Source organism: Hylobates moloch, unplaced genomic scaffold, assembly GCF_009828535.3.
Source record: "Hylobates moloch isolate HMO894 unplaced genomic scaffold, HMol_V3 SCAFFOLD_9, whole genome shotgun sequence".
In the NCBI taxonomy this organism is placed as follows: domain Eukaryota; kingdom Metazoa; phylum Chordata; class Mammalia; order Primates; family Hylobatidae; genus Hylobates; species Hylobates moloch.
This window is the reverse complement of record NW_026652284.1, coordinates 10,541,201-10,610,915: the sequence shown is the minus strand read 5'-3', so window position 1 is coordinate 10,610,915 and position 69,715 is coordinate 10,541,201. Positions and strand designations below refer to the sequence as shown.

Sequence of the window (69,715 nt, the reverse complement as noted above, 5' to 3'; positions counted from 1 at the left end):
AGTGATATGGACCCCACTTATCAAGATGCTGGTTCAACTGGATATGGCGGGCTTGTACAGTAGTCCCAGATCTGTGATTCTGTCTCTGCCCTTCCTCAGTTCAGCTGTCTGTTCCTGACTCACATGCCCTCTGCTCACTTTGTATACAAGCCGGTAGTGTAAATAGATCTAGCTGCTTTAGGGTGCTCTGGAGATTTTTGCCCCTAAGTCACCCTGTTCAACCAGATGTGTGCTGAGCTGATATCTTCTGCCTATTCCCTGTGAATGCATGAGGGTCTTCACCCCAAATCTGTGTTCTTATTTGGGTGCTATATGATTTTTAAATCTATAGTTTTTGCTCCGCTGGACTGTCCAAGATACCCTGGTGTTGTAAACAAATACCAAAGTTTTATTAGCCTGAAACAATTCCCAAAAGCCTAATATCCCCCAGGGTAACATATTGATAGTGAAGTAAGCAGTTGTTTCAAATTACTTTATAGGAATTTTTATTTGGGGTAGCCAGGCATGAAACTTTGCCAGGGCTTATAAAACTGGTAATTATAGTTGGCAAAGGAGAGCCAAGACTTGAGTTGAATAAGTCATGAATCTTTTTGAAAAGCCCAGCCTCTCCCAGCATCACTCCCTGGTCCTCTGTCCTATGGGGTCGTCATTCTGTGCTCTAGGGTATTCTTTTTGGAGAGGGGTTGACTCATGCCTATCAGATGAACGGTAGCTCCCTTCCTCCGAAGCTGGGCCACAAGCCTAGTGGCTCTCTATGCCTTTGTCCTGTTACAGATTGATGCCTTCCAGCACATGCAGCATTTTGTCCAGACCATGCAGCAACAGGCCCAGCATGCCATCGCTACTGAGGACCAGCAGCATAAGCAGGAACTGCACAAGCTCATGGCCCGGTGAGGTCCCCACTGACCTGGGGCAAGTCACATTCCAGCCCTGTCATCCCAGCAGCTTCTGCAGCAAGGAGGAGTTCAAGGCTTCTTGGGTGGCTGATTGCTGACATCTCTTTTTCCTTTTCCAGTTGAGATCCCAGGCAACCACCAAAGCGTGCTGCTCTCAAAGTCTCTGCCACTTGCTTTGCTAGGTTCAGCAGCCCAAGAGCACCCATGTGCTGTTCTCCTGGCGTCTGGCTTTAGAGTCCTTGTTTTCAAATGTCAGATATGCTGCCCCTGCCCCCCTTTTTTTTTTTGAGATGGTCTTGCTGTGTCACCCAGGCTAGAGTATAGCCTTGATCTCCTGGGCTTAAGCAATCCTCCCACCTCAATTTCCCAAGTAGCTACAGGCACGTGCCACCCCACTGGCTAGTTTTTTTTATAGAAACGAGGTCTCTACAAAAAACAGGCATAGCGCCTGCATTTCCCCCTACAAGTTTAATGTTGCCCAGGCTGGTCTCAAACTCCTGTGCTCCAGCCAGCCTCCCTCCACAGCCTCCCAAAATGCTGGGATTATAGGTGTGAGCCACTGTGCCACTCTATGCTGCAGATTTGATATTTGACTTCAGAGAAGTGACTTAACCTCTCTGTGCCTCAGTTATCAATATAAAAGGGATAGTAACAGTTTCTATTTCCTAGGGTGGTGTAAAGTAGTGTGAGGATTAATGCAAAGAGTACAATGTCAAGCATTTCGAGCAGCACTTGGAATACAGTAGCAGTTAGTAAATGTGGGCTAATCTCATTACAAAGAATGGAGGGGAAGGGAAAAGTAAGGGAGAAGCCATATAGCAATCAATAAAGAAGTAACTCTCAACAACTATCACCCCCAAAAATTGGGTTTGGGGTAGATAGGTCCATACAGACCTATCTGTACCAGGTACCTGGTTTATGCTGTCATTGAGAGACAAAGGTCAAGATGGAAAGATGGTATCTTAAAAATGTATTCCAAAAGCCCATCTCCTTTCTTGCATATGGCTGAAAATATTGCTAGCTCCTTTACATTGCCTCCTGAGAACAAGAGGAAATACTAGAAGGGCTTCAGTGTCCCCCTAACAATTTGTGGTCCTCTTAGGAGGTCTGTTTTGAGGAGGGAGCGTCATGGGAGCTTGTTTCTCTGCTTCCAGATGCTTCCTGAAACTTGGAGAATGGCAGCTGAATCTACAGGGCATCAACGAGAGCACAATCCCCAAAGTGCTGCAGTACTACAGCGCTGCCACAGAGCATGACCGCAGCTGGTACAAGGTGATCAGAAGCAGGCCACCTGTGAGACCCAGCACCCTGGCTGGCTCGTGTCCTCCTGTGTGCTCGTGGTTACAGCTGAGCTTCTGCGGAGCTAGGCTGATGCTGTGAACTTGCTTCTTGAGTCCCCGGAGCCTATCTATCAGAGGCCCAGGGAGCCTGCGTTTCCCCCTACAAGTTTAATTAATACGGAAAGATTATTGGAGAAATACACGTTACACCATTATTATGTGTATGTGGTGCTGGGGATTGCTGCTGTCTTATAGACTCTGAGCTGCTTGTTTTCCTGGGAGCATCTGGACACATGGTTAATCTCTGGAGCAATATCTTCCCTTGGGTCATCTGTTCTTGCTCAGTGTTTTTCTGATTTCCATCCTTGCCTGCTCCTCTGCTAAGAACCTAACTTTCTTTGTTTTTATTGGAAAGATCCAAGTAACATCCTGTTATGTTACAGGAAACTTTTGAAAGAGATAAACAGAATTAGAAAATATACAAAAGATGTGATTGATGGAGGGGTGATTTTTGGAAGTATATATCTTTGGTGAGAACACACATTCTCATTTCTTTTTGAGAGGCTTCCTGGTAACTACTTGGTGTGGCAGATGTCATTGATGTCTTTCCAGTATTTCCTTGGCTTGCCAATACTTTGTGAATTAATCTCTCTGAAATCTAAACTTGCATCTGAGGACTGCAGAAGCACTTATAATACAGATCTTACCTTTGTTTAGGCATGCTTCATTCTGGTTTGAAAAATGTCCATTTTGTCATAAGAATAATACTCTCTCTAGGACAGCTTGCATGTCCAAAGCTGGAAAATACATCCGGTAAACACTATTAACTGGAAGCTTATTAATCAGAGTTGTATTCTAACCAGAGTTAGAATACACTCTCCAAGTTTCATTCATTTAGGTTTTAGGAAGTAAGCAAATCACAAGAAAAAAGCTGGTTTCAGGAACTTTAGTTTTAGTTTTTAAAAGCTTTTCCTAATATGGGTCCCTTTGGTTTTATGATGTGTTCTACCATCAACGTCATGGCCCTGTGTGCATGCCAGGACTGTTTGTCTTGTTCACCTTGACCCCAGGTCATTGCCAGGCACATAGCAGATATACAAGAGATATTCGGTGAATAAATGAAGGTATGGGAAAACTGAAACCTGGGTCATTGTAGAATTCTTACTCATCAAGTAAAGGTTAGTTGTGATCAATCTGTTCTGCTTAGATAAGAAAACAGACACACCTGTGTTCAAGGTTTTTGGCAAGGCATACAAACGAATTTCCTTATTATTCAGAAAGTTCAGCTATTAATGGGTCACGTAGTGTCTTACTATCACTGCAAAGTTACCATGTCTGGAAGCAAACTCTGCCTCACACTCGCTAAACCAAGCAGTGGTACGCTGTAGAGTCATTGCCGCTCAGAACCCCAGAGAGAGAGTAGTATTCCTTTATCCAAATAAGCACCAGCGGTTCTTCCTTCAAGCATTGAGCACTGGTTCTCTGTCAGGCCATGGGCTAGGTGTTGGGACCAGGCAGATGGGTGAAATTCTTTCTCTGTCATGCTCCTATGCTCTTCATGTCTTCCTTTGTCCACTATCTGGTGACCTGTCAAGACTTTGCTCCCTTGAAATATTGTGATGACTGCTGCTTGCCCCCACTTCTGCTTGCCACTTCTGCTCTCCCCTAAATGTACACTTTATACCCAGTGCAGCTCTGCTTTCTGGGTGAAAGTGCCAGCCCCATGCCTGCTCCAGGCGTGCTTTGCTGGCCTCGCTCTCGCTCCTCGCCTGCGTGTATCCCCTGCGCAGTCACATCCATGGGCTTGTTTCCCGTTAACCAATCTGCGCATCTCTGGCCTTATTCTTCCCCCTTGCCAAGTAGTCCCCACTGCTGCCCTCTTGTTTCCCTCCTTGCCCTTCTGCAGCTCTCTTCCAGACCTACCCCAAATCCCTCTTCTTGACAAAGCTTTCCAAATTCCTGTCCTTGCTACTCCCATTGTGCCTTGCAGAGTACCTAGGTCTTCAGGTTTGTGCGTGAGCTCCCCTAGGAGGCCGGGAGATCCCTTGAGGCAAGAGCTCTCTCCTGCTCCTCTTGCTGTGCCCTTCTCGCAGTGCACTCATAGTACGTTATATAGTTAGTGCTCCACAAAGTGAGTGGATCATGTTGAATTTAGTAAAACAGCCATTTCTGAGTGTCTCCTTGAAGTGTTTGCTTTATGGACACAGAGAAGAGGCAGGAGCAGCTGTTCCTCAGCATTGACCTTGCGTTCCTCTGAGCCCTGCTGTTGGTCACAGCTCCGGTGTCTGTCCTTGTCTTTCTCCCCAACCAGGCCTGGCATGCGTGGGCAGTGATGAACTTCGAAGCTGTGCTACACTACAAACATCAGAACCAAGCCCGCGACGAGAAGAAGAAACTGCGTCATGCCAGTGGGGCCAACATCACCAACGCCACCACTGCTGCCACCACGGCCGCCACTGCCACCACCACTGCCAGCACTGAGGGAAGCAACAGTGAGAGCGAGGCCGAGAGCACCGAGAACAGCCCCACCCCATCACCGCTGCAGAAGAAGGTCACTGAGGTACCCTTCCCTTCTTCCTTATTAACAACCAACCAAGGTGCCAGGCTCTCTGAGAAATGGAATCGTTGTTAAGCTTAAAAGGAACCTGAGGCTGTATCTGAAGTGCCAGGTGGAGCTGGAAAATACTGCCTATCTACCATCCAGCACTGCCTGAGACAGGGCTTTGTGTGTGAATATTTGTGTTTGGGGAGCTGATGCAGCCTCTATGCTGAAGAACAAGCTCCTTGTCAAGCTTCCCTATGGATGAGCTCATTCTCTACGTGCTGCAGCTGTGTGTGGGCAGCTGTATACAGCTGCGGGTCCACTCTGAGGATGGGGCTTGGGAGGTCCATCCTCTGCCTTTTTCTCTCCACTTCCACTTCTTCCCCTTCCCCTTGGGCTATCAGTTCAGAATGCACCAGGGCAGCTGGCAGGCCCAGAGATCAGGGTGTTCAGAGCCTCAGCCCCATCTCCTCCCTCCATCCTGTTCAGGAAGCCACCATCAGCCCAAGATAATAACAGTTATGATACAGTTGCCATTTATTGAGTCTTTACTATGTGCCAGGTAATGATTAAAGATTTTTCATGAATTAACCGATTTAATTGTTATAACCACCCTTTGAAGTAGGTACAATTAGTATGCTCTTATGCCCATTTTACAGATGAGAAAGCTGAGGCAAGAGTGTCGCTAACAGGTGTGTGTTCCAACAGGATCTGTCCAAAACCCTCCTGATGTACACAGTGCCTGCCGTCCAGGGCTTCTTCCGTTCCATCTCCTTGTCACGAGGCAACAACCTCCAGGATACACTCAGGTATCAGAGAAGGGAAGGATGCAACTCTGGTAGGCCATGTTAATGGCAGGACCTGGAAGTCACACGTAAAAGTCCTCTTTCCCTTCCTGACCCTGATCAGGACACCCAAGATCGATGTATGTGCCTTTTTTCTGCACTGCAGTTTAAGGAGTAACAGCTGACTGGGCCCCACCTGTGTGGGTGAAACCTACAGAGAGTGAGGAGGAGAAGTGGAGCGAGAACTACCCATGTGTGGTTTATTATGTAGGGATTATTAACCCATCTGTTAATCACAATATTTCTTTTTTTCTGACCACCTGTTGCCTGTTGAAGTTACAGCATTTCTAAAATCCCTCAGCAACTTGGAGAGGTCTAAACAAATGACTCAAATCAGTTAACCCAGAGGGTAAAGGTGACAAGGTCCACATCCTCCTTCATTTGAGGATCTCCAGCCAGCTAAGAGCCAGGTGTCCCTGTTGCCTCTGCCCTACAGCGACTCTTACATGTGCAGACTTGTGGCTCTCTAAAGGTTATCCTGGCTCGTCTGTTTGATGTCTGCATACATGCCATGGTGACCCCTCGGTGACCTGGGATGAAATGCTCATTTGCTCAGGGGGATTCTTGTGGTGTTCAGTCAAGAGCACTGCCACCCATCACAGACACCTGCTCCCATGGGAGGCCAAACACATTTGAGAGTCACTGGTTGGAGTCCCTGCCAGCTCTCTTCTCAGGAGCCTTAAAGATGAAAAACAGGCAGGCAAAAACTGGGAAACTAAATTTTCTGTGACTTTCTCATTTCTTTTTCAGAGTTCTCACCTTATGGTTTGATTATGGTCACTGGCCAGATGTCAACGAGGCCTTAGTGGAGGGGGTGAAAGCCATCCAGATTGACACCTGGCTACAGGTGAGGACACTTGGTTACAGGTGAAGGTGGCTCCAAGTCTCTCTTCTGTGTGTCTCCTCTTACCGGCATGCTCTGTTCAGCGTCCCAAGGCAGCGTGTGTTAATACAGTGCTAAGGAAGTAGGGCTCGGTCCCAGTGTCAAGTGTCCATATTTTCTTTATTTTCTTTTAGAAACTAAAGGGAAGGGAATGAACCATTTCAGAGCATCAGCTGAAACAAGTTAAAAGAATTGATCTTTGCCTAGAAGAATAACTAGTTGTTTCAAGTCTCATATGCTACATACTGTGTCTTTTTGAATACCAGGTTATACCTCAGCTCATTGCACGAATTGATACACCCAGACCCTTGGTGGGACGTCTCATTCACCAGCTTCTCACAGACATTGGTCGGTACCACCCCCAGGTACGTGGAGATCCTGGGCAGTTTCTCATCTAACCACTGGTTTGGTGGTCAGCCTTTCCAAAAGCTGCCCTGGAGACACAAGCGCAGGAACTGGGAGCCATGTGTTCCATCCTGGCCCAGGAGGGTCTGTCCAGCCAGCCGTCCCAGAGGGCCCGGGAGCCTTGCTATAAAGAAAGTGTTCCCTCCAAGACTGAGTTAGCCTCTTCCTGGTAGTCTCAAGCAGATGTTAATGTCACACTCACCACTTGTTTTGTCATTCTCCTTAAAATTCACACCAGCTCTTCCCCAACCCACATTCCTTTATAGATGTTCCTTCTGTCTTTCCCTCAGGCCCTCATCTACCCCCTGACAGTGGCTTCTAAGTCTACCACGACAGCCCGGCACAATGCAGCCAACAAGATTCTGAAGAACATGTGTGAGCACAGCAACACCCTGGTCCAGCAGGCCATGATGGTGAGTCAGAGCCACTGTGGGGTTCCATAGACCCTGGTCACTTAGCTGGTGGGTGCGAGTGGGATTGTTTTTCTTCCTCGCATTGGTGCTGTGCACTTCCTCTGACTGCTGGAAATACTACCTCCTGTGTCTCCAAAACAGACCTTTCTGAGGTTAGCTGATTCTTCATGCTTCTCTCCTTCTTCTCTTGGCTTCAGGTGAGCGAGGAGCTGATCCGAGTGGCCATCCTCTGGCATGAGATGTGGCACGAAGGCCTGGAAGAGGCGTCTCGTTTGTACTTTGGGGAAAGGAACGTGAAAGGCATGTTTGAGGTGCTGGAGCCCTTGCATGCTATGATGGAACGGGGCCCCCAGACTCTGAAGGAAACATCCTTTAATCAGGTACGGGGTAAAAAACACGAAAGGACATAACCCTGTAGAAATATTCTGCCACTAAAAAAAAATGAAATGAGAAAAGTTTTTACAGAATGAAAGGACATGACCCAAGGCCTTTGTCAGATTTCTTTTCCTCTAGGCTTTCCACTGACTTTAATAAAACGAGCTCTGATGGAGGTCACAGACCATAAAACATCAGAAATTAGTTACAGGGACCCTTCTGAATTTTAACTGGAAAAGCCCAAGATTTCTCAAGAGGTCATCTCGTCTCTCCTCTCACCCTTCCTTCCCTATAAGCCATGCTGCTGATTTGGGAGCTCCAGGGTTGGAGGCCTGCACCTCTGCTCTCACTTTCTCCAGCCCACAGCAGGCTCCTGAGGAAATGTCTGCAGTCAGCCTGGGGATTTTGCCTCCTGGCTTGGTTGAGACTTTGATCACTTGAAAACGTACCTGCTTTCTCTCTCAGGCCTATGGTCGAGATTTAATGGAGGCCCAGGAGTGGTGCAGGAAGTACATGAAATCAGGGAATGTCAAAGACCTCACCCAAGCCTGGGACCTCTATTATCATGTGTTCCGACGAATCTCAAAGCAGCTGCCTCAGGTAGGATCTTCAAGCTCCTGGCAGGGTTAACTGTCATTATAGTCCTTTCTGTTTTACTGTCTATGAATGTTCTAACACTCATTCCAAAGCATCTGGTTTTACTTCTGCTTTGGGGACAAGTAATTGTTATTAGCAATCCACTGAAAAATACTTAAATTGCGCTTAAATTCCTCCCTGGAGGCAGAACACTAAATCCTTTGGTAATTATTCACAGCTCACATCCTTAGAGCTGCAATATGTTTCCCCAAAACTTCTGATGTGCCGGGACCTTGAATTGGCTGTGCCAGGAACATATGACCCCAACCAGCCAATCATTCGCATTCAGTCCATAGCACCGTCTTTGCAAGTCATCACATCCAAGCAGAGGCCCCGGAAATTGACACTTATGGGTAAGGACCATTGTGCACTTCTGTCACCCACTTCTCCTTCCTACCCTGGCTGAGACCCCTTCCCTCTTCTGAAATTACTGCTTGCCATTCCCACTACTCACCTATCATAGCTACATCTCTCCCATGCTCATTGAGAGGGAAATAGAGGACAAGCAAATTTCTCATTATGTCCTCAGGACTTAGTTATTCATGTAGTTGGGCTTATGTGAAGCATGATCACACACAAAGGGAATGACAAAGGCATGCAAGACAGAGAAGTAGCAGTGGAAGGCAGGTGTTGGGGACTGATGAGGCCAGGAAGGAGGCAGCTAGGTGCAAGTGGGGAAGGTGCTAGCTCCTCTGAAACGAGGGCTTCTGGCTCTTGAATTTTTTTTTTTTTTTTTTTTTTTTTTACCATCATAGTCTCTGTGGTAAATGATTGTGTAAGATGAACAAGTGGATTCTCACAGTGAGATTTGTTAAGCAAGTGGCCTCTGGAATTTCCCTTGGGGTAGAATGTTACTTATGGGGGATGTTTTAGGGAGGCCTTAGTGCTATGGTGGCACTTTGAGGCCTCTCGCTGTTTTTTTTTTTTTTTTTTGAAACAGAGTTTTGCTCTTGTTGCCCAGGCTGGAGTATAATGGCGCAATCTTGGCTCACTGCAACCTCCATCTCCCAGGTTCAAGCGATTCTCCTGTCTCAGCCACCCGAGTAGCTGGAATTACAGGCACACACCACCATGCCTGGCTAATTTTTGTATTTTTAGTAGAGTTGGGGTTTCACCATGTTGGCCAGGCTGGTCTCAAACTCTGACCTCAAGTGATCCGCCTGTCTCGGCCTTCCAAAGTGCTGGGATTACAGGTGTGAGCCACCGCGCCCAGCCGCCTCTTGCTTTTTTTTTTTTTTCCCCAAGACAGAGTCTCACTCTGTTGCCCAGGCTGGAGTGAGGTGGTGTGCTCTCGGCTCACTGCAACCTCCACCTCCTGAGTTCAAGCGATTCTCGTGCCTCAGCCTCCCTAATAGCTGAGATTACAGGCGCATGCCACACACTCAGCTAATTTTTATATTTTTAGTAGCGAGAGGATTTCACCACATTGGCCAGGCTGGTCTCAAACTCCCGACCTGAGGTGATCTGCCCAGCTTGGCCTCCCAAAGTGTTAGGATTACAGGTGTGAGCCACCACACCCAGCCTCGCTTCTCGCTCTTAATAATGCTCATGTTTCTTAAATGCAGTGATTATTCACCAACACCAATTAATCATGGTCCACAGGTGATTGTCTCTGCATGAGCTGTTGTCTTCTGGTACCAAAATGTGGGTCAGGCTGGTTCTTGGGGTGTTTAATTAAAGAGAGTTTAAGAAAAGAATTGTTCCCAGAGGTGTAAGCAAAGCTAAGAGAATCAACAAGGAGCGCTCATGAACAAGCACAAGTGTGAAATTGTTACTCAACCCTCACCCACCCCCACACTCCAGAACTGGAAGAGCAAGGAGCCCAGCTAAAACCGTCACCATGCCAGAGAGGCCATCTAGCAGAGTCTACAGCCCAGAGAGAGTGGCGGCTTCTAGAACTGGGGCCAGGCTGGTGGTGGGGTGCACATACCCTGACCTCTCCCTCTACCCAGCCTCTGACCTCCTGCCAGTACCCTTCCACCATTGGCCACGCCCAAGTGGGATCCCAAATGATGCGGCCTGTAGGAGTCAACCTTCTCAGAACAGAGGAGGACAGAGTGGGTCGGAAAACAGGAATGATCATTTCCGTGCCTAACCATTCCTGGTCCTCAAAAACAGGTTTTGTTTTGTTTTAATTTGAACAACATTGGTCATTGAGAACCATAAAATGCAAAGCCACTCTTCATTAATTCTAAGGATTGTTTTTTCTTTTTGTGAGGAACGTATGATTAGGTAAGGCATATGTAGTCTGTGGGATCTCTTGAATGCAGTGGCGCTCTCAGCTGAAGAGCTGAGGACCTCTGATATACACTCACCGCTCCCACTGTCCCTTACAGGCAGCAACGGGCATGAGTTTGTTTTCCTTCTAAAAGGCCATGAAGATCTGCGCCAGGATGAGCGTGTGATGCAGCTCTTCGGCTTGGTTAACACCCTTCTGGCCAATGACCCAACATCTCTTCGGAAAAACCTCAGGTATTCAGAAACCTGAAATGGCAACAATTTGAGAAGTCTTCTGGTTTTTTCCTACATTTGTCTCATGTAGTCATGTATTATATCATAACAAAAAACTATAAAATTAGGGAGCCAGGCACGGTAACTCATGCCTGTAGTCCCAGAAACTCCAGAGATTGAGGCAGGGAGATGGCTTGAGCCCAGGAGTTCAAGGCTGCAGTGAGCTGTGATTGCGCCACTGCCCTCCAGCCTGGGTAATAGAGCAAGACTGTCTCTTTAGAAGAGAAAAGCTGGGCGTGGTGGCTCACACCTATAATCCTAATATTTTGTGATGCCAAGGTAGGAGGATCACTTGAGCCCAGGAATTCAAGACCAGCCTAAACAACATAGAGAGACCCCATCACTATTTATTTAAAAAAATTAAAAAGGTGACCGGGCACAGTGGCCCATGCCTGTAATCCCAGCACTTTGGAAGGCCCAGGCGGGTGGATCACTTGAGGTCAGGAGTTTGAGACCAGCCTGGCCAACATGGTGAAACCCTGTCTCTACTAAAAATACAAAAATTAGCAGGGCGTGGTGGCTACTCAGGAGGCTGAGGCACGAGAATTGCTTGAACCTGGGAGGCGGAGGTTGCAGTGAGCCAAGATTGCACCATTGTACTCCAGCCTGGGCGACAAGAGTGAAATTCCATCTCAAAAATAAATAACTAAAGTAAGAAAAAAAAAAATTAAGTGGCCAGGCATGGTGGCTCACATGTAATCCCAACACTTTGGAGGGCTACAGCAGGAGGATTGCTTGAGACCAGGAGTTTAAGACCATCCTGGACAACAAAGTGAGACCCTGTCTCTACAAAAAAAAAAATCAGCTGGGCATGGTGGCTCATGCCTGTCGTCCCAGCTCCTTGGGAGATGGAGGCGGAAGAATCATCTGAGCCCAGCTGGTCGAGGCTGCAGTGAGACAAGGTTGTGCCTCTACACTCCAGCCTGGGCAGCAGAGCAAGACCCTTTCTCTCAAAAAATAAAAATAGGCTGGGCACAGTGACTCACGCCTGTAATCCCTGTCTCTACAAAAAAAAAAAAAATGCGGGGCACAGTGTAGTCCCAGCTACTCAGGGAGCTGAGGCAGGAGAATCACTTGAGCCCAGGAGGTCGAGGCTACAGTGAGCTGTGATGGTGCAACTGTGCTCGAGCCTAGGTAACAGAGCGAGACCCTGTCTCAAAAAGTAAATAATTTTTTTAAATGTTTTAAAAATGAAAAATTAAGTTATAAAATTTTATAACTTAATTTATAACCAAGTTCTTCCAGAGTTTTTAGGGTATTCTCATTGGGAAATGCCTTTAACAACCTCCAAAGAATCTAGCAGGGAGCAATTTGTGGCAGGTAGACTGGAGAGTCTACAGATGAGATGGGTCTGACCCCTTGTGGGATGAAAGCCAAACCTTTCCCATCATCTGTATTTTGGCACTCCTCTTCCTGTAAAAAACCATGAGAATTAACTTGAGAGGTATTTTAGTCACTTGCTTGTTCCCCCAAAGCCATGAGTTTCTTGGGCAGGTTGAGGAGACTCGTGTTGCTTTCACTGCACCATCAGTGCACTGTCTTTCTGTGATGCCTTATTCTTCACAAAGCGTCCCTCAACACACTCTTCACACCAGCCTGGTGCTGCGGGGGCTCATTAAAAATAGTCAGGGCCGCCAGGCGCGGTGGCTCCCAGCAGTTTGGGAGGCCAAGGAGGGTGGATCATGAGGTCAGGAGTTCGAGACCAGTCTGGCCAACATAGTGAAACCCCGTCTGTACTAAAAATACAAAAAATTAGCCAGGTGTGGTGGTGTGCTCCTGTAATCCCAGCTACTCGGGAAGCTGAGGTAGGAGAATCGCATGAACCCAGGAGGCGGAGGTTGCAGTGAGCTGAGATAGTGCCACTGCACTCTAGCCTGGGCAACAGAATGAGACTCCGTCTCAAAAAAAAAAAAAAAAAAAAAAAAAAATAGGGCCGGGCACAGTGGCTCAGGCCTGCAATCCGGCACTTTGGGAGGCCAAGGCAGGCGGATCACGAGGTCAAGAGATTGAGACCATCCTGGCCAACATGGTGAAATCTGTCTCTACCAAAAATAAAAAAATTAGCTGGGCATGGTGGCACGCACCTGGAGTCCCAGCTACTCGGGAGGCTGAGGCAGGAAGATCACTTGAACCCAGGAGGCGAAGGTTGCAGTGAGCCAAGATTGTGCCACTGCACTCCAGCCTGGGCAACAGAGCAAGACTCTGTCTCAAAAAAGAAAAAAAAAATAGTCTGCCTGTGTTCTCAGCTGCTCAACGGTATACTCTCTTTATGGTACGCTAACCCTGCTTTTCTGTGGGCGCCAGCATCCAGAGATATGCTGTCATCCCTTTATCGACCAACTCGGGCCTCATTGGCTGGGTCCCCCACTGTGACACACTGCACGCCCTCATCCGGGACTACAGGGAGAAGAAGAAGATCCTTCTCAACATCGAGCATCGCATCATGTTGCGGGTATGTGATGCGGCCACGAGAGCCAGTACCTCTTCCGTGGCAGGGAATCTCTGTAGCACTGCTCTTCTCATTCCTCTCTGTATGTCTGTCACTGAAAAATCTCTTTGAGAGAATCAGCTTTGAAGAAGGTTTAATAAAGTGAGTCCTAAAGCAGATAACCTTGTAAGAAACTGAAGGACCCTTAAGCTGAGAAATTGTTTTCACCATCCTAGGGAAGACTAGACAGATAAATATTCGGCACCATATATTTACTAATGTATACAAAGCACTGGCCATATGGAGAAATAATGTTTAGTAGATGTGTAAGTAATAAGAAAGAGAATTGCTTGTTTTCCAAAACTTTCAAACTTCTGGTACTCTCATCTGCACAGAAGGCCTATAACTGAGGTGAGGTCTTGTGTTTTTCCCTTATGCCTTGGGGTTCCAGTGGTCATCAGGTCAGAATGGTCACTTCATTTCTCCTTTTGCCATGTTCTTATTTCCCTTCTCTTTTGGCTATGATGGGGAAATTAGAACTCAGCTCTGCCTGGACCCCAAGCCTTGTTTCTTCCTGGACTCAAACTACGTGTCTTAGGCTGCTCTCTTACTGAACAGTTGTGTCCTGATGCAGATGGCTCCGGACTATGACCACTTGACTCTGATGCAGAAGGTGGAGGTGTTTGAGCATGCCGTCAATAATACAGCTGGGGACGACCTGGCCAAGCTGCTGTGGCTGAAAAGCCCCAGCTCTGAGGTAGGCCACCGGGCTCTGCAGACCTGCGCTCTCCTGGAACCCCCACTCGCAATAGGATGGCCCTCCCGTCTGTTCATGCGCACACAGCGGCTCTTCTTTGCTGTGATTGGCTGTAGAGCATGTCCAGACTTTTCTAACAAAAATGAAATGGGTGAGCAAGACAAGTTCACAGAGTTAGAATGAGTAGTTTAATATTTCTCCAGAACTCTTTATATATAAAGAATTAAAGATAGTTGTCTTTTTTATATATGTTACACATTTCCTATTAGTTTTTAAATTTTGCTAATGGTGTGTTATTTGGTTTGGAGTTTTTGTTTGGTTTGGTTTGGTTTTTGATACACAGTCAGCCCTCCATATCTGTTGCTTCTGCATCCGTAGATTCAGCCAACCATGGATAGAATATTTTTAAAATATATATATAACAATAAGAAATGTAAATTTTTAAAAATATAGTAGAATGACTATTTACATTGTATAGCATTCACATTGTATTAGGTATTATATGTTCTCAAGATGATTTGAAATATAAGGGAGGTTGGCCGGGTGCGGTGGCTCACACTTGTAATCCCAGCACTTTGGGAGGCCAAGGTGGGTGGATCACGAGGTCAGGAGATCGAGACCACGGTGAAACCCCGTCTCTACTAAAAATACAAAAAAAATTAGCCGGGCGTGGTGGCGGGCACCTGTAGTCCCAGCTACTCGGAGAGGCTGAGGCAGGAGAATGGCGTGAACCCAGGAGGCGGAGCTTGCAATGAGCCGAGATCGCGCCACTGCACTCCATTCTAGGCGACAGAGCAAGACTCCGTCTCAAAAAAAAAAAAAAAAAAAAAAAAAAAAATAAGGGAGGTTGTGCATAGGTTACATACAATACTATGCCATTTTATTAAAAAGTTGTTTTTGGCTGGGTACAGTGGCTCACACTTGTAATCCCAGCACTTTGGGAGGCCAAGGCAGGAGGATCACTTGAGCCCAGGAGTTCAATACCAGCCTGGGCAACATAGTGAGACTCCATCTCTTTTGTTTTTTCTTTTTTTCTACCCAGGCTGGAGTGCAGTGGGAAGATCTCAGCTCACTGCAATGTCTGCCCCCTGGGTTCAAGCGATTCTCCTGCCTCAGCCTCCCAAGTAGCTGGGATTACAGGCACGTACCACCATGTGGGTTAATTTTTGTATTCTTAGTAGAGACAGGGTTTCACCATGTTGTCCAGGCTAGTCTCAAACTCCTGACCTCAAGTGATCCACCCACCTTGGCCTCCCAAAGTGCTAGGATTACAGGTATGAGCCACCACACCTGGCCTGTGAGACCCCATTTCTAGAAAAAAATTAGCCAGACATGTTGGTACACACCTGTAAGCCCAGCTACTCGGAAGGATCATTTGAGCCCAGGACAGTGAGGCTGCAGTGAGCCATATCATGCCACTGCACTCCATCCTGGGTGACAGAGCGAGACCCTATCTCAAAAAAAAAATAAAATAAAATAAAATATATATATGTATATATATATATATATATATATTTTTTTTTTTTTGAGACAAAGTCTCACTGTGTCACTCAGCCTGGTCTTGAACTCCTGGGCTTAAGCGATCCTCCTGCCTTGGCCTCCTAAAGTTCTGGGATTAGAGGCATGAGCCACCATGCCTAGCCTACACCATTTTATATAAGGCACTTGAATATTGTAGATTTTGGTATCCAATGGGGGCCCTAGACCCAATCCTTTATGGATACTTAGAGACGACTGTACAGGCATTTTTAAAAGTTAGAAGTTACCAAATTTTTCATCCTTTTCTTTAAAGTTTCTTCCTTTGGTTTGTTTTTGTGTTTCGTTTGTTTGTTTGTTTGTGTGTTTTTTTTGTTCTTTGTTTTTTTTTGAGACAAGGTCTTGCTCTGTTACCCAGGCTGGAGTACAGTGGCATGATCTCGGCTCACTACATACTCCGTCTGCCAGGTTGAAGTGATTCTGCTGCCTCAGCCTCCAAAGTAGCTGGAATTACAGGCGCATGCCACCATGCCCGGCTTTTTTTTTTTTTTTTTTTTGAGAGGGAATCTCGCTCTGTCACCCAGGCTGGAGTGCAGTGGCGCGATCTCGGCTCACTGCAAGCTCCGCCTCCCGGGTTCACGCCATTCTCCTGCCTCAGCCTCCCGAGTAGTTGGGACTACAGGCGCCCGCCACCATGCCTGGCTAATTTTTTTTTTTTTGTATTTTTAATAGAGATGGGGTTTCACCGTGTTAGCCAGGATGGTCTCGATCTCCTGACCTCGTGATCTGCCCGCCTCAGCCTCCTAAAGTGCTGGAATTACAGGCGTGAGCCACCACGCCCGGCCACTCTTTTGTATTTTTAGTAGAGACAGGGTTTCACTGTGTTGGCCAGGCTGGTCTCGAACTCCTAGCTTCAAGTGATCCACCCTTCTCAGCCTCCCAAAGTGCTGGGATTACAGGCATGAGCCATGGCGCCTGGCCTCTTCCTTTGGTTTTATATTTAGAAAGGCCCTCTCCACCTTGAGGTTATTTTTTTACCTATATTTTCTTATACTAGTTACAGGGTTTTTTTTACATTTAAGTCTTAACCCAAGCCAGACACTGTGGTACACACCTGTAGTCTCAGCTACTTGGGAGGCTGAGGCAGGAGGATTGCTTGAGCCCAGGAGTTCAAGGCTGTAGCACATTAAGACGACACCTATGGGCGGGGTGCAGTGGCTCACGTCTATAATCCCAACACTTTGGGAGGCCAAGGCAGGTGGAATGCTTGAAGCTCAGGCGTTTGAGACCAGCCTGGGCAGCATTGCAAAACCCCATCTCTACAAAAAATAAAAAATTAGCCAGGTATGATGGCGCTTGCTCATTGTTCCAGCTACTTAGGAGGCTGTGGCGGGAGGATCACTTGAGCCCGGGAGGCAGGGGTTGCAGTTAGCTGAGATTGTGCCACTGCACAATCTGTAACTCAGCCTGAGTGACAGAGCCAGACCCTGTCTCAACAAAAAAAAAAAAAAAAAAAGAAAAAAAGAAAAAGACCACACTTATGAAAAGCCATTACACTCCAGCCTGGGTAATATAGTGAGACCCTGTCTCTTAAAAAAGAAACAAGGCCAGGCACGGTGGTTCACACCTGTAATCCCAGCACTTTAGGAGGCCGAGCCAGGCGGATCACGAGGTCAGGAGTTCGAGACCAGCCTGATCAACGTGATGAAAACCTGTCTCTACTAAAAATACAAAAATTAGCTGGGCATGGTGGCACATGCCTGTTATCCTAGCTACTCAGGAGGCTGAGGCAGGAGAATCACTTGAACCAGGGAGGTGGTGGTTACAGTGAGCCAAGATTGTACCATTGCACTCCAGCCTGGGCAATAGAGCAAGACTCTGTCCAAAAAAAAAAAAATATCTTAACTAAGTTTGGAATTTAAGGTGTAACTTTATTTTTTTAAAGATGACTAGCCATGACCACACTGTTGGCCAAATAATTCATCCTTTCCCTGCTATTTAGAAGATTTTGTTTTTATTGAACACTGAATTTTTTTTTATTTTATTTTTTGAGACAGAGTTTCGCTCTTGTTACCCAGGCTGGAGTGCAGTGGCACGATTTTGGCTCACTGCAACCTCCACCTCCTGGGTTCAGTGATTCTCCTGCCTCAGCCTCCTGAGTAGCTGGGATTACGGGCATGCACCACTACACCCGGCTAATTTTTGTATTTGTAGTAGAAACGGGATTTCACCATGTTGGTCAGGCTGGTCTCAAACTCCTGATCTCAGGTGATCCACCCACCTCGGCCTCCCAAAGTGCTGGGATTACAGGCATGAGCCACTGTACCCAGCCTGAACACTAAATTCTACGTGTCCTTGGATTTCTTTCTAGGGCTCCTCTTCTGTTTCATTGCTCTTTCGGCCTGTTTCTCAAGTTCCATGGTGTTACTACAAGTCCCTTCTCAGGGGCTATCATCATCTATTTTTTTTCTTGAGGCTGTTAACATCTTTATACTCATAAAGGGATATCCTTAAACTGATATTTTTCATTTACTCAGATCTTTAAGTCTAACATTTCTAATTAAGTTTAATTCAAGGCATAGTTCATTGTTAGAATTGTGAATGAGGTCTTTATAATGTTATACATTCTAACCAGTTATTGATGGACTGTAAGAAAACAACTGATTAGGCCAGGCACAGTGGCTCAGGCCTGTAATCCCAGCATTTTGGGAGGCCGAGGCAAGCGGATCACTTGAGGTTAGGAGCTCAAGACCAGTCTGTCCAACAAAGTGAAACCCCGTCTCTACTAAAACTACAAAAATAAGCTGGGAGTGGTGGCGAATGCCTGTAATCTCAGCTACTCAGGAGGCTGAGGCATGAGAACCGCTTGAACCCGGGAGGTGGAGGTTGCATAAGCCAAGATAGCACCACTGCCTTCCAGCCTGGGTGACAGAGCGAGACTGGGTCTCAAAAAAACAAACCAAAGACAGCTTATTAGAGTATAATTATGTTGAAATTAAAGTTTCCAGAACCTTAGTTCACATGCACTCCTGTGTTCTAGGTGTGGTTTGACCGAAGAACCAATTATACCCGTTCTTTAGCGGTCATGTCAATGGTTGGGTATATTTTAGGCCTGGGAGATAGGTGAGTAATTTAATTTGGTTTTTTTAGTCTTCTTTCTCCATTGTAGTTTTCCTGAATGGTTTCATTTGGTTTTCCAATTAAATATATGGCTCTTTGGTAAATAAATATTGGTGTTGTATATGTAAGGTCTCTTTTACAACATTAGCCTTAGTTCCCTATTGATTGTGATGCCATCAGAAGACTACATCAAACTAAAGAAAAAGAAAAATAGTTCAAGCTGGGTGCAGTGGCTCATGCCTGTCATCCTGGGAGGCCAGGGTGAGAGGATCACTTGAGCCCAGGGGTTTGAGACCAACTTGGGCAATAGCAAGACCCCATCTCAATAAAGCCCCACATAGTTCAAGGATACTACTTTATCCTTAGTTTGGCTTAATGTATTAAAAGCTGTATTACAGGGCAGACTCAGTGGCTCATGCCTATAATTCCAGCACTTTGGGAGGCTGAGATGGGAGGATCACTTGAGCCTAGGAATTTGAGACCAGCCTGGGCAGCATAGCAACATCCCATCTCTACAACAAATAATTAGCCAAGCATGGTGGCATGCACCTGTAGTCCCAGCTCTTTGGGAGGCTGAGGTAGAAGGATCACTTAAGCCCAGAAGGTCAAGGCTGTAGTGAGCCGTGATTGCACTACTGCATTCCAGCCTGGTCAACAGAGTAAGATTCTGTCTCAAAGAAAAAAAAAATACTAAATCATATTGGTTTTATTGATTCAATAAACATTTGTCAGTCAGTCACCACTGTGCTAAGATAAATCATTTTATTTCTGTAATTGAAACCAACCAAAGTAGATCCTTCTGATATTTTTGCATAAGTTTTGTCGAAATGTACTGACTGAAAATGTAATTTAGGAATGTTCAGAAATGGACTCACAAGAATGTAAAAAAGACTGGTTCTCTGATGTCTACTGTTTTTCTCCTGGAATCATGTCTCATGCAACTATTTGAGAGTAAAAATAATTTTACCCCTCAAAAATAGTAGATTTTTGTTTTTAAAAGTCTAGCAGAGTATCTGTTGATAAAAGCCAGGTGGTTGCCAGGATTGGTTCAGGGACTTAAGGAGACGAGACCCTGTTACGGCTGCTCAGTAAAAATGACAGAGCCTTGTCACCAGAAGGTGCCAGTGCTGCCAGAAACGACTTATTAGGTCACCAAAGACCTCAGAAAAGCACAGTATCTCAGTACAGTGGGACAACCTGTGATTCACACATAAGCCTGCATTTCAGCAGGAGTTGGCAAACTGTTTCTGTAAAGGACCAGTTAGTAGGTCGTTTTAGGCTTTGTGGGCCCTTTGGTCTCTGTCACAACTACTCAGCTCTGCTGTCGTAGCACGGAAGCAGCCTGGAACAGTACTTAAACAAGGGAGCGTGCTGTGTGTTCCAGTAAAACTGGACTTGCAGAAGTGGAGGTGGAGGGGCTGGATTGGCTGAGGGCTATCGTTTACCAACTCCTAGCTTACAGTATCACGTACTTACTGATTTTTTCATCCGTGATCTCTGTTGATCCCTCCCTGATCTGTCTTCTGTTTCTCAAAGACACCCATCCAACCTGATGCTGGACCGTCTGAGTGGGAAGATCCTGCACATTGACTTTGGGGACTGCTTTGAGGTGAACACATGTTCTAGAACCCCAACCTCATCTTCCCGGTGATCACTTTTCCCCCTCCTCTGACACTTTAGGCAGACTTAAGCCCAAACTGCCTTACTCTTAACCCCTGCTGGCCCTACCAAGGCTGTAGTTAAGTCAGTCTAAGAAACGAAATCTAGGCTCTTAGTTGGACTGTAACCTCCTTGGAGCAAGGGCTGCTGTTCACATGCCCTCTGAGTGGAGGAGGCCCCTACCCTCCATACCACCTGTTGCCCAAGGGCCTGGACACGATGCACATTTGTCTTTTTTCCTTTTTGTTTTCTCTCCTTTTCTGTTGTTTGTTTCTTGTTTTTTAAGTTGTCTTTCAAATCCCTGTGACAAGTCCTCTCACTAAACCCAAGCTGCTTCGTTTCTCTGCTGTAATTAAAATCAGTGCAGGTGATGCAGAGGAAAGCCACCTGCTCCACCTGGCTCCAGGTAAAGAAAATAAACCTTGATTTGGCTTTTCCCATTTATTATTCTGTAGGTTGCTATGACCCGAGAGAAGTTTCCAGAGAAGATTCCATTTAGACTAACAAGAATGTTGACCAATGCTATGGAGGTGAGTGGATATTGGGAACGAGCTGCTTCGAAATGAGATAGGACAGTTACAGCCTTCTCTGAGAACACACTTGTTAGAGCCCATCAGTTCCCCAAAGTGCCTTTGTGATTTTTGTAGCAGTTTTCTGTTATTTCCTATTGTGTTAGAAATGACCTCTCTATGAAAGGCTTACCACTTCACTTCTGACCTGGTTTCCTGTGGATCACAGTCCTGCCCTGATTACTTCTCCTAAGACATTCTCACCCTGATACGTCAACATGGCCTGTGTCTACTAAGTGAGGGTAACAGACCCCCTCAGCTTGCTTTGGGTGTAGAGTTAGTAACACCTGTGGTGAGTGGCTCTGTCCCATTTCTAGGTTACAGGCCTGGATGGCAACTACAGAATCACATGCCACACAGTGATGGAGGTGCTGCGAGAGCACAAGGACAGTGTCATGGCCGTGCTGGAAGCCTTTGTCTATGACCCCTTGCTGAACTGGAGGCTGATGGACAGTGAGTATCATCAAGTGCCTGGGAGCTGAGCTCGGTGGCTCATGCCTGTAATCCTAACATTTTGGGAGGCCAAGGCAGAGGAGTTGCTTGAGGCCAGGAGTTCGAGACCAGCCTGGGCAACATAGTAAGACCCCTCTGCAAAAACTGAAAAAATTAGGCATGTATTAGTCTGTTCTCACGCTGTTATAAAGAACTGCCTGAGACTGGGTAATTTATAAAGAAAAGAGGTTTAATTGACTCACAGTTCTGCTTGGCTGGGGAGAACTCAGGAAACTTACAATCATGGTGGGAGGGGAAGCAAACACATCCTTCTTCACTTGGGGGCAGAAGAGAGAAGTACAGAGTGAAGGAGAGAAAAGCCCCTTATAAAACCACCAGATCTCATGAGAACTCAGTCACTATCACGAGAACAGCATGGAGGAACCATCCCCATGATCTAATCACCTCCCATGAGGTCCCTCCCACAACACATGGGGATTACAATTCAGATTGCAGTTCAAGATGAGATTTTGGGTGGGGACACAGCCAAACCATATTAAGGTGGGTATAGTGGCACATGCCGGTGGTCCTACGTGCTCAGGAGGCAGAGGCAGGAGGATCACCTGAGCCTGGGAGGTTGAGGCACAGTGAGCTATGATCATGCCACTGCTGCACTCTAGCCTGGGTGACAGAGTGAGACCTTGTCTCAAAAAAATAAAAAAATAAAAAATTTAATTTTAAAACTAAAAGAAAATAAGTAAAAAATAAAATCAAGTGTGTGGAAGCTGGGGTTGGCAGGCTCCCAAGTTAGCAATATCCAGCATATAACATTTTATAAACCTATGCCCCTTCAAGCCTGCAGCCTGGGATACATTGCTGAGCTATTGCATTACATTTGCACAGAGTAACTCTGACACCTGGAAAAGAACTTCAAGTATTTTTATTAACTAAAACAGAAAATGCCATTATCAATTTAGATACTAAAATATTCTTCAGTATTAACCAAGTATCCTAGTGATTTTTCTCTGGGCTTTATATAGAGTAGTAAGCTGAAATTTTAATAAGAAACACAAACAGTTATGATTTGGGACAGCAGTATCTTCATCTACCCTTTGTTCTGCCACCTTAGGGGATGTTCACCAAAAGAGCTTCTAATCCATTGAAATTAAATCATACTTTGACCTTATATTATCTGTATTACATTGTCTAAGTCCAAATCAACAGTATAGAGTGTCCCCCTGGGTTTCACATCCCGTGCTAACACCCACCCACTTATTCCCGAGTAATATGTCTGTCATCTCTTTTTTGGGGGCTATAGCTTTACGAACAATTATATTTTTATGACTGGAAGAAAACCAAGTCTCTTTCAAGTCAAAATTTGAAGCATGTTTCAATACTCTTTATTTCTCTCCCTAGCAAATACCAAAGGCAACAAGCGATCCCGAACAAGGACGGATTCCTACTCTGCTGGCCAGTCAGTCGGTAGGTGCATCCATGGGAGGTCGCAAAGGCTTTCCCCGTTGTGCAGAGTGTTTGTAGAGTGGGGTGGGCTTCAGTCAGTGGGTGCCTCCCGCAGGACATTACGGAGGCTCTCCCCCTTGTCCAGAGTGTTTCTAGAATGGGGTGGGCTTTGTTATTGACAGAGTAGGAGGCATAACTTAAAGTGGTAATGGCTACTGAATATGAAGGAAGTAAACCTAGTTTTCTTGTGGTTCTTGACAGTGATAGTTTTGCAAAGGTGTATTACTGCCAGCTTATCACCTGATAAGCATTTAATCGAACTTCAAATACTTGGTCTAGAAATATTTACTGAGCACCAAGCAGCTGATATGTTTTTTATTTACTGTTTCACACATGGAGTGGGTACCTGAAGCTCTGAGATTTTTATCAAACTATCTGATTTTAATCTATCTGTAAAAACACAGTTTAAAGTATGTCTGAATATCAGCTCACTAATGGTGTCTGGGTTGGAATAATTATTAACAATATTGCCTTGGTCTTCAAGCATTGATAATAGCTCAGAAATGGGAAGATGGAAGCAGCAGAAATTTATTTGTGTTGCTGGGAGGAGCCCTGGAACTACATGGAACAGTGTTTCTAGGAGCGCGACTCACAGAGCAGGGGTCTAGGAAGACGTGTCCCTCTGAGAGCCAGAGTCCTTTTTGTGTGTGGAAACCTCTCAGGAGTGTTAGAGTCAAGCTGTTTAACTTTTATTTTATTTGTGTTAGTTTCCAGCACACACAGCATTGAAGTTACTGGTTGGGGGGGGGTGGGGTTTGTTTGTTTGTTTGTTTTTGAGTAAAACTGTTTAACTTTGTTTAGCCCTCCCCTCTTCCCCACACTCCCCATCCCGCCCCTTTTTTCCTTCGTGACATTTAGCAACACCCTACATAGTTCACACTTTGGGAATTACTGTTGGGGTGTAAAAAAGCATATATTTTCTACAAATGTTTACAGAACACTTACAACTAGTTAATAAACTAAACCAAATAATGTCTAGGGGTGCAAAAAGAAAATGTGAGGTACAGTGGTCACCTGAAGAAGCACAGAACAGCATTACAGAATTGACCATAACCTGCGTGAAATAATCAGAGAGCAGTAGACTCTGCCGTGGAGCCTGTGGGTGCTTTGGTGTGGAGTAGGGCTATGGAGATTCAGAAAAGGGGACTTCACTGTGAACTGTAGCTGCGAAGAGAGCACTTGGGTTGGTGGCATCTAATCATCACTTCACCTGACAAAGGGTAATTTTTCTTTTTTCTTTTTTTTTTCTTGAGACGGAGTCTCACTCTGTCACCCAGGCCGGAGTATGGTGGCGCAGTCTCGGCTCACTGCAACTTCCGCCTCCCGAGTTCAAGCAATTCTCCTGCCTCAGTCTCCCAAGTAGCTGGGATTATAGGCATGTGCCACCATGCTCAGCTAATTTTTTTGAATTTTTAGTAGAGATGGGGTTTCACCATGTTGGCCAGGCTGGTTTCAAACTCCTGACCTCAAGTGATCTGCCCACCTCAGCCTCCTAAAGTGCTGGGATTACAGGCGTGAGCCACCCCACCCTGCCAAAGGGTAATTTATTCTTATTGGAGGGATGGAATCTGATGGGTAGAAAGGAAAAGGGTGTTTCAGGCAAGAAATTGGGATACTGGGTTATAATGTCATACATGGACACTGTGACAGGATTTGTGAATGCCTGAATCACCAGGCTCATAGGGACGCACAGTCTCTGGGGGAGCTTATACTGGTGGCTGGTCTCAAATGAAGTGTGCTGAGACTTACTGGCTTCATTCTCAGGGCCCACCTCCCTAACACATTCTCAAGTGGCTACTATATGCTGTCTGTAGCGTACAGAAGGGAACTAGGACAGCCAGTTCTGCTGGCACCAGATGGTGGTGGATTTGGTTGTTTAGCTTAAAAGTTAAATTCCAGCTGAGTGTTGTGGTGCCCACCTGTAAGCCCAGGAGGAGCGCTTGAGCCCACAAGTTTGAGACTAGCCTGGGTAACACAGCAAGACCCTGTCTCAAAAAAAAGAAGAACTTCCAATGGATGATTAATAGAAGTATAACTATCACCCGGGTGCAGTGGTTCATGCCTATAATCCCAGTACTTTGGGAGGCCCAGGCAGGCGGATCACCTGAGGTCAAGAGTTTGAGACCAGCTTGACCAACATGGAGAAACCCCATCTGTACTAAAAATACAAAATAAGCCGGGCATGGTAGCGCATGCCTGTAATCCCAGCTACTCGGGAGGCAAGAGAATCGCTTGAACCTGGGAGGCAGAGGTTGCAGTGAGCCGATATCGCACCATTGCACTCCAGCCTGGGCAACAAGAGCGAAACTCCGTCTCAAAAAAAAAGAAGTATAATTATCACTACCTTCATTCAGAAGGTCTGTGATGTACAAAGACAGCATTCAAAAAACTTTGTAATTCTGATTTCAGACTCTTCTCTGCTAAAAGTCATAATCAGTGGAGGGTGAACCTAACACCTGAGGACTTTTTCTACCCAGAGCTGATATGAAAATTCCTCCAAGGAATAACATTTCAACCTCGTGTGTGACACATTCCAAAGTTAATTTTCTTTATCAGTTTTTGTCCAAACACATTTTGTCACAAGGCTTTTGACCTGTTCTTATTCCTATGAGTTTATTTTGTTAATGCAATTTGCCTGAAAATCCACGTTTCAATTCTGATAAGCACCAAATTTTTTCAGTAATTATTAACTCACATTTGAAAATGGCTTTACAGATTTAAAAAAAATTTTTTTTTTTTTCCTGCAAATGGAGTCTCAGGCTGGTCTTGAACTCAGCTACTCAAGTGATCCTTCCACCTCAGCCTCTTGAGTAGCTGAGATTACAGCTGTGTCCAGCTTAAAACTTTGAAATACATAAAGAGTAACATAAAACTTACCTTCTCTTTTCCCCTTTAGGGTAGATAGGGCAGGCGTTAAAGGAATAGAGTGCATAGAGAATTAGATGCTAACACCAACAGTAGCTTTTTGGTGTTTGAATTTTCTGTTAATTGATTTCTTTTCCCATAGAAATTTTGGACGGTGTGGAACTTGGAGAGCCAGCCCATAAGAAAACGGGGACCACAGTGCCAGAATCTATTCATTCTTTCAGTAAGTTCAGCCTCTGAGGAACTGCACCAATGACTAGCTCATTAAGAAAATAGCAGCTGTGTTATACCCTGAGAGGGGTCAACAAGATGAAGCAACAAAACTGCCTTTGAGCAGAAAAGGTTCCATGAATTTCTCATTATATTCTGAAGACAAAGATGGACGTAGAGGAAGGATTCCTTAACACTTACAAAAGTGAATATTTGAGAAAAACAGGGCACCCATTGAACCTGTTGTATTGCTCTCTTCTTACTGTTATTTCTACTTTTGTGTATTCCAGTTGGAGACGGTTTGGTGAAACCAGAGGCCCTAAATAAGAAAGCTATCCAGATTATTAACAGGGTTCGAGATAAGCTCACTGGTGAGTGTGTCATGTGTTTACTTAAAAGGGACATAAAATCTGAGCACACTTTACTCTCTCTGAGTGGTGGTCAGCCCCATGTCCAGTGGTGCTAGTGACGTGCCTTGGCACCATGCAGCTGACAAAGAGTGTCTTTGAGGTCATCAGTTAAACATTGTCTCTGATTCTTCTTTCTGATGACTGATAACAGTACTTAATGTTAGTTTAATCTCATCTAACTCAGGAGGTGAATAAATTTCTTTTGGGTCCAAAATCAGCCAAATTCAGAGAAGTGTTTTTTAATCATGTTTTTTTTGTTTGTTTGTTTGTTTGAGACAGTTTTGCTCTTATTGCCCAGTCTGGAGTCCAATGGCCCCATCTTGGCTCACTGCAACCTCTGCCTCCCAGGTTCAAGCACCTGCCTCAGCCTCCCGAGTAGCTGGGATTACAGGTGCCCGCCGCCACGTCCAGCTAATTTTTTGTGTTTTTAGTAGAGATAGGGTTTCACCATGTTGGGCAGGCTGGTCTCAAACTCCTGACCTCAAGTAATCCACCCACCTCAGCCTCCCAAAGTGCTGGGATTACAGGCATGACCCACCACAACCGGCCGAATTTTTCTTTTTTTCTTTTTTTTTTTTTTTGAGACAGGGTCTTGCTCTGTCACCCAGGCTGGAGTGTAGTGGTGCGAGCTTGGCCCACTGCAACCTCCACCTTCCAGGTTCAAGCGATTCTCCTGCCTCAGACTCCCAAGTAGCTGGGACTACAGGCATGTGCCACCACACTCGGCTAATTTTGTATTTTTAGTAGAGACAGGGTTTCACCATGTTGGCCAGGCTGGTCTTGAACTCCTGACCTCAGGTGATCCGCCTGCCTCAGCCTCCCAAAGTGCTGGGATTACAGGCGTGAGCCACCGCACCTGGCCGAATTTTTCAAATCCAACTATGATGGTATCCTTCTTCTTCACGTCTGAGGATAAGCTGTTGGCATAGACAGTTAAGCCAACAGGGAACAAGAAGTGCATCGATTGCTAGGAAGAGAGTGAAATGTTTTTGTTCCTCCTGTGCTAGGTCGGGACTTCTCTCATGATGACACTTTGGATGTTCCAACGCAAGTTGAGCTGCTCATCAAACAAGCGACATCCCATGAAAACCTCTGCCAGTGCTATATTGGCTGGTGAGTGGGGCTCTCAAAGTGACTTTGTTAAAATAAGCAATCAGGTCCCAAGCCTAGGTCCCAAAGCCAGGGTAGCAAAAAGATTTGGTGAGGTATCTGTAAAGGGCAGTTAGAGCTCAGATCTCTTTAAAAGTTCATATTTACTGCATGTGCTCATTGTTATAAAAAAAGAAATTGAGAAATAGGGATGCATACTTGGAAGGCAAACACTAAAATTAAAATTACATTAAGATAAGTGGTTTAGGAGAATAGGCAAGGCTTGTTTGTTTGTGAGGGGTTCCTTTTGGGTTTTGCTGTCAGTCCACAGCAGAGATACAGGAAGGGCAAAGGAAAGAAAAAGCTAGAGCAGTGACAGAGAGAAGGAGATAAAAAGACAGATTTATGATCTGGGAGCCTAACCTCAAGGACCACTCTGGGGTGTGCTTTGATTAATTGCCTGAGGCATGCTTGAAGGCAGAAACTTGAGAGAGCAGGTGCTGGGGAAGTGTCCTTGCGGGACCTCGGTGGGCATTAGCCTTGACTGGAAATGATGAGTGTGTCCCATGCAATTAGCTGTGGGAGAGCTCAGGGAATACCCTGGGGTTGTCAGACCTTGGCCTTTTCATTTTCAAGTTATCTGTGTAAAGCTTTGAAGAAGCTCAAATTATTAAAATATTCCTTTTCTTTCTGTCTTCTTAGGTGCCCTTTCTGGTAACTAGAGGCCCAGATGTGCCCGTCATGTTTTTTCTGAGGCTTTTGTACTTTAGTAAATGCTTCCACTAAACTGAAACCATGGTGAGAAAGTTTCACTTTGTTAAATATTTTGAAATGTAAATGAAAAGAACTACTGTATATTAAAAGTTGGTTGGAACCAACTTTCTAGCTGCTGTTGAAGAATATATTGTCAGAAACACAAGGCTTGATTTGGTTCCCAGGACAGTGAAACACAGTAATACCACGTAAATCAAGCCATTCATTTTGGGGAACAGAAGATCCATAACTTTAGAAATACGGGTTTTGACTTAACTCACAAGAGAACTCATCATAAGTACTTGCTGATGGAAGAATGACCTAGTTGCTCCTCTCAACATGGGTACAGCAAACTCAGCACAGCCAAGAAGCCTCAGGTCGTGGAGAACATGGATTAGGATCCCAGACTATAAAGACACAGAAGATGCTGACCTCATCCCTGCCACCTATCCCAAGACCTCACTGGTCTGTGGACAGCAGCAGAAATGTTTGCAAGATAGGCCAAAATGAGTACAAAAGGCCTGTCTTCCATCAGACCCAGTGATGCTGCGACTCACACACTTCAATTCAAGACCTGACCGCTAGTAGGGAGGTTTATTCAGATCGCTGGCGGCCTCGGCTGAGCAGATGCACAGAGGGGATCACTGCGCAGTGGGACCACCCTCACTGGCCTTCCGCAGCAGGGTTCTTGGATGTTTTCAGTGGTCAAAATACTCTGTTTAGAGCAAGGGCTCAGAAAACAGAAATACTGTCATGGAGGTGCTGAACACAGGGAAGGTCTGGTACACATTGGGAATTATGAGCAGAACAAATACTCAACTAAATGCACAAAGTATAAAGTGTAGCCATGTCTAGACACCATGTTGTATCGGAATAATTTTTGTGCCAATAAATGACATCAGAATTTTAAACATATGTATATGAGTAGCGTTTTAGTCATAATTTTGATCAGTTCAAAAAGGAAGCATTTACTCTCTTCAGCACTCAGCTTCTAGTAAACACTCTGTAGTAGGGATGACAGAGGACGTAAGGGTGTACGTGACATGGTCCCTTTCCTCAGACTGTTCCCAGGCCAGACAGGTGGAGACAGCATGCCATTGAAGTGAACAGAACTTCAGCCAAGTGCCAAGAAGAGGCGTGTGTGGGCCACAGGAGCGTGAATTCCACCAGGTGAGCCTGGAAAGCCCCATAGAAAGGGGGACATTTGGCATGGGTCTTAAAAAGGGGTGGGAGTCTGTCAGATGAACCAAGGGGGGACATTCTCAGCAGAAAAGGAAGTGTGAGGCACTGCTGTGAAAGCATGGTATCCACAGCAGTGGCAAGTATCACTTGGACCATATGAAATCGCAGGTACATGGACCATTTTTAATATACAAAACTGCTCGGCCGGGCACGGTGGCTCACGCTTGTAATCCCAGCACTTTGGGAGGCCGAGGCAGGCAGATCACGAGGTCAGGAGATCCAGACCACGGTGAAACCCCGTCTCTACTAAAAATACAAAAAAAAAATTAGCTGGGCCTGGTGGTGGGCACCTGTAGTCCCAGCTACTCGGAGAGGTTGAGGCAGGAGAATGGTGTGAACCCGGGAGGTGGAGCTTGCAGTGAGCCGAGATTGCGCCACTGCACTCCAGCCTGGGCGACAGAGCGAGACTCCATCTCAAAAATATATATATATATATATATACACAAAACTGGCATTTTCTTATGGCTGCACCTCATAGTTCAGCATATCTGGCTCAGTGGTCAATGGGGAATAAAGGGAGTAACAGGAAAATCATAGGAACTAAAGGAGGCAGGAAAGTAGCATGGGGCCGGGGCCTCCCTCAGTTCAGCAGCAAGGAGTATGAACCTGATGCTGTGAAGTTTTAAAACGGAGTAGTATCTGAGTGGTGTTTTTTGTTTTTGTTTTTGTTGGAGACTGGGGCTCGCTCTGTCACCCGGCTGAACTGCAGTTGCACAGTCATGGCTCACTGCAGCCTCAGCCCCCTGGGCTCAGGTGATCTTCCCACCTCAGCCTCCCAAGTAGCTGGGACTGCAGATGTGTGCCCCCCCCACCCAGCTAATATTTGTAAATCAGGGGAAATTCACCCCCAATATTTCACGTAAGTTCTTTTCTATATTCCCTATGTGTCGGCCGGTCTGAGAAATAAAGGGACAGAGTAGAAAAGAGAGAAATTTTAAAGCTGGGTGTCCAGGGGAGACATCACATGTTGGCAGGTTCTGTGATGCCCCCCTGAGCCGTAAAACCAGCAAGTTTTTATTAGTGATTTTCAAAAGGGGAGGGAGTGTATGAATAGGGTGTGGGTCACAGAGATCACGTGCTTCACAAGGTAATAGAATATCACAAGGCAAATGGAGGCAGGGCGAGATCACAGGACCGGGGCGAAATTAGTATTGCTAATGAAGTTTCGGGAACGCTTTGTCATTCGTAACATCTTATCAGGAGACAGGGTTTGAGAGCAGACAACTGGTCTAACCAAAATTTATTAGGCGGGAATTTCCTCGTCCTAATTAGCCTGGGAGCGCTACGGGAGACTGGGGCTTATTTCATCCCTACAGTTTTGACCATAAAAGACAGCCGCCTCCCCGAAGCAGCCATTTTAGAGGCCTACCCTCAGGGACACGTTCTCTTTCTCAGGGATGTTCCTTGCTGAGAAAAATAATTTAGTGATATTTCTCCCATTTGCTTTTGAAAGAAGAGAAATATGGCTCTGTTCTGCCCGGCTCACTAGCGGTCAGAGTTTAAGGTTATCTCTCTCATTCCCTAAACATTGCTGTTATTCTGTTCTTTTTTCAAGGTGCCCAGATTTCATATTGTTCAAACACACATGCTCTACAAACAATTTGTGCAGTTAAAGCAATCATAGGGTCCTGAGGCGACATACATCCTCCTCAGAGTACAAAGATGATAAGATTAAGAGATTAAAGACAGGCATAGGAAATCACAAGGGTATTGATTGGGGAAGTGATAAGTGTCCATGAAATCTTCACAATTTATGTTCAGAGATTGCAGTAAAGACAGGTGTAAGAAATTATAAAAGTATTAATTTGGGGAACCAATAAATGTCCATGAAATCTTCAAAATTTATGTTATCCTGTCATGGCTTCAGCCAGTCCCTCCATTCGGGGTTCCTGACTTCCCGCAACATTTGTATTTTTTGTAGACAATGGGGTTTTGCCATCTTTCCCGGGCTGGTCTTGAACTCCTGGACTCAAGCAATTTGCCCCCCTCAGCCTCCCAGAGAAGCCCCTGTGCCCAGCCCTGAGTGGTGTTTTTAAAAGACAACTGGTGGCCAGGTGCGGTGGCTCACGCCTGTAATCCCAACAACTTTGGGAGGCTGAGGCAGGTGGATCACCTGAGGTCAGGAGTCGGAGAGCAGCCTGGCCAACATGGCCAAACCCCGTCTTTGCTAAAAATACAAAAGTTAGCCAGGTGTGGTGGCATGCACCTGTAATCCCAGCTACTGGGGAGGCTGAGGGAGGAGAATTGCCTGAACCTGGGAGGTGGAGGTTGCAGTGAGACAAGATTGCACCACTACGCTTCAGCCTGGGCAACAGAGCAAGACTCCATTTCAAAAAAAAAAAAAAAAGCCCGGGCATGGTGGCAGGCGCCTGTAATCCCAGCTACTCAGGAGGCTAAGGCAGGAGAATCGCTTGAACTGGGCAGCAAAAGTTGCAGTGAGCCAAGATCACGCCACTGCACTCCAGCCTGGGTGACAGAGCAAGACTGTTTCCAAAAAAAAGTGAATTTAAATCTCAATGGTGATACTAATAACAGTTCTAACACTCACAGCTAGAAAGTCACATACCTACTTGGATTTTCTGTTACAGTCCTAAACCATGTATCACCTATTTGCTCCAGAAAATATGGTCACCATAACTTTTTTGGCTCCAGATGAAATAACTCTCAGTGACTACAGTGATGTTACCATTCATGAATGATAAAGGTGTGAGAATGAATGGACGCAGGAAAATGGTGGCCATCAGTGATAAAGATATATTCTTTAGGATATAAGAGTCTGGATTAAGGTCTTTGGTGAATCCAATAGGTTTTAAGTTATATCTAAGCAAAGCCTTCTGGGTTTGTTGAGATGAATTATCAAAGGCAGGGGAGGAGCTAGTGGAGGCCTTTAAATACAGTTTAGTCCAGCCAGGCATGGCAGCTCATGCCTATAACCCCAACACTGAGAAGCTAAAGTGAGAGGATTGCTTGAATCAAGGAGTTTGAGACCAGCCTGGGAAATATAGTGAGACCCTGCCTCTACAAAAAATAAAAAAATTAGTTGGGCATGGTGGCATGGGCCCAGTCTACCCTGGATGCTGAGGCCAGAGGATTGTTTGAGCCCAGGAGTTCAAGCTTATAGTAAGCTATGATTGTGCCACTGCACTCCAGCCTGGATGACAGAGACCCTATCTCTAAAAATAAATACATAAACAAGGATGAAGATCTTTATGATGATCCACTTAATGAATAGTAAATATATTTTCCTTATAATTTTCTTAATTTATTGTAAGAATACAATACATATACACAATATGTGTCAGTTGACCGTTTGTTATCAGTAAGGCCTCTGGTCAACAGGAGGCTATTAAGTTTTGGGAGAGTTAAAAGCTATATGTGGATTTTCGACTGCTCAAAGGGATGGGAGCCCCTAATCACCAGATGTTGTTCACAGGTTAACTGTATTTTTTTCCTTTTTTTTGGAGACAAGGTCTGGCACTATCACCCAGGCTGTGGGGCAGTGGTGCAATCTCAGCTTACTGCAACCTCCACCTCCCGGGCACGAGTTATCCTCCCACCTCAGCCTCCTGAGTAGCTGGGACTACAGGTGCATGCCATCACACTCAGCTAATTTTTGTATTTTTTGTAGAGACTGATTCTCGCCATGTTGCACAGGCTGATCTCAAACTGGTGGGCTCAGGCCATCCTCCCGCCTCAGCCTCCCAAAGTGCTAAGATTACATGTGTGAGCCACTGCTCCCAGCCAATTGTATTTTTTAAGAATCAAGGCTGAGGCCGGGCATGGTGGCTTATGCCTGTAATCCCAGCACTTTGGGAGGCCGAGGCGGGTAGTGCTGGGAGGTCGAGGCGGGAGGATCACAAGGTCAGGAGTTCGAGACCAGCCTGGCCGATATGGTGAAACCCCATTTCTACTAAAAATACAAAAAAAAAAATTAGCCAAGCGTGGTGGTGCATGCCTGTAATCCCAGCTACTTGGGAGGCTGAGGCAAGAGAATTCCTTGAACCCGGGAGGCGGGAGGTTGCGGTGAGCCAAGATTGTGTCACTGCACTCCAGCCTGGGCAACAGAGCGAGACTCCGTCTCAAAAAAAATAAAAATAAAAATAGGCTGCACGCTGATGACTCGTATCTGTAATCCCAGCACTTTGGGAGAGAAACAGAGTGAAACTCTGTCTCAAAAACATGGTTTTTTTTGTTTGTGACAAGGTCTCACTCTGTTGCCCAGGCTGGAATGCAGTGGTTCGATCTCGGTTCACTGTAACCTCCACCTCCCGGGCTCAAGCCTCAGCCTCCCGAGTAGCTGGGATTACAGGCGTGTGCCACCACGCCCGGCTAACTTTTGTATTTTTAGTAGAGACGCGGTTTCACCATGTTGGCCAGGCTGTTCTCCAACTCCCGACCTCAGGTGATCCACCCGCCTTGGCCTCCTAAAGTGCTGGGATTACAGGTGTGAGTCACGGTGCCCAGCCTCAAAAACATAACTTTAAAATGAAATTTTTGAGACAGGATTTCACCCTGTCACCCCGGCTGGAGTGCAGTGGAGCCTCCAACTCCTCGGCTCAAGCAACTATCCCACCTCAGCCTCCCGAGCAGCTGGGACTACAGATGCGCGCCACCACGCCCGGTAGTCCCGGTTTTGTTTTGTTTTTTAATTTTTTAAATAAACACGAGGATAAGCGGGGCTAGTGGCCCTCGCCTGGGGTCCCAGCTACTTCGCAGGCTAAGGTGGGAGGATCGCTTGAGCCCAAGAGTTCGAAACCAGATTAGGCAAACCTCGTGTCAAAAATATATGTGATAATCAGGTCCTCCAGGCCGCACCCTAGATCACAGGGTTGTTGGGATGATACAATATGAGGTAAAAGAACGTGAAATTCACGCCAGAGCGCTCGCAAGTGCCACCCCAATCGCAGGCGCCCCCCCAACCACGAGCTTCCCAACCTAATCGCAGGCGCCCCACCCTAAACGCAGGCTTCCCAAAGTAATCGCAGGCGCCCCAACCTAATCGCAGGCGCCCCACTCCAATCGCAGGCTCCCCACCCTATAAGCAGGCGCCCCGCCCGCCGCTTCGACGTGGCGCATGCGTGTTGCGCACGCGTCCCGTCGCGTCGGCCGAGAAGCTCTCGCGAGACTAGCTGTGCAGGCTGAAAAAATGGCGCCACCCAGTACCCGGGAGCCAAAGGTCCTGTCGGCTACCAGCGCGACCAAATCCGACGGAGAGATGGTGCTGCCAGGCTTCCTGGACGCCGACAGCTTTGTGAAGGTGAGTTCGCGGGGCCTCGGGGGTACCAGGAGTCGCCCGCGGCCGCCGGAAGCTGACCTGGGCCCTGTGGGCAGCCAATGCCCGCCCACCGTAGTAGAGCCCGAGCGAGGGTCGCGGGACCCCTGTCCGCGCTGGGCGCAGACTCTCCTGCACCCTCCGGGGATGCGGCCTCGGAAACGGACACCGAGGGGCGTCCCGCTTGCGAGCTTAAGTCCATGTAGGCCCAAATGTGGAAAGCCGTCTCGCATCCTAGGAAAAGCTTCCTTGCCATCCAGACGTCGCTAGCCCTTGCGACGTCGCGCTCGCCACGCCCTAGCCACCCGACCAGCTCTCCGTAGGGGCTCGGCTGCTTCGCGCTCCCCACACTTGCCTGGAGTTGGCTCCTCCCGCGGCCAGGATGGCTCTTCTCTTCCTCTGCTCCTGAAGACCAATCCTACATAATTTTTAACCCTGAGTTAAATGTCACCTGTTAAAGCCCCGTTGCACGTTTATTAGTAACTCCTGGAAGGTACACAGAGCGTTCACTTAAGATCTTTGTATAACTTAGCTTAGCTTAAATATGAACAAACGTACAACTAGGCTTAAGGTGTGCATAGCTCTTACAAAGCCATGAAACTAAAATAATTTGTAAATTAACCCTATAAATTTACAGAAATTCCACTAACGTTGTATCTTATCTTATTTGCTGTTAGCTAATGCTATTGATTCATTAACATGGCTCTCAGTAGTTCCTGGACCACTAACTGTGGTCCTGGTTGTGTGGCGGTCATGCTCATAAGCTACCATGTTCCCCTCCATGACTTAATTTCCCACCTCCTTTCTCTGCTTTTTTTCTTGGGAAGTGTTTATTCACACAACTGATGGCGTTATTTGGCCTTCACATGATCAACCATCATTTATGTCACTTCACGGTTTTTTTTCGTTACCTCACAACAGTTAAAATAGAGAACCACTTGACACGAACTGAACAATAAACACAAATCCAGTTTTAGATAGTAGCTGTTATAAATTTGTCGTCCAAGGATCTAGGATAAGCTTGTATTGTTTTTAGATGCTCATCCAGATGAAAACACAAAAACAAATTCCTGTAGAAAGCTCTTGGATCTGAACTTGAGTCATAATAATAACACTTATGTGCCAAGAACTGTCCTAAATGCTTTTATTAGCTTATTCATTCTATCCTCACAAAAACTCTGGTGCAGGCCCTTTTTATTTTTCCTGTTTTTCAGAGGAGAACAGTAAAGTCCAAATAAAGCAATCACTTGTCCAAGATCTCAGTTAATACGTAGCAGAGTCAAGATTCAACCCCAGGTTTTTGTGAATATTAGTCAGATTATATACGTATGTGTTTGTTCTGTCTCTCAACTCTCCCAAGAATATAAGCTCCAAACTTGGTTTCCTGTTCACTGTTGTATTCTCAGGGCCTAGATTAGATTGGGGTTTGGCACTAAATGAGTACTTTTTTGAAGGATGAAGAGTAGATACTTTGTATACGATAGATCAAAAAAATGACATATCAAATGAATGGGGATCCATGTGTAAACATGCCATCTTTTCTTGTTTTTGACAGTTTGCTCTTGGGTCCGTGGTGGCAGTCACCAAGGCATCTGGGGGCCTACCACAGTTTGGCGATGAGTATGATTTTTACCGAAGTTTTCCTGGCTTCCAAGCATTTTGCGAAACACAGGGAGACAGGTTGCTTCAGTGGTAAGTACTATATTTTGTTTTCTTGTATTAGTGAAAAGAAGTGAAAACAAAGAAGTAGATAAATTTTTCCTGAAATTTATTTTTCCTTAAACATTTTCTGTGGTATGAAGAGCTATAATGTGAAAATTGAAGCAATGGATTTTGATTAGGGAAATATTACTTGGTATATTTTTAGTTTAGCCTTTAAGAAATGTATTGACTTTTGTACTGAAAAAATATATTGACTTTTGTACAAATCTTTTTTAATTAAATGGGACGTGAACACTTAGAGCCAAGATTCTTTTTTTTTTTTTTTGAGACAGAGTCTCACTCTGTTGCCCAGGCTGGAGTGCAGTGGCATGATCTCGGCTCACTGCAGACTCCGCCTCCGGGGTTCACGCTATTCTCCTGCCTCAGCCTCCTGAGTAGCTGGGACTGCAGGCGCCCACCAACACACCCGGCTAATTTTTTGTATTTTTAGTAGAGACGGGGTTTCAACATGTTAGCCAGGATGGTCTCGATCTCCTGACCTCGTGATCCGCCTGCCCCGGCCTCCCAAAGTGCTGGGATTACAGGCGTGAGCCACTGCACCTGGCCAGATCCAAGATTCTTTCCCACAACTTGTAGAGTAGCAGGAATTTCTTTTTTTATTTATTTTTATTTTTTTTGAGATGGAGTCTCGCTCCATCACCCAGGCTGGAGTGCATTGGCTCAATCTCGGCTCACTGCAACCTGCACCTCCCAGGTTCAAGCGATTCTCCTGCCTCAGCCTCCCGAGTAGCTGGGATTACAGGTGTACACCACCACGACCAGCATTTTTTTTTTTTTAGGGGGGGGACGGAGTCTTGCTCTGTTGCCCAGGCTGAAGTGCAGTGGCGTGATCTCGGCTCACTGCAACCTCCACCTCCCAAGGTCAAGCGATTCTTGTGCCTCAGCCTCCCCAGTAGCTGGGATAACAGGCATGTACCACCATTCCCGCTAATTTTTGTATTTTTAGTAGAGGAGGTTTCACCATGTTCGCCAGGCTGGTCTCGAACTCCTGACCTTGTGATCCACCCACCTCGGCCTCCTAAAGTGTTGGGATTACAGGTATAAGCCACTGCGCCTAGCCAATTTTTTGTATTTTTAGTAGAGATGGGGTTTCACCATGTTGACCAGGCTGGTCTCGAAGTCCTTACCACTCCTGAAGTGCTAGGATTACAGGTGTGAGCCACTGCGCCCGGCAAGGGTGCAAGTTTTATTGGTTTCATCAAAAAGTATTGGGGGCCAGACATGGCGGCTCATGCCTGTAATCCTAGTGCTTTGGGAGGCCGAGGCAGAAGGATCGCTTGAGCCCAGGAGTTCAAGACCAGCCTGGGCAACACAGGGAGACTCCATCCCTACAAAAAATTTTTAAAGTAGCTGGGAGTGGTGGTGCACCACTCCCAAGTCGCAGCTACTTGGGAGGCTGAGGTGGGAGTATCACTTGAGCCCAGGAGTTGGAGGCCACAGGGAGCTGTGATTGTACTGCTGCATTCCAGCCTAGGCAACAGAGCAAGACCCTGTCTCTTAAAAAAAAAAAAAAAAAAGGAAAGAAAGAAAGAAAAAGGCTGGGCTCGTGGCTCACACCTGTAATCCCAGAACTTTGGGAGGCCGAGGCAGGTGGATCACTTCAGGTCAAGAGTTCGAGACCAGCCTGGCCAACGTGGTGAAACCTCATCTTTACTAAAAAATACAAAAATTAGCCAGACCTGGTGGCGTGTGCCTATAATCCCAGCTACACAGGAGGCTGAGGCACGAGAATCGCTTGAATCTGGGAGGTGGAGGCAGGCAGATCACTTCAGGTCAGGAGTTCGAGACCAGCCTGGCCAATGTGGCAAAACCTCGTCTTTACTAAAAATACAAAAATTAACCAGACCTGGTGGCACATGCCTGTAATCCCAGCTACTCAGGAGGCTGAGACATGAGAATCGCGTGAACCCGGGAGGTTGAGGTTGCAGAGAGCCAAGATCATGCCACTGAACTCCAGCCTGGGCAACAGAGCAAGACTGTCTCAAAAAAAAAAAAAACAAACAACGTGTTGGGAACAGTCTGAGCCACATCATTTGAACATTCTCTCTCACAGAATGTAAACAAATGAAATAAAAATCTACAAGCTAACCTTGGTTTTCCTTTCCTTAGCATGAGCAGAGTAATGCAGTACCATGGGTGTCGCAGCAACATTAAGGATCGAAGTAAAGTGACTGAGTTGGAAGACAAGTTTGATTTACTAGTTGATGCGAATGATGTAATTCTGGAGAGAGTGGTAAGTATTTTCCCTTACTCTTTTTTTTGTTTTGTTTTGTTTTTGAGACGGAGTCTCACTCTGTCACCCAGGCTGGAGTGCAGTGATGTGATCTGGGCTCACTGCAAGCTCTGCCTCCCCAGTTCACACCACTCTCCTGCCTCAGCCTCCCGAGTAGCTGGGACTACAGGCGCCCGCCACCACACCCGGCTAGTTTTTTTGTATTTTTAGTAGAGATGGGGTTTCACCGTGTTAGCCAGGATGGTTTCGATCTCCTGACCTCGTGATCTGCCCGCCTCAGCCTCCCAGAATGCTGGGATTACAGGCGTGAGCCACCACACCTGGCCTTCCCTTACTCTTATGGTAACTAACAAAGAGCTTTGTATTATTAAAATATACGGATAGGCAGAGCAACCCAGGCACCTTAGAAAATGAAAAGGAAATAAGCTTAACATTTCTTATAGTAACATTCCCTTCTGATAGTTGGTATATTTTTTCTAAAAAATAATTACAGTTGTCTTAAAAATATTACTGCCCCATGGAAGCTTCTTTTTTTTTTTTTTTTTTTTTGAGACGGAGTCTTGCTCGGTTGCCCAGGCTGGAGTGCAGTGGGGTGATGTCTGTTCACTGCAACCTCCACCTCCCAGGTTCAAGCGATTCTCCTCGAAAAAAAAAAAAAAGGTGGCCTGGCATGGTGGCTCACGCCTATAATCGCAGCACTTTGGGAGGCCGAGGTGGGTGGATCCACCTACCTGAGGTCAGGGGTTCAGGACCAGCCTGGCCGACATGGTAAAACACCGTCTCTACTAAAAATACAAAAAATTAGCTTAGTGTTGTGGTGGGCACTTGTAATCCCAGCTACTCAGGAGGCTGAGGCAGGACAATCGCTTGAACCCATGAGGCAGAGGTTGCAGTGAGCCAAGATTGCACCATTGCACTCCAGCCTGGGCATTGAGTGAAACACCGTCTTAAAAAAAAAAAAAAAAAAAAAAAAGTTAAAGTGCCTTATTCTGGCCAGGGTCATTGGCTCACTCCTGTAATCCTAGCACTATAGGAGGCCGAGGTAAGAGGATTACGTGAGCTCAGGAGTTCCAGAACCAGCCTGGGCAAAATAGTGAGACCTTGTCTTTATTTAAAATTAATAAATAAATAAAGTGGCTTATTCTGAATCTACCTTCCAGATCTGCAAATTCTGTTTTTATTTTTTTGGATACTGAAGTCATGCTCTGTCACCCAGGCTGGAGTGCAGTGATGCAACCATAGCTCACTGCAACCTTGAACTCCGAGCTCAAGCGATCCTCCCACCACAGCCTCCCAAGTAGCTGGGACTGCAGGTGTGCACCACCACGTCTGGCTAAATTTTTTTTTTATTTTATAGAGACAGTGTCTTGCTGTGTTACCCAGGCTGGTCTTGAACTCCTCAAACAGTCCTGGCCTCAAACAATCTCCCCTACCTCAGCCTCCTTAGTCACTACGATTACAGGCATGAGCCACCGTGCCTGACAAGATTTGCAAATTCTGTTTGTCTTGCAAGCGAAGAGGCATTTATATCACCTAACCAAAATTTAGTTTATTTGTACTGTTACTCAAAATCTACTGAACCCCCCAGCTCACAGGATTGGAAGGAGATGTGTATTATTCTGTCTTGCTTATCATCTATTTATGCCTAATTCTATGGCAGAACATTATTTTCACAGAAATACATAGAGATCATGGAAAACAAATCTAACCTCAACCATCTGACAGTCCTGAAAATATTTAAATCATGCCCTGCTGTCCCATGAAGTCATCTCTTCCCTAGTCTAAATGCCCACAAATCTTTCAGCAGTTTCTGGTATATTGTGATTTCAAGTCCTGCCATAATCCTATGTATCACCTGGTTGTGCCTCTGTTAGTAGTGCCCAAGCTGATACTTCATGTCTGCTTTAAAGTACAAAATAGATAAGGACTCCCTGCGTCTCATTCTAAATAGTATACTTCTATATTTAATGTATGCAGTCCAGGGACTTCTTAGTTATTTTAGTGGCCACATTACACTGTTAAATCATAGAATTTTCAGCCCAATTCAGAGCTTTAAAGAGTCAATCGAGTATTGGGCGTGGGTAATTACTGTCCTACCTGCCTTTGAGCAAATAATGCATTAATAACTTGGCATGACATACTAATCACCTTTATTGATCAACTTTGTAAAATTTTTATTTTTTTATTGACAAAAATTGTATAGGTGATCCTTGATTTACAATTGGTTATATCTCAATAAACCTATATTACAAGTCAAAAATGCATTTAATACACCTCACTTACCAAATAGCTTAACTGAACTTGCTTTAAATGTGCTCAGAAAACTTCCATTAGTCTACAGTTGGACAAAATCTTACACAAAGCCTATTTTTATAATACAGTGTTGAATATTCATCTCATGTAATTCAAGTAGCGTTGAATACACTTCTGAAAGTGAAAAACATGTTGTGGCCGGGCACAGTAGCTCATGCCTGTAATCCTAGCACTTTGGGAGGCCAAGGCAGGTGGATCACTTGAGGTCAGGAGTTCAAGACCAGCTTGGTCAACATAGTGAAACCCCATCTCTACTAAAAAATACAAAAATTAGCTGGGCATGGTGGCGTGCACCTGTAGTCCCAGATACTTGGGCGGCTGAGGCACGAGAATTGCTTGAACCCAGGATGCAAAGACTGCAGCAAGCTGAGATTGGACCACTGCACTCCAGCCTGGGCAACAGAGTGAGACTCCATCTCAAAAAAAAAAAAAGAAAAAGAAAAACAGGGCCAGGCACAGTGGCTTATGCCTGTAATCCTACCACTTTGGGAGGCCGAGGCAGGCAGATCACAAGGTCAAGAGATCGAGACCATCCTGGCCAACATGGTGAAACCCTGTCTCTACTAAAAACACAAAAATTAGCTGGACGTGGTGGTGCATACCTGTAGTCCCAACTACTTGGGAGGCTGAGGCAGGAGAATCGCTTGAACCTGTGAGGCAGGTTGCAGTGAGCCGAGATCGTGCCATTACACTCCAGCCTGGCAACAGAGCAAGGCTCTGTCTCAAAAAACAAAAAAAAAAGAAAGAAAAAAGAAAAAGAGGTTGTAAGTGTACTTGAAATGTGGATTCTGCTAAATGTAAATCACTTTCACACCATTGTAAACTCAAAGAATTATAAGTCAAACTGTCGTACATTGGGGACCATCTATATATTTATCACATACAACATGATGTTTTGATATATACGTTGATCTGTTCTTATATATGTATATTTTCTTACACAAATGTCTCTGAATACATCTCTTTAAAATGTTAGGTATTAGGCCAGGCGCAGTGGCTCACGCCTATAATCCCAGCATTTTGGGAGGCTCAGGCGGGTGGATCACTTGAGGTCAGGAGTTCGAGACCAGCCTGGCCAACCGGGTGAAACCCCATCTCTACTAAGAATACAATTAGCCAGGTGTGGTGGTGCACACCTGTAATCCCAGCTACTCGGGAGGCTGAGGCAGGAGAATCGCTTGAACCTGGGAGGCAGAGGTTGCAGTGAGCCCAATTCAGAACTGTAAAGAGTTGCAGTGAGCCGAGATCGCACCACTGCACTCCAGCCTGGGCGACAGAGTGATACTCCGTGTTAAATAAATAAAATGTTAGGTAGTTAACTCTGCTAACTTCAAAAGGAAAAATGCTTAACCAGTACCTCTTCTACTCTTAGGGTATTTTACTGGATGAAGCCTCAGGTGTAAACAAGAATCAACAGCCTGTCCTCCCTGCCGGCTTGCAGGTCCCCAAAACAGTAGTGTCCAGCTGGAACCGTAAGGTGAGAGCTTTTCAGATTAACTAGAGCTCTTGATGTCAGCTTCATAATAGGGATTTTGCTCATTCTAACATGCATTTCTGTTCTAATTTATTAGAGAACTGGCCGCTGTCTCCTTTAGTTTGTTCTCATAAACACACACAATCTAATTACACCCTCTTCTCCTCTTTCTGGAGACCTCCACATGCACATGCATTCTTAAATGAATGGCCTTTGCGATGTTCTTGTCTCCTCGGAAGTCATAAATTGGAATTTATTTTTCTAATTCATCAAGTGGCTCTGTTATAAAGTATTTGTATTCGTTGATCATAGGCAGCAGAATATGGCAAAAAAGCAAAATCTGAAACTTTCCGGCTGCTTCATGCAAAAAATATCATCCGACCTCAGCTCAAGTTTCGAGAGAAGATTGACAATTCCAACACACCATTTCTTCCTAAAATCTTCATCAAACCCAATGCTCAGAAACCTCTCCCTCAAGGTAAATAGTGCAGACTTTGCCTGTGTTTGAGTCTCACTTTATTTGATGCAAAAACCAGGAAGGGTGTACAGGTCTCTCTTCCACCCTCCTTTGTTCAAATGGAGCCCAGTTCAGGTATTCCAGAGGCTGAAGTGGGAGGATCACTTGAGCCCAGGAGGTCAAGGCTACAGTGAGCTGTGATTGTGCCACCACACTTCAGCCTGGGGGACAGAACGTGACCCTGTCTCAAAAAGCCAAAAAAGAAAGGGAACCAGTTTACCCCTGTGTAACTAGAAAAGACATGAATGTGCTAATGATGTTTTTGTCACTGCTTGGATCCCCAGCTCTCTCTAAGGAAAGGCGGGAACGCCCACAGGATCGTCCTGAGGACTTAGACGTCCCCCCTGCACTGGCTGATTTCATCCATCAGCAGAGAACCCAGCAGGTTGAGCAAGACATGTAAGTGTTTGCCTGTGTCTGACTTTATGCCGTGAGTAATTACCTTTTTGCCACATTTTCAGTTTCACTTTTGTGGAGTATATACGTGAAAATCTGAGGAGCAGTGATTTCCTCCTTACCCCAACCTGGGCCTTAGCAATAAAACCTGCTGTTTGTGTTCACAAAGGGCCTGCACAGCATTGTCTCATGTAAACCTCACTGCAGTCCTGAGAAGTAGCAGTTGCTCTCATTCCCATTTTATAGATGTAAAACATGAAGGCTGGGCGCGGTGGCTCACGCCTGTAATCCCAGCACTTTGGGAGGCTGAGACCGGTGGATCACCTGAGGTCAGGAGTTCGAGACCAGCCTGCCAACATGGTGAAACCTCATCTCTAGTGAAAATACAAAAATTAGCCAGGCGAGGTTGTGTGTGCCTGTAATCCCAGCTACTTCGGAGGCTGACACAGGAGAATCGCTTGAACCTGGGAGGTGGAGGTTGCAGTGAGCCGAGATGGCATCACTGCACTCCAGCCTGAGTGATAGAGTAAGACTCCGTCTCAAAAAAAAAAAAAAAAAAAAGGTGTAAAAGCAAAATTAGAGGTGCAGACTTCTTGTAGAGTTGGAACTTCTTTGAGACAGGGTCTTTCTCTGTCGCCCAGACTGGAGTGTGGTGGCGTGAACACAGCTCACTACAGCCTTTACATCCTGGGCTCAAGTGATCCTTCTGCCTCTGCCTCCCAAGTAGCTGTGACCACAGGCGTGAGCCATCATGCACAGCTAGTTTTTGTATTTTCTATATGCCCAGTCTGGTCTTGAATTTCTGGCCTCAGCAATCCTCCCAACCTTCCCTCCCAAAGGGTTGGAATTACAGGCATGAACCACTGCGCCTGGCCAGAGCCGGCCCATGTTTTCTTTCTTTTTTCTTTTGAGAGATTTCCTTTTGTCAGGTGAGTACAATGGGTGATCTCAGTGATGCAACCTGCCTCCTGGTTCAAGTTTCTCCTGCCTCACCTCCAAGTAGTGGTTTAGGATGTGCCACCACACCTGGCTAATTTTATATCTTTTTTTTTTTTTTTTTTTTTTTTTTTTTGAGACAGGGTTTCATCTTTTTGACTTCAGGTGATCCACCCTCCTTGGCCTCCCAAAGTGCTGGGATTACAGGCCCGAGCCACCGCACCCAGCCCGTGTTTTCTTAAATTTGTCTTTCCTCCATACCCTACTGCTCTGCCTTTCTTATTAGGACTCAAATAGTAGGTAAGGCTCACTTTTTTTTTTTTTTTTTTTTTTTAGTTTTGCTCTGTCACCCAGGCTGCGTGCCGTAGTGCAGTCATAGCTCACTGTAGCCTTGACCCCTGGGACTCAAGCAATCCCCCTGGCCTCAGCCTCCCTAGTAGCTGGGACTATAGGCTCACATCACTGTACCTGGCTTGTTTTTTAATTTTAGTTTTTATTTTTGTAAACACAGGGTCTTTCTGTGTTGCCCAGGCTGGCCTGAAACTCCTGGCCTCAAGCAGTCCTCCTGCCTCGACCTTCCAAAGTTCTGGGATTACGGGCATGGCCACCATGCTCAGCCCAAGGCTCATTTATGAATTTAGTAAAGAAAAGGCATTTTTTACTGGCAATATAAGCATCTTGGAAAAACTTCACTTAAAATAGACAAATGGACTTTGCCTTTAGTATAGTGCAAAAAGGTTAAAAATTTGATTAGTATTGGCCTTTTCCTCACTAGAGCCAGAGTCTGTCTGGGCATTCATGCCTTTAGCCCCAGCTCTGCAATGTGAGGCCACAAGCTAAGTGCTGGAGAAATAAAGGCCATGAAAGGCAGCCCTGCCCTCCTGGGCTACCGTGATCCTTGAGGAACACATCACAAGTTGAGGATTTTTATACGGATTTTTTTTTTTTTTTTTTTTTTTTTTGAGATGGAGTCTCGCTCTGTTGCCCAGGCTGGAGTGCAGTGGCGCAATCTCGGCTCACTGCAAGCTCCGCCTCCCGGGTTCATGCCATTCTCCTGCCTCAGCCTCTCCGAGTAGCTGGGACTACAGGCGCCCGCCACCACACCCGGCTAATTTTTTGTATTTTTAGTAGAGACGGGGTTTCACCGTGGTCTGGATCTCCTGACGTCGTGATCCGCCCGCCTCGGCCTCCCAAAGTGCTGGGATTACAAGCGTGAGCCACCGTGCCCGGCGGATTTCTTAGGATCAGAAAAAATATAACATTAAGCTCTTGGCCAGCTGAAATATTTGCTTCATCCTTACTTTACAGATTTGTTATTTCAAACTGCAAGAATTACATATTTCTCATTTTGGTATTATCCACAACATCAACCATACAGTACTTTGCAAATAAGTACTCAAATCTTTATAAAGCTGCTTGGGTCTCCAGCTCTCTAAAGAAATTAATAGACTTAATTATCATATTTTAAGAGTGAGCAAATATCATCTGATTTATGATTTGTACTCAAATTACTGAAATAATGAAGCTCTTTATAAAGGGAAGATATTTTCATGGTGGACTTTTCTCATTTGTTTTTACAGATTGGATAAGAGGCATTATTTTTCCCTTGAATCACGGAATTAATCAGAATGATTTTTCTTTTTGTTTTATTTACTCAGGTTTGCACATCCTTATCAATATGAACTAAATCACTTTACCCCACCAGATTCAGTGCTTCAAAAGCCACAACCCCAGGTTAGTACCCAGCCTTAGTTTAAAGGTGCCATGTAGTAGCCCAAGAGGAATCAAATAAGTAGATTCATTGATGCAATTTTGACTTTCCTTGAAGATCTTTAAGGTAGAAAGTTACAGTTTTGGGTCATTTCTCAAACTCGTAGTTCACTTTGTACTTTACTGGGAGATGGTTTCTGTATTCCTCCCTTTTTCTCACTATTCTCTTGATTCAGTTATACAGATCTATAGAAGAGACACCATGCCATTTGATATCCTCCCTGGATGAACTCGTGGAACTCAACGAAAAGCTCTTGAATTGTCAGGAATTTGCAGTTGACTTGGAGGTATCTTATAAATGACCCTGGGTAAAATTTTTACATTTTCTGTGAGTTCACCTATTGGAGAAGTATAAAATTGATACTAATTGTAATTTTTTTTGGTAAAAAATTAATCATATAACTTAGCTTTGTAGCTGACTTCAAAATCAGTAAAGTCAAGTCTAACATAATCTTTGTTTTTTTTCTTCTCCCCTCCTTCTGTGGGGTTTAGCACCACTCTTACAGGAGCTTCCTGGGACTGACCTGCCTGATGCAAATTTCCACTCGGACAGAAGACTTCATCATTGACACCCTCGAGCTTCGAAGTGACATGTACATTCTCAATGAGAGCCTCACAGACCCAGCCATCGTTAAGGTCAGCCACCCTTTTGTAACTCATGCATGTGAGTTCATACAAGATTTTTAGTGCTTTTCAGTGTACTATTTCATTATTTCAACCTAGACCCAGTCAAGTTGGGAGGAATCATGTCATTTCCTAACTAGGGTACCGTGCCAAATGGCTTTTGTTTCTAAATCCCTATTAGAACAGCTAAGACTTAGCTTGTTACCACCCAGAAAAATGTTAAATCATTTTAATGACTACTGCAGTGAGCCCCAGCCATCAAGATTGTTTGGACTTAATGGCTGTACTGAAGCTACTAGAGCTGCTTTCATGTGTCTCATTGGTTGATAACAGTTTCAGACTTCAAACATAGGAATCAGGAGTGTAGAAAGCTGTGACTGAAGACAAAAGAAACATTTAAAACTGCATATATCTAATTTTTTTTTTTTTTTTTTAAGATGGAGTTTTGCTCTTGTTGCCCAGGCTGGAGTACAATGGTACAATCTCGGCTCACTGCAACCTCCGCCTCCCAGGTTCAAGCGATTCTCCTGCCTCGGCCTCCCAAGTAGCTGGGGTTACAGGCATGCGCCACCACACCCGGCTAATTTTTGTATTTTTAGTAGAGACAGGGTTTTGCCATGTTGGTCAGGCTGGTCTCAAACTCCTGACCTCAAGCCATCCACCCACCTTGGCCCAAAGTGCTGGGATTACAGGTGTGAGCCACCACACCCAGCTGCATATATCTAATCTTGATTAGAACATTGGCTTCAGCCAGGTGAGGTGGCTCAGGCCTGTAATCCCAGCACTTTGGGAAGCTGAGGCAGGAGGATCACTTGAGCCCAGGAGATCGAGACCAGCCTGGGAAACATAATGAAACCCCGTCTCTACAAAAAATACCAAAGTTTAGCTGGGCATGGTGGCACGCCTGTAGTCCCAACTACTTGGGAGGCTGAGGTGGGAGGCTTGCTGGAGCACGGGAGGCGGAAGTTGCAGTGAGCCAAGATCACACCACTGCACTACAGACAGGACAGCGGAGACTACCTTCTAATTTCAGTGTTCTAATAAACTAGAGGCATAGTTAATTTCCGAGCATGAGTGGCCTGCTACCAGTGTACTGCATGACTTTGATTCTGTTTTCAGGTCTTCCATGGTGCTGATTCAGACATAGAATGGCTACAGAAAGACTTTGGGTTGTATGTAGTAAACATGTTTGATACTCATCAGGCAGCACGCCTTCTTAACCTGGGCAGGCACTCACTTGATCATCTCCTGAAACTCTACTGCAACGTGGACTCAAACAAGCAATATCAGCTGGCTGATTGGAGAATACGGTCAGTTTGCTCTTAATGAGGAAATGTGGGTGGCAGAAGAAAGTGATTATTCATTAACCTGTCGTCCAGAGAGACCTGGGTTTGAGCCCTGCCATGCTCATTGAGATGAATGGCATCAGGCTTTTCGCCAGGCATCTTCAGCAGTGTAAAAGTGGTAGGAAATTCTTTTTTTTTTTTTTTTTTTTTTTTTTTAGTAGACAGAGTTTTGCTTTTTAACCCCGGGTGCAGGCCGTTATTTTAAACTCGCGGCAAGCTCAGCCTCCCGGGTCCACGCCAGGCTCCTGCCTCAGCCTCTCTGAGTAGCTGGGACTACAGGCGCCCGCCACCACGCTCGGCTAATTTTTTGTATTTTTAGTAGAGACGGGGTTTCACCGTGGTCTCGATCTCCTGACGTCGTGATCCGCCCGCCTCGGCCTCCCAAAGTGCTGGGATTACAAGCGTGAGCCACCGCGCCCAGCTGTAGGAAATTCTTTAATGATAATGTGGACTTTATGATGGGCTGATGCAGTTACACTGTGTTTCATGGAAATAGTGGCTGAAAAAGAGGTGCCGCATCAGTATTTGCCTGTGCTGGTCTCTTTTTTTTTTTTTTTTTTTTTTTTGAGGGGGGGTCTTTCTCTGGCGCCCTGGCTGGAGTGCAGTGGCGTGATCTTGGCTCACTGCAACCTCCGCCTCCCGGGTTCACGCCATTCTCCTGCCTCAGCCTCTCCGAGTAGCTGGGACTACAGGCGCCCGCCACCACGCCCGGCTAATTTTTTGTATTTTTGGTAGAGACGGGGTTTCACCGTGGTCTCGATCTCCTGACCTCGTGATCCGCCCGCCTCGGCCTCCCAAAGTGCTGGGATTACAAGCGTGAGCCACCGCGCCCGGCTGTGCTGGTCTCTTGTTTGAAACCGGGGTCTTTCTACTAGATGATTTTGTGTGTGTGTATGTGTATGTGTGTGTGTTTAAGATCTTCCGTAGGGATGATTGTGTGTGTGTGTATAAGATGATCTTCCATAGGTGGGAAAGAATTCTAAGGGACACTGTTGTTTAGCTTTATACGGAGCGTTTTTTGTGGCGTAAGGTAGCAGTTTTGCCCCACTTCCTGCAGGCCTTGCTCAGCTTGGTCATTTTCCGCTTGTTTGCTACCTCTCTGAGGTTGCACCTGTCATAGGAAGGTGCTGCTGAGCTTTTCCAGGAATTCCACATGCCAGAATGCCAGAATTTCCTTTTTTCTTTCTTTCTTTTTTTTTTGAGACGGAGTTTCACTCTTGTTGCCCAGGCTGGAGTGCAGTGGCACGATCTCGGCTCACCACAACCTCTGCCTCCCAGGTTCAAGCAATTCTCCTGCCTCAGCCTCCCGAGTAGCTAGGATTACAGGCATGCACCACCACGCCCAGCTAATTTTGTATTTTCAGTAGAGACGAGGTTTCTCCATGTTGGTCAGGCTGGTCTCGAACTCCTGACCTCAGGTGATCCTCCCGCCTCGGCCTCCCAAAGTGCTGGGATTATAGGCATGAGCCACTGCGCCTGGCCCACAATGCCAGAATTTCTAAATATAAAAGTAAAATTACATTTGGACTGATAAAGTCCAAATAAAAGATGAAATTGATAAAATCTAAAAACCACTCCCTGTTACGGAGCCCTTACCCTGTGCCAAGCTCTGGGCTAAGTGCTTCAAGGATGTGGTCCTGTGTAGTCCTCACAACAGCCTATGAAGTACCTGGTTCCCATTTCACAAGTTAGGTGGGTCAGCCCAAAGAGGTTAAGGAACTGTCCAAGGACAGACATCTGGAGCTGAGATTTGAACTCAGGACAACAGTGGCCCCTTTTCTACTGCCTCTTGTGTGTGTCCAGAGTAGCTGACAGTGCCCTTACTTTAACCACCGTATTACCCTGCCTCCAATTCTACCCAGCTGTTAAAATAATGGTTTATCATGTTAAAATGCAGGAAATGTTGGCATAACTGCAGTATTGACTATGAAAGGATCTTTCATATTGGAAGGGTCTAAGGAAGTCCCAGCACCCAAGGAATAGACAAATTGAATTGCTGTCCTTGGGGGCAATCAATAAAACTGTCCTCTGCAATTCCAGCCCTCTGCCTGAGGAGATGCTCAGCTACGCCCGGGATGACACCCATTACCTGCTATACATCTATGACAAAATGAGGCTGGAGCTGTGGGAGCGCGGCAACGGGCAGCCCGTGCAGCTTCAGGTGGTGTGGCAACGGAGCAGGGACATCTGCCTCAAGGTACACCTCAGCCGCAGTCACACAGACCGTGACACTCAGGCTCTGTGTCTGGCCAGGTTCTAGTTCTTAAGGTTGCTCCTTACATTCATGAAAAGAGCCAAACGTTTTGCAGAGTCCAGGGCACAATTTTGATTCCCATTGATCTTGAATATTCTCTAATACTTTGTAGAAATTCATCAAACCTATCTTCACGGATGAGTCCTACCTTGAACTCTATAGGAAGCAAAAGAAGCACCTTAACACACAGCAGTTGACAGCCTTTCAGCTGCTGTTTGCCTGGAGGGATAAAACAGCTCGCAGGGAAGATGAAAGTTACGGGTAAGGGATTAGAGATTCTTTTAACACTTGTTTCCAGACTGAAGAGATCTAATAACAAGTAAATAATGGGCTTTTTTCTTTTGCTATGAAAGCTGGTTGTTTCCCCTATGTGACAGCATCTAATGGAACTTACTGGCTGAATGTAATGTGTCCCCACTGTGTGTGTGTGTGTGTGTGTTTTTTTTTTTCAGATATGTACTGCCAAACCACATGATGCTGAAAATAGCTGAAGAACTGCCTAAGTGAGTCTGAAAGCTGATTAATGTGTTCCGACTTTCTCAGTAGATATGATGTTCTTCAAAATCAAGCTTTTCTGGTTGCTATTACCCAGGGCTGCTTACTCAGAGATTAATGCTCTAAGCTTGGAAGGTAGCAAGTTGAAGGAATATAGAATTTCTGCCCTCAGGCTGCCATTTAAGAACTAAAATTTCTGAACTGGAATCATTTCAATGATTATGCCTTAGTTCGAGTTTATTTTAAGTCTCTGAGCCTTATAGCATCTACTTGCAAGGGAAGAAAATGTCCCAGGTTCTCTCATCTATACTTTCTTCCAAATTAAAGCAGCTTATGATCTTAAACGTTTTGTGATCTTGATTGAAGTATAAGCAAGAATGAAAATCCACAGCCTGTTGGTTGCCCCCTGCTGAATTGAGAATTCACAGTGCTGTGGTACTTACTTCCAGCTCTCCCTGATTGTGGGAGTCAGGCTCCAAGAGGGATCCACTTAAAGCTTGGTGTCGCAAAGAACACATGGAGAAGTTGGCCTAGGCTGGCCTGACATCAGTGTTTCCTTAGTCACCTACCTGTAGCTTCAGCTTAGGTGTGGCAGCCTGGCTTTACCCAGTCATTATTCTCATCTGGAAGCCTTTAAGGGCTGCATTTCTGAGTGACAAGCTGAGTGTGTTCTTACTTGTCTTCAGGGAACCTCAGGGCATCATAGCTTGCTGCAACCCAGTACCACCCCTTGTGCGGCAGCAGATCAACGAAATGCACCTTTTAATCCAGCAGGCTCGAGAGATGCCCCTGCTCAAGGTAAGAAGCTTTTCTGTGGCCGGGCACAGTGGCTCACCCCTATAATCTCAGCACTTTGGGAGGCTGAGGTGGCTGGATCATTTCAGGTTAGGAGTTCGAGACCAGCCTGGCCAACATGGTGAAACCCCATCTCTAGTAAAAATACAAAAAATTAGCCAGGCGTATGGTGCACACCTGTAATCCCAGCTACTCCGGAGGCTGAGGCAGGAGAATTGCTGGAACCTGAGAGGTGGAGGTTGCAGTGAGCCGAGATCGCGCCACTGCACTCTAGCCTGGGAGACAGAGCGAGACTTCGTCTCAAAAAAAAAAGATTTTCTACTGAAGGGTTCCAACTTAGCAAGCCTGTTGTTTTTATTTTTATTTTTATTTTTATTTTTTTAGACGGAGTCTCGCTCTGTCTCCAGGCTGGAGTGCAGTGGTGCGATCTTGGCTCACTGCAACCTCCGCCTCCCGGATTCAAGCAATTCTCCTGACTCAACCTCCTGAGTCGCTGGGATTGCAGGCGTGCACCACCACACCCAGCTAATTTTGTATTTTTAGTAGAGGTGGGGTTTCACCGTGTTGGCCAGGCTGGTCTCGAACTCCTGATCTTAGGTGATCCACCCACCTGGGCCTCCCAAAGTGCTGGGATTACAGGCGTGAGCCATCGTGCCCAGGCTTAGCAGGCCTGTTTTTTCTGCTAGCATCTTATTCCTTGTGGCTTCCTAGATTCATGAGCTGGTCTGCATTCTAAACAACCCTAGGGAAATAATAGGGCTTAGGAAGTCCAGTGTGTGTGTCTTGATGAATTTAGCTGCTTTTTTTATGACAGTTGAGAGCTAAGACTCATTCTTTTTATTTATGACCTTAGCTTTGATGATTCAGCAGCAAGTACTATCTGGTAACTGGGCCAATTCACTGTTCTAAGGCAGTTAATGTGGTGGAGTGAGATGGAGCGGTGACCTCAGCAGAGGGAGCTAGTTTTGGGAGCCTGGCAGTGGCCCAGATGTGAAGTGATAGCTCCCTGAACGAGTGAGGAATCACAGACTGGGAAGGAAAGAACAGGTATAGGAAGCATCAGAAGAAAAGATTGATGAGACTTCGTAGCAAATGATGACAATGGCAGCCAGTTTTCTTTTGTTTTTTTTTTTGTTTGTTTGTTTTGAGACAGGGTCTTGCTCTGTCACCCAGGCTGGAGTGCAGTGATGCAATCATGGCTCACTGTAGCCTCCATCTGCTAGGCTCCCACCTTAGCCTTCTGAGTAGCTGGGACCGCAGGCATACACCACCATACCCAGCTATGTTTTTTTAAATTTTTTGTAGAGATGGGTCTTGCTTTGTTTCCCAGACTGGTCTTGAGCCCGTGGGCTCAAGCATTCCTCCCACCTCGGCCTCCCAAAGTGCTGAAATTACAGTTGTGAGCCACCTGCCAGCCCCACATTTGCAATTTTTGTGTTAAAAATGTCTTTGTAAGCGCTGTACTTTGTCCAAGTAAAGAGAGACCTTGATTACTGGAGAAGAGTCTTTTTCAAGCTCTTTGGAATCCTTCCTATTGTGCTTAGTCATGTTAAAGAACTTTACTCTTTCATTCTACAGGTAATTATTGAGCACCAAATAATTATCAGGCCAGGCACTGTAAGGAGTGAAGAGAGGAAAGAAAATCTCTGGGCTCTTGAGAAACAGGCTGGTGAAGGAACACAGTCAGCGTTGGGGACTGGGGGTTGGACTTGAGGTGTTGGGGCAACTTTCCTCAATTCCCTTCATTTTTATCCTTAGTCTGAAGTTGCAGCCGGAGTGAAGAAGAGTGGACCGCTGCCCAGTGCCGAGGTACAGTGTCGGATCTGTTTTCTCCCCTGGGAGGGAAGACATCAAGTCACAGCCAGTGCAAGTACACCTCTGACAGAGGCCTGTGCTGACAGCTGGCAGAAAGCTGCTGCCGGCTTGCACGTTTTACATGCCAGCCTGCTGGTGTCTTTTAATGCAGAGATTGGAGAATGTTCTCTTTGGACCTCACGATTGCTCCCATGCCCCTCCGGATGGCTATCCAACCATCCCAACCAATGGTAAAGTCGAGAGCCCTCCTGACTGTCCCAAAGAGGTTGGGACACAGCTACCTTGTCTAAAATTCTGTAGGCTTGGCCGGGCGTGGTGGCTTATGCCTGTAATGCCAGCATATTTGGAAGGCTGAGGCGGGTGGATCACCTGAGGTCAGGTTTGAGACCAGCGTGCCCAACATGGTGAAACCCCATCTCTACTAAAAATACAAAAATTAGCTGGCATGGTGGTGGGCGCCTGTAATCTTAGCTACTTAGGAGGCAGAGGCAGGAGAATCACTTGAACTGAGGAGGCGGAAGTTGCAGTGAGCCGAGATTGTGCATTGCACTCCCGCCTAGGGGACTACAGCAAAACTCCATCTCAAAAAGAAAAAATAAAATAAAATTCTGTAGGCTTTGACCTTATTATCTTCTGCTCCTCTAGGATCTATGCCAGTTCAGAAGCAGGCGAGCCTCTTTCCTGATGAAAAAGAAGATAACTTGCTGGGTACCACATGCCTGATTGCCACAGCTGTCATCACGTTATTTAACGTGAGTAGCACAGAAACTTCACTGAGGTGATGAGGACCTCCTGGGATTTACTGGATTTATCCAGCAGGCTGTCTGCCTGGAGCGTTGCATACACTGGGAGACTAATGCTGAGAGCAAAACCCAGCGGTGCTGGGAGAGGCACAGAGACCGATGAGCAAGGTGGCACTGACCACTCTGGAGGAGGTGGTCTGGGGACGTGGATGGGGGATTCTCTGAGTTCTGTGTGGAGAAATCTTCAAGGAAAGGCTGACGTCCTGTTGTTGAACAGCACCTAGTGGGAGGAGGGTCTGTGCTAAGAGAACACACAAGCAGGGCTTTCCAGACCAGCTGCAGCAGTGGTGAGGGAAAAACAGTTCACCTGGATGCCCAGCAGGGGTGGCATGGGTGTGCTCTCCGACGAACTGTAGAATGTGTGCTGCCCGTAGCTTCCTGCCTGACCCCAGCACCACATATGTGTGCTTTCAGTGAAGAAGAGAAACGATTTTTTTTTTTTTTTTTTTTTTTTTGAGACAATCTTGTTCTCCCACCCAGGCTGGAATGCAGTGGCACAATCATGGCTCACTGCAGCCTTGACTTCTGAGGCTCAAATGATCCTCCTGCCTCAGCCTCCCGAGTAGCTGGGATTATAGGCATGAGTCACTGCACCCAGCTATTTCACCCTTTTTGTTTGTTTGTTTGTTTGGTTTCATTTTTTGAGATGGAGTTTCACTCTTGTTGCACAGGCTGGAGTGCAATGGCAACATCTCGGCTCACTGCAACCTCCACCTTCTGGGTTCAAGCGATTCTCCTGCCTCAGCTTCCGTAGTAGCTGGGATTGCAGGTGCCCGCCACCATACTTAGCTAATATTTTATATTTTTAATAGAGATAGGGTTTCACTATGTTGGCCAGGCTGGTCTCGAACGCCTGACCTCAGGCGATCCGCCTGCCTAAGCCTCCCAAAGTGCTGGGATTACAGGCATGAGCCACCACACCCGGCATTTTTTTTTTTTTTTTTTTGAGGCAGGATCTCATTCTGTCACCGAGGTGGGAGTGCAGTGGCACCATCTTGGCTCACTGCAACCTCTGCCTCCTGGGCTCAAGCAATCCCTCTGCCCCAGCCTTCTCCCGAGTAGCTGGGACTACAGGTGTATGCCACCATGCCCAGCCAATTTTTGTATGTTTTGTAGAGATGGGATTTCACCATGTCGCCCAGGCTTCACTTTGGTTTTTAACTTAATTATATAAATCTAGATTGGGCCTTGCTTTAGCAATTAATGAGAAAATACTAGGCGCTTTAGTTGACCTCAGAGCTAATTGCGTCATGACTTAGCCCCTAAACCTGTTAGCATGAGCTCTGGGCTGCTTTGATATGGCTGTTTGGTGTAAAGGAGGCTGTGGTCTCCCTGCACTCTGTTGCAAGGGGGCATAATTACAGATGAAGCAAAAGGATAGCACATATTTATGAACCCAGTTGGAAGCAGCATTTTGTTGCATAATTTCAATGATTCCCTATAAAGATATGTAATATTAAATTTCAGGCCTGGCGCAGTGGCTCACACCTGTAATCCCAGCACTTTTGGAGGGCAAGGCAGGCAGATCACCTGAGGTCAGGAGTTTGAGACCAGCCTGGCCAACATGGTGAAACGCCATCTTTAATTAGCCGGGCGTTGTGGCGCATGCTTGTAATCCCAGCTACTCGGGACCTGAGGCAGGAGAATCGCTTGAACACAGGAGGCGGAGGTTGCAGTGAGCAGAGATCGCACCACTGCACTCCAGCCTGGGCAACAGAGCAAGACTCCACTCAAAAAATAAATACATACGTACATAAAATAAATTTCAGGCAACAATCAAGATCTCATATTCTAGAGCCAGACCACGCTGCGTTTAGATCCTTGGTCTGCTCGTATTCACTGCAAGCCTCTGAAAGACTGTCATAACCTCTGTAGGCCTCAGTTTCCTCCTCTGTAAGGTAGTGAGAGTAATACCACCTTATAGGCTATGAGGACATGGTGAGAATTCACTGATCCAGATCACTGATATTGAAATGCTACTGTGTGCTGTTGCAGACAGAACGCCTTATACATAGGAGAGTGTATGAAAAATTAGCCTTAGCCATTGGTATTAATACCATGTTACTGGCCGGGTGGGTGCGGTGGCTCACGCCTGTAATCCCAACACTTTGGGAAGCCAAGGCGGGTGGATCACTTGAGGTCAGGAGTTCAAGACAAGCCTGGCCAATATGGTGAAACCTGTTCTCTGCTAAAAATACAAAAATCAGCTGGGCACGGTGGCACATGCCTGTAATCCCAGCTAGTCGGGAGGCTGAGGCAGGAGAATCGCTTGAATGCAGGAGGTGGAGGTTGCAGTGAGCAGAGATCACACCACTGCACTCTAGTCTGGGCAACAGAGCGAGACTCTGTCTCAGAAAAAAAAAAAAAAAATCACTGTTAACTGTTGCTGTCTTGCTTGCCTCTTGATGTCACAGATGATCATGGTCATTAGTGATCGTTTTTTGTCTGTCCCTGCAGGAACCTAGTGCTGAAGACAATAAAAAGGGTCCATTGACAGTTGCACAGAAAAAAGCCCAGAACATCATGGAGTCCTTTGAAAATCCATTCAGGATGGTGAGTAGTAGTTTTGTCAGGGCTGACAGGATGTGCAGAGACGCCTACAGCTGTACATGCTTTTACCTGGGAAGGAAGCCTCTGAAGCCAGTGTGTCAGCTGCCCTGATGTCCTGGCAAAGATGCTGACATGGCACCAGCAACCCCCATCTGAGTGCCTCTGCCCTGTGGATCTAGTAGATTCCATTCCTGGCAGCGTTTCACACAGCTGTTTCCTTCCTCCAGTTTCTGCCCTCACTAGGACACCGTGCTCCCGTCTCTCAGGCAGCGAAGTTCGATCCATCAACGAAAATCTATGAAGTAAGTGGACTTGTCACCTGTTCTAAAAGAGATTTTTTTTTTTTTTTTTGAGATGGCGTCTCGCTTTGTCACCCAGGCTGGAGTGCGGTGCAATGATCTCGGCTCACTGCAACCTCCACCTCCCAGGTTCAAGCAGTTCTTCTGCCTCAGCCTCCCAAGTAGCTGGGATTACAGGCACCTGCTATCATGCCTGGCTAGTTTTTGTACAGATGGGGTTTCACCATGTTGGTCAGGCTGGTCTCAAACTCCTGACCTCAGGTGATCCACCCGCCGTGCCCTCTCAAAGTGCTGGGACTACAGACAGGCGTGAGCCACTGCGCCCGGCCCTAAAAGAGACTTTCTAAGAAAAGGGGATTTCTTGATTATTCATACCAGGTTTCTGTTTTAGACAAGCCCATCTCATCTGTGAATCCCCTGAAAATGAATGCAAAAGCCCTTTATTTTCTAGCATTGTTTCTAGGGAAAGGGTCCAGAACTTCAGTGAGATTCTTAAAAGCACTTGGGCCAGGCGCGGTGGCTCACGCCTGTAATCCCAGCACTTTGGGAGGCCGAGGCGGGCAGATCATGAGGTCAGGAGATCGAGACCATCCTGGCTAACATGGTGAAACCCCATCTCTACTAAAAATATAAAAAATCAGCCGGGCGTGGTGGCAGGTGCCTGTAGTCCCAGCTACTCAGAGGGCTGAGGCAGGAGAATGGCTTGAACCTGGGGGGCAGAGCTTGCAGTGAGCCGAGACCGTGCCACTGCACCCCAACCTGCGCGACAGAGTGAGACTCTGTATCCAAAAAAAAAAGCACTTAGAAACCTTGTAAGAAACAAATCTCCATTTGCAGTTTTTTAATTGAGGTTTAATCTATATGTAGTAAAGTACACAAATATTAAATATACAGCTTGATGCATTTTTACAGATGTCTGTTACTTTAAGGCTCTTAAAGGTGACAGCTTTAATTTTAAAACATTCTATCTTACTTATCTGGCATGTTTTTACCAGCATTATGAGTAAAAATGAGAGCATACCTCCCCTAGACCCCCTTGAGATGTTCCCCAGAGCCAGCACGTGAACTGTTGTTTGAAGCCTCCTTCCTCCCTGCAGGAAGCGTCTGCTCTGATGACATGGGCGACTGGCTCCCTCTGTGTGGCAGCAGAGCTCTTTTGTTAGGCAAAACCGAGAGGTCCCCCAGCCCTGTTCCTGTCCCTGAGTTAGCTTGCTATTTTTAGAAATGGGGAATCAGGTGGGGCTTCTGCCTTCTCTCTTCTTTTCCCCCCACGGACTGTGTCACATTGAACAACTGCACGTCCTGTGTGTTATGCCCAGTGTCACCTCCATGTGTTGAAACGCCATAGGTCAGTGGGGTGTCATAAAGAAACACAGCAGACTTGTGGAAGCCCAGCCTGGAGTCTGCCTCTGTCATTTACTGACCATGTCCCTTGGACAAGTTATTTCGTCTGCCAGAGTCTGTTTGCTCATCTCTAAAGAGAGGGTGATGACCTTTTTCCCAGGGTTACAGAGGGATTGAATGAGATGACGGATAGCCCAGTGCCTGGAGGACAGTAGCACTTTGTCCTCCTTAATAGGGATTTTAGCAATAAAGCCAGCATGAAATTTATTTTTCATGCCCTTAGATTTGAAAATTTATGACTTAGAATGTGTGTACTTCTTAGGTTAACCTGCCCTACGTCACCTCATGAAAAGTAAGACAGATTTAGGTGGCTGACTTTGGAGGGTTTTTTTTTGTTATATTTGCTTTCATTATAGATCAGCAACCGTTGGAAGCTGGCCCAGGTACAAGTACAAAAAGACTCTAAAGAAACTGTCAAGAAGAAGGCAGCTGAGCAAACAGGTAACACTCACTTCCTTGCAACTCAGTCGGCTGTTAAAGGATGGCTGTTTCTCACCCGCTGTTTCAGCCAAGTGCCAGATACAGCTATGAATTAAACAGGCACAGCCCCTGCCCTGTGGGGCTTCCCTTCTGCTGAGGGATGGTGGGCAATCAGTATCTATCCTGGCAGATGGCAGCAGGTGCTGTGCAGAGAGATTGGTGGGGAGTGCTGGGGGTGCTGTAGCTGTCTCGTCGGTGGTTGGAGAAGGCAGTCTAATGAATGCAACACTGACGAGACCTGCAGTGACCTAGGGAAGAGTTCTGGAGCCACAGCACAGCGAGCCCAGAGGCCCTGGGGGTAGTTCACTGGGCATGCTAAGCAGCAGCAAGTGGGCCTGCATGAGCAGAGCGGGTAGAGAGGAGCAGGAGATGGGGAAGGAGCCAGCAGGGGCCCACAGGATGACGCTGCCTTTTAGTCTGAGTTCAGAAGCCAGGAGGGTGCTGAGCTGACACAGGGTGGGAAGTGACTGACATGTGGCCCTCTGGCTGTCGTGTTAAGAGTAGACTATAGAGGACAGGATGGGATCCCAGGAAGGGATAGCAGACATGGCGGTGGCTCAGGCGAGAGGGGACGGTGGCTTTGAGACCAGCGTGGGAGCAGAGGAGGTGGTGAGAAGCTGTCAGAGCCTGGATCTGTCCCATAGCAAAGCTGACAGCATTTGATGATGTGGTGGATGTGGCATGTGAGAGAAGGGAAGGGAGCCTTGGATGAAGGTTTTGTCCTGAGCAGCTGGAAAGCTGGAGTTGCTGGCAGCCGAAATAGCTGGTTTGAGCGGGCTTGTCCACGATGGTGATGGTGACGATCCTGTTAAACGCCCTCAGGTCCACAGGCCACTGAGCGTTTGGGTTCACAGGAGAGGAGCAGGCAGGGCTGGGGAGGATCAGCTCACGTGTAGGTGAAGGTGGGCAGAGCACCTGAGCCTAAGCTCTGAGGCAGCCTTTCCTGCAGAGATGGGGGACCGGGGAGCTGAGAGGGAGGAGGGATCAGCCGTGACAACCCCTGTGGCTAGGCCAAGTCGGAGGGGGATGGAGATGGAGGGGAGGGTGGTTGCTGGATTCAGCAACTCCAGAGACAGTTCTCTCCCTTGCAGCTGCCCGGGAACAGGCAAAGGAGGCGTGCAAAGCTGCAGCGGAACAGGCCGTCTCCGTCCGACAGCAGGTCATGGTACGTGCCAGCTTTTCTCCTTTTTCCTTTGAAAAACGGTGCCCCTGCCTGTGGTCAGGATCTTCCTTGGATATCTTAGGGGGCTTGCCCTGTGCTTTATATTAAGTTCTGACTTCTTTCTAGTTCACCTTAGCTTAGCTATTAGTGTCTACCTCATTTCCAAAACCACCACAAGATCGATATTGTAATTCCTCTTAACCTTCTTCCACTGTGTTTATGGTAAATATGCCAGACCACTCAACTGTAGTACTAGAAAAGGTATTGAGGTTACAGTGCTGAAGCTTGTTGTGTGTCCTGCTCTGTCCTACAAAAATGTTGCATTCTAGAGAATGAAACCCCAGAGCACTCTGGAACTCTTTTTTTTGTTTTGTTTTGAAGTAGTGTCTACCTCTGTTGCACAGGCTGGAGTGCAGTGGCGCAGTTGCAGCTCACTGCAGCCTCAAACTCCTGGGCTCAAACGATCCTCCCTCCTCAACCACCCAAGTAGCTAGGACCACAGGCACACACCACCATGCCCAGCTATTTTTTGTTACTGTTTTTGGTGGAGACAGGGTCTCACTATGTTGCCCAGGCTATCACTCGAATTCTTAACCCCTGCCCCCTGCCTTTCCTTTTTTTTTTTTTTTTTATTTTATTTCCTTTTTAAAAAAAAAAATAGTGACATGGTCTTACTCTTACCCTGATGCCCAGGCTGGAGTACAGTGGTACGATTATAGCTCATTGCAGCCTTGTACTCCTGGGTTCAAACGATCCTCCCACCTCAGCCTCCCAAGTAGCTAGGACTACAAGCATGCACCACCATGCCCAGCTACATTTTTTCTTTTTTTTTTGTAGAGATAGGGGTCTTGCTATGTTGCCCAGGCTGGTCTCAGACTACCTAAAGCAGTCCTCCCACCTCAGCCGCCCAAAGCACTGGAATTACAGGCATGAGCCACTGCACCTGGCCTGCTTGCCTTTCTTAAATGACCTCATGTCATTGTCCAGTGAGGAATTTGTTTCACCTGACCCTGAGTGTTGGTCCCGAAGTTCCAGCCACAGCTCCTCTCCCCACCACTGACTGTTCTTCTTACCACTTAGGCAGCTGGGTCCCAGCTACTGCTGAGGCCGGTGGAGTTAGTTCCCTGTCCCATGTGCCTCCCTGTTCCTCCCCCATATCTGTTCCTGATCTACAGCTAGAAAATGCTGCAAAGAAGAGAGAGCGAGCAACAAGCGACCCAAGGACCACAGAACAGAAACAAGAGAAGAAACGACTCAAAATTTCCAAGAAGCCAAAGGACCCAGAGCCACCAGAAAAAGAGTTTATACCTTACGACTACAGCCAGCCAGACTTCAAGGCTTTTGCTGGTGAGGAAGTACTGGGGCCCCATACAGGGACCTCTGTGCGTGTCAGAGGGGAGGAAGCCATAAAGAGACCACAACATAGGGGCCAGGTGAGCCCTGCACAAGGCATGGTGCTAGCCAGGAATTGTTGGAGTAGTCCAGAGAGGCCGTGGCAATGTGGACAGTCGCCTGCAGCCTCATTGCCGTCTCCTCCACGGGAGCTCACTCATGGTGGCCTCCGTGGTGGGTTAGCAAGATCACCTGTCACTTCCATTGTGACCAGGGCGCCATCCTTCCTCACTATAACTTGTGCCCATAAACCCTCTCTCTCTCACACACACACACACGTACACACAGTGAGAATTTTGTTTGTTGAAAAATCTCAAAGCCTATGACATGAACCCCTATGGCTGCTTAGGCTGTGAGGGTCCGTCTGCTTTGAAGGGGCTACAGATGGCATTCCCGACTCTAGCAGCCTTCGGAGCAACATGCTCCTTTGGAAAAGAGAAAGCAGAGGCCAGTCCACACAATGGCATTTTATACAGTAGTGTCGCCTCAGAGCCCGAGTTCCTGATGGCATCACCCAGCACAGAGATTAGAGTAGATTTCCTTATGTGCAGGGGCCACTGCTGTAGCCACCTGCCCCTAAGGTCCTGGGACTAGAGCTGAGAGAAATGGGCCTGGTTTTCAGACTGCCCACAGGGACCAGGATCGCCGTGTATTCATTTATGTGAGCCACGAGTCCCAGCCCCTCATCATGACAGGGGTTGTGCTCTGACAGCCAAGGCTTCCCTGAGTGTCATGGTCCCAGCCTTGCTGTGAGCCTGTGATGTGTAGTAACTCATTGACCTGACCACAGGTCTCTCTCATCTCTTACTTTTCAGGAAACAGCAAATCCAAAGTTTCTTCTCAGTTTGATCCAAATAAACAGACCCCATCTGGCAAGGTAAGAACTGCTCCTGAAGGATTTTAGCACGCCATTGGTGCCTATTTTTGACCTCCTCTTCTGCTGAGAAGATAGGCCCATCCAGGAGTCCATTCCTTTGCATATCTTTTTCCTCACCTCATTTCTTCCCAAGGGCAGACAGTACCCATCAGCTACCCCAGCAACTCATAAAACGAGGCTGTAAAAGCTGGCATGTGGCTTTAAAGGGTATTATTCTGTGTTTGCTACCATGGGAACTATAGCTGCAGGCCAAAAGCACCCCCTTTGGGGCCAGCACAAGCCTGCATTCGCCCCTCGTGGGTGTTGGCGCTGGTGCCAGGGAAACAGCGTGGCTGCGGGTTCCACAGGCGCGGGGGCAGGGCTGCTTTGGGGCCCTCCTGTTCCTCTTGCAGTGCATCCTAGCGGCCTTGCCTTCAGAGACACAGAAACGTCCTCTCGCAGGGAAGCTAAAGTCACTCCTGTGCTGCTAGAATCTTTGGCCACCTGAGCTCAGGTGTGCTTTTCTGTGTATCTTGTGGTCAAGGTGCCCACCCACCTTAAACAGTTTCTTTTCTTTTCAGAAATGCATTGCAGCCAAAAAAATTAAACAGTCGGTGGGAAACAAAAGCATGTCCTTTCCAACTGGAAAGTCAGACAGGTATGTTTGTGGTGGACGGCGGTGTGGCCCAGGGAGCCCAGTGAGAAAGCACCTGCCCTGCGTGGTGTGGTCAGTGGGGAGTAGCTGGGGAGCAAGTGCCCAGGGGTCTTCAACCAGGACGACTCAGAGAACCTCCCAAGCCAGGTCCCTCACACCACTCGGAAAACAAGGGCGGGAGGTGATTTTCTCTGTGCCACACATCACGGAGCCAGGCACTGTGCCCCGGGACTCAGATTCCCCTTGTTCCTGGCTCTCCAGTTACCGTGTTTCCTGGGGTCACCTTAGGGAAAATAGGTGTGAATAGTTGTGAAATTTTCCTGGACCAGCCTATTAGGAATGAGGAAAAAGTAAGCACATGTGGGTTATCTTTGTTGTTGAAGAGTGGTTTGGCTTGGTTTTGTTTTGTTTTGTGACAGTCTCATTCTGTCACCCAGGCTGGAGTGCAGTGGCACAATCTTGGCTCACTGCAACCTCCACCTCCTGGGTTCAAGCAAGTCTCTCACCTCAGCCTCCCGAGTAGCTGAGATTACAGGTGCCTGCCATCATGCCCGGCTAATGTTTTTGTATTTTTAGTAGAGATGGGGTTTTGCCATGTTGGCCAGGCTGGTCTCAAACTCCTGGCCTCAATTGATCCTCCCGCCTCGGCCTCCCAGAGTACTGGGATTACAGGTGTGAGCCACTGCATCCAGCCAAATGTTTTTGTTAAAAACATAAAATCCTAATAATCAAGCCGACCCTGAGGTCAGGGGACTTGCCCGAGGGCAGGAAAAACAGGTCTGCTTTCTCGAGATGCTGTTTAGCTCAGCCAACTCTTGTGGGCCGCCCAGTTCTCTGGGGCCCCTGAACAAACCATTCTCCCTCTGTTCTGCATGATTAAGGTTTGCACCATTTTGTAAACCATCTGAGAACATCCAACCAACCCGGAAGAAATAACTGTTGTTTTTGTACTCTCTGCAGAGGCTTCAGGTACAACTGGCCACAGAGATAGTCCTGGAAGACACGTGGCGCCTGTGGACTGGAAGCACCAAATGCTGGTGCTGCTTTTGTACATACATATTTTTAAACCATTAAAAAAAATTCTTCCTGAAGAAAGCTGATTCCTGACTTTTATTTTGTTGCCACCACAGCTCTGGCAGGTTGCCATCCTGTTCAGGCAACCATCTTCAGCTGTCTGTGGGCAGGTGAGTGTGCTCCAGGAGTTATGGTGACTTCTAGAGAAATCCAGAGCCGGCCGGGCGTGGTGGCTCACGCCTGTAATCCCAGCACTTTGGGAGGCCGAGGTGGGCGGATCACGAGGTCAGGAGATCGAGACCATCCTGGCCAACACGGTGAAACCCCGTCTCTACTAAAAATACAAAAAATTAGCCAAGCATGGTGGCGGGCGCCTGTAATCCCAGCTACTCAGGAGGCTGAGGCAGGAGAAGGGCGTGAACCCGGGAGGCGGAGCTTACAGTGAGCCAAGATCTCACCACTGCACTCCAGCCTGGGCGACAGAGCAAGACTCTGTCTCAAAAAAAAAAAAAAAGAAAAATCCAGAGCCACTCCCAAGGAGGAATATGAGACAAATTGCTGGGACTTAGAAGTGGCAGCACCTGCAAGGCACGAGCTGTGATGCTCATCGCTCCACTTTGAGAGGGTTCTCTGGGCCCTTTCACTTCCTTCCTGAGCCTTCAAATAACGTGAATGGAACCACCTGGTAAAAAAAATGCCGTCAGGAAAGGAACTGGTAAGGTGCCCTAGAGCCAGCCGCAGCTCCTGAGGACCTGTTCTCTACTCTGTTCTTTTCTCACTTTTTTTTAAATCAACTTTTTTTTTTTCTGGTTATAGAAGTAATGACATGTTCATTGCAGGAAATGTGGGAAATATAGTAAAATGCAAGACCGGGTGTGGTGGCTCATGCCTATAATCCCAGCACTGTTGGAGGCTGAGGCAGGTGGATCACCTGAGGTCAGGAGTTCATGACCAGCCTGGCCAACGTGGTGAAACCCCATCTCCACTGAAAATACAAAAATTAGCCAGGCATGATGACCACCTATAGTCTTAGCTACTTGGGAGGCTGAGACAGGAGAATCGCTTGAACCTAGGAGGCGGAGGTTGCAGTGAGCCAAGATCACGCCACCTCATTTCAGCCTGGGCAGTACAGCAAGACTGTCTCAAAAAAAAAAGGAAAATGCAAAGAGAAAATTTTAGTCATCTGTAGTCCTATCATACAAAGATGCTCTTTTTTTTTTTTTTTTTTCCTTTTTTTGAGACAGGGTCTCACTCTGTTGCCCATTCTGGAGTGCAGGGTGTGATCTTGGCTCACTGCAGCCTTGACCTCCCAGGCTTAAGTGATCCTGCCACCTCAGCCTCCGACATAACTAAGACTACAGGCACATACCACCACAACTGGGTAATTTTTCTTATGTTTTATAAAGATGGGGTCTTGCTGTGTTGCCCAGGCTGGTCTTGAACTCCTGGCCTCAAGCAATCCTCCTGTCTTGTCCTCCCAGTGTTGGGATTTCAGGCATGAGCCACCACACCCAGCTGAGATAATCTTTAACATTTTGCTGTATTTCCTTATAAGCTTTCACTATGTGTATATAGATACATTTTTAAAATATATCTTGGGTTTAGGTTTCTATCATTTGTCACCTTGAAAGTTTATATTATGACACTTTTCTCAATCTAAAATTTATTTTCGCCAACCCCCATTGTTAAACACTTAGGTTTTCATTTTTGGTACTATTCTTAATAAGGCAGCACTGAACTTGTATATAAATTTGTGACCCAATCTCTGATAATTTCTTTAGAACCTCATTTTATTTTAATCCTGAGATGGGCTAATAAATCAGGAAAGCACAGAATGCCATTACTTGGGTTTTTACAAATACTTAACCTAGGAACTTTTTTCTTTGAAATTCATCCCACAAAGTATTGAGATTGCCAACCGTATATGATAACCTTTGGGGTGTACCAAGCTAAATCACACGTCACTGCTGTCAGAGATCTCCCACTCTTGAATAGCAGAGAACAGCCCTGTCCTAAGATAGGCTGGAGTTTGTATTAGCTAGGACTAGACTGGTTGAAAGTGACAGAAAAGCTAAACTATTAGTGACTTTTAACAAGAGAGATGATTTTCCTCCTCTTTTGTAAATATAGTTGGTCCAGAGCTAGTGTGATGCTCATGATCATCAGACACAGGCTCCTATCTTGTTTTACTATCCTCAGCTCAAAACACAAGGCTGCCGCCTCATGGTGCAGGGTGACTGCCCTTGCTCCAGCCATTACATTCTCATTCCAGTCTGCTGGAAGGAGGAAAGAACAGCACCCAATCTGTTTGAATAGGATACTGCCCATTTCAACTTCCCGTTGGTCAGAACTTAGTCACAAGACCATAGCAAGGGGTACCAGGAAATGTCATTATTTCAGTCATCCATGTGTCCAGCTAAAAGCCCAGGGTTCTATTATAGAATTTGGGAAGAACAGACATTGCAGGACAAAGAACAGTCACTGCCCAAAAATGGCAGTCTCTGCTATAAAAAATTGACAGGTGGAATTTTTTGATTTTTTTTTTTTTTTTTTTTTTTTTTTTCTGAGACGGAGTTTCGCTCTTGTTGCCCAGGCTGGAGTGCAATGGCATGGTGCACTCTCGGCTCATTGCAACCTCCACCTCCTGGATTCAAGCAGTTGTCCTGCCTCAGCCTCCCAAGGAGTTGGGATTACAGGTGCGTGCCATCACGTCTGGCTAATTTTTGTATTTTTAAGTAGAGACAAGGTTTCACCACGTTGGTCAGGCTGGTCTCGAACTCCTGACCTCAGGTGATCCACTCACCTCAGCCTCCCAAAGTGCTGGGATTACAGGCATGAGCCACTGTGTCCGGCCTCACAGGTGGAATTTTTTTTTTCTTTTTCTTTTTCTTCTTTGAGACAGAGCCTCGCTCGTCACCCAGGCTGGAGTGCAGTGGCACGATCTCAGCTCACTGCAACCTCTGCCTCTCGGGTTCAAGCGATTCTCCTGCCTCAGCCTCCCAAGTAGCTGGGATTACAGGCACCCACCACCACACCCAGCTAATTAGTAGAGACGGGGTTGTACCATGTTGGCCAGACTGGTCTCGAACTCCTGACCTCAAGTGATCTGCCCGCCTCAGCCTTCCAAAGTGCTGGGATTGTAAGGCGTGAGCCACCACGCCTGGCCAAAGTGAGAAATTATTTTCTCCTGAGGATGGCCTGAGAGGCCTCGTGAAAGGGGCATTCGGACTGGACCCTGAGGAGAAAGGGACTTCCGGAGAGCTCTATGGCAGCACAGCTCAAAGCGGAGGTCTCTGACAGCCCAGATGAGGGCTTGTCAGAAAGAATCCAGTGCCACCTAGAGCCTGGAGGCTTCCGGGGCCGCTGTGCTCACCCCGCTGTCCCAATGATTGTTCTGCCTGCTGAAGTTTGAGAACCACTGTTAGCTAAAGCCACGGGCCTGAGCCTGGCTGAACAGTTGCAGCGGTCTTACCACTGGTTAGAGGTGAATTAGAGTTAAAGTGATGTCGCACCCTTTCTTTGGAAGTTTTCCATATTGGTTTTGTCTTTGTAACAATGTTTTTCTGTTTGTTTGTTTGTTTGTTTTTTGAGGCAGAGTCTCCCTCTGGCGTTCAGGCTGGAGTGCAGTGGCATGATTTTGGCTCACTGCAATCTCCACCTCCTGGGTTCAAGAAATTCTCCTGCCTCAGCCTCCCGAGTAGCTGGGATTACAGGTGGCCACCACCACACCTGGCTAATTTTTGTACTTTTAGTAGAGATGGAGTTTCACCATGTTGGCCAGGCTGGTCCTGAACTCCTGACCTCAGGTAATCCACCCACCTTGGCCTCCCAAAGTGCTGGGATTACAGGCATGAGCCACTGTGCCCGGCCATCTGTTTGTTTTTTAAAAGACAGGAACCTTAGGAGTTTGAGATCTTTTCAAATGTTCAATCTTGCAAAATAAAAAGTTCACAACCCAGTGTCAGTCCCTAGATGGTGTTTGCAGAGGTTTACTGGTCCATCAAACCCCAAATCCAGAACTCCTCAGCCATGGGGTGGAGATGAGGGTCTTGGGGCATTCGAAGAACAGCTGGAGCTCAGTGTCAGGTCACTTGGGGAACACCTGGGACAGGACTAAGGAGGATGGGGAGCACATAGAGGGGTGTGTGTGGGTCAGGAACTATGCAGTGACTAAGTAGTGGAGGCCATGGCTGGGCCTGTGCTCCAAGAGGAAGGGAAAGGGATCTGGCAGGGCTGGCCGGGTTGGAGGTAGAGAGAGAATTTATGAGCAGAAGGGCTGTGTGCTCAAGGAGGCATGCTGCTGTTTGCGGTGCCTTAGGCAGCTTGCCATAAGCATTTTCAACCAAGCCACACCACATAATGGCCAAAATTGTTCCACTCATAACGACAGCCGTCTGCCTGGCTGAATGGAAGGCTAGAAAAATGACTCAAGTGCTAACTGCTTAACAAGCCTCTTGTGACAGAGACACATAACCACGTGGCAGCCCCATTTAAACCATTTCCTTGAACAGTAGCCATTGGCCCACCTTTCTCTCCTCTACCCTTTCTCCCCTTTTTCCTTTTATAATAACACTTTTTAGGAGGTTGGGTGGGATAGTTAACCCACTAGACACTTAAGCCTTACAACTGGATTTTTGAGGTACATTGGTCCGAATTTAGGGGAAAACATTTCATGCTAAAGCCTGATTTTCTCAGTCTCTGGTTGTTTTTTTTTTGGTTTTTGGTGTTGGGGGTGTTTTGTTTTGTTTTTTTCTTTTTTGGAGACAGGGTCTCACTCTGTCTGTCACCTAGGCTGGAGTACAGTGGTGCGACTGTGTCTCACTGCAATCTCCACCTCCTGGGTTGAAGCAATTCTCATGCCTCAGCCTCTCAAGTACCTGGGATTACAGGTGCACACCACCATGGCAGCTAGTTTTTGTATTTTTAATAGAGATGGAATTTCACTACCTTGGCCAGGCTGGTCTTGAACTCCTGACCTCAGGTGATCCGCCCACTTCGGCCTCCCGAACTGCTGGGATTACAAGCGTGAGCCATCACGCATGGCCAATCCTGGTTTTTTTCTGTAGACTTCTGTGGTCATCTAGCCTGACTTTAACGTCAGTTGTGATTGTAACTGGGCTGTGCAATAATGGCTACTTTTGGCAAAATCAGTTTTTCTTCCTTGTGACCTGAAGTCGGGTGGCATTTCTGTATTCACAGTGCTGTACATTTGGGGGCTTTTTTGTCTGTAATTTACTCAGGGCTTTTGTCTTCTCTGAACTCGGAAGGTTTGTGCTATGTCTGCACACTCTGGCCGAGAGGTCTCAAGTTCTGTTCCTGCTTGAGGCGGAGGCCTCAGTTTCACTCCCTCTACAGGAGGACAAAGGATGTCAATGTGGCCTTTTTCATGTGAGGACCCACATGCTGGAGCAGCTTTGTCTAGCTTATAGAAGGGATGGGATGGACTTGGCCCTCCACTTTCCCCCATGCAGTGTCCTGGAATGCCAGGGCCACTGTCTATGGTCAGTCCTTCACCACCTAAAAGCAAGCTGATCCACAAGGCACCTGGCTGCATCCAGGCCTGCCATCTACAGCCACCATCGTCAGCTTCAGAGCTTATGATCTGGCTCAGGGAACACAGACAAGTACTGCCATCTACAGCCACCATCCTCAGCTTCAGAGCTTATGATCTGGCTCAGGGAACACAGACAAGTACTGCCATCTACAGCCACCATCGTCCCAGCTTCAGGGGGCCTATGATCATGGCTCTCGAGGTAACACGAACAAATTACTGCCATCTACAGCCACCATCCTCAGCTTCAGAGCTTATGATCTGGCTCAG

The 69,715-nt window shown here is 46.6% G+C and overlaps 2 protein-coding genes across 8 annotated transcripts in view; both read left to right on the top strand.

The window, feature by feature from the left end:
- Positions 1–28,990, top strand: part of MTOR (mechanistic target of rapamycin kinase) — a 155,640-nt gene extending 126,650 nt beyond the window's left edge. For 3 of the 6 annotated variants that reach the window (XM_058444305.1, XM_032758907.2, XM_058444306.1), the window contains 22 exons: positions 775–890; positions 2,051–2,168; positions 4,488–4,736; positions 5,427–5,527; positions 6,314–6,410; positions 6,713–6,811; positions 7,142–7,264; positions 7,462–7,644; positions 8,105–8,239; positions 8,454–8,628; positions 10,612–10,747; positions 13,091–13,238; positions 13,849–13,971; positions 18,488–18,570; positions 20,104–20,176; positions 20,682–20,756; positions 21,113–21,248; positions 22,644–22,709; positions 25,756–25,836; positions 26,114–26,194; positions 27,241–27,346; positions 28,025–28,405. In XM_058444305.1, the coding sequence (XP_058300288.1) occupies positions 775–890; positions 2,051–2,168; positions 4,488–4,736; positions 5,427–5,527; positions 6,314–6,410; positions 6,713–6,811; positions 7,142–7,264; positions 7,462–7,644; positions 8,105–8,239; positions 8,454–8,628; positions 10,612–10,747; positions 13,091–13,238; positions 13,849–13,971; positions 18,488–18,570; positions 20,104–20,176; positions 20,682–20,756; positions 21,113–21,248; positions 22,644–22,709; positions 25,756–25,836; positions 26,114–26,194; positions 27,241–27,346; positions 28,025–28,040 (2,520 nt within the window). In that variant the 3' untranslated portion in view covers positions 28,041–28,405. Of the gene's footprint in view, positions 1–774; positions 891–2,050; positions 2,169–4,487; positions 4,737–5,426; positions 5,528–6,313; positions 6,411–6,712; positions 6,812–7,141; positions 7,265–7,461; positions 7,645–8,104; positions 8,240–8,453; positions 8,629–10,611; positions 10,748–13,090; positions 13,239–13,848; positions 13,972–18,487; positions 18,571–20,103; positions 20,177–20,681; positions 20,757–21,112; positions 21,249–22,643; positions 22,710–25,755; positions 25,837–26,113; positions 26,195–27,240; positions 27,347–28,024 lie in introns of those variants that run through there. The other 3 variants (XM_032758905.1, XM_032758906.2, XR_009214909.1) reach the window with 2 other exon arrangements.
- Positions 28,991–34,424: 5,434 nt separating this feature from the next.
- EXOSC10 (exosome component 10) lies at positions 34,425–63,975 on the top strand. 2 transcript variants are annotated; one of them, XM_058444307.1, is made up of 26 exons: positions 34,427–34,574; positions 36,145–36,281; positions 38,421–38,544; positions 42,230–42,334; positions 42,644–42,809; positions 43,133–43,247; positions 45,839–45,914; positions 46,127–46,237; positions 46,443–46,586; positions 47,694–47,884; positions 49,961–50,117; positions 50,287–50,435; positions 50,627–50,677; positions 51,356–51,467; positions 53,043–53,129; positions 53,223–53,273; positions 53,431–53,509; positions 53,925–54,031; positions 56,540–56,635; positions 56,860–56,934; positions 58,692–58,776; positions 59,907–59,980; positions 61,153–61,324; positions 62,185–62,246; positions 62,807–62,883; positions 63,841–63,975. In XM_058444307.1, exons 1-26 carry the CDS (start codon positions 34,464–34,466, stop codon positions 63,869–63,871), a joined length of 2,745 nt encoding a protein of 914 aa, XP_058300290.1. In that variant the 5' UTR covers positions 34,427–34,463; the 3' UTR covers positions 63,872–63,975. The 2 variants fall into 2 exon arrangements, with proteins under 2 accessions (XP_032614795.2, XP_058300290.1); XM_032758904.2 differs by lacking the exon at positions 53,043–53,129 and having other exon boundaries at positions 34,425–34,574.
- Positions 63,976–69,715: the final 5,740 nt, after the last annotated feature.

Excerpts from the sequence above, each read along its gene's own strand:
- EXOSC10 (XM_058444307.1), top strand. The coding sequence starts at position 34,464 with ATGGCGCCACCCAGTACCCGGGAGCCAAAGGTCCTGTCGGCTACCAGC. Across the intron at positions 47,885-49,960 it reads CTGGCTGATTGGAGAATACG|CCCTCTGCCTGAGGAGATGC; the intron begins GTCAGTTTGCTC and ends CTGCAATTCCAG. Across the intron at positions 53,274-53,430 it reads GACCGCTGCCCAGTGCCGAG|AGATTGGAGAATGTTCTCTT; the intron begins GTACAGTGTCGG and ends CTTTTAATGCAG.